Source organism: Talpa occidentalis, unplaced genomic scaffold, assembly GCF_014898055.3.
Source record: "Talpa occidentalis isolate TD23 unplaced genomic scaffold, MPIMG_talOcc4v2.1 talOcc4.17, whole genome shotgun sequence".
Lineage (NCBI taxonomy): Eukaryota > Metazoa > Chordata > Mammalia > Eulipotyphla > Talpidae > Talpa > Talpa occidentalis.
In genome coordinates this window covers 23836948-23909036 of record NW_023601754.1, presented here as the reverse complement: position 1 = coordinate 23909036, position 72089 = coordinate 23836948, and the positions used below count along the sequence as shown (strand labels likewise).

General features: G+C 41.0%; 1 protein-coding gene across 1 annotated transcript; it reads right to left on the bottom strand.

Annotated features, from left to right (window-relative positions):
- Positions 1-34318: 34318 nt before the first annotated feature.
- On the bottom strand, positions 34319-70847 carry SHCBP1 (SHC binding and spindle associated 1). The gene is made up of 13 exons (XM_037516337.1): positions 70736-70847; positions 67540-67704; positions 67244-67359; positions 65649-65857; positions 60723-60815; positions 57627-57860; positions 57372-57540; positions 56653-56773; positions 52773-52904; positions 52139-52257; positions 38136-38222; positions 37622-37763; positions 34319-35467 (listed from the first exon to the last, which is right to left on the bottom strand). The coding sequence occupies exons 1-13, from the start codon at positions 70842-70844 to the stop codon at positions 35142-35144; spliced, it is 2022 nt and encodes a 673-aa protein (XP_037372234.1). The 5' UTR covers positions 70845-70847; the 3' UTR covers positions 34319-35141.
- Between the last annotated feature and the right edge of the window lie 1242 nt (positions 70848-72089).

Below are 72089 nucleotides of genomic sequence, written 5' to 3'. Positions count from 1 at the left end.
TTTATTGCTGTGGGTGTGTTTTGTTTGTTTCTCTTGTGCCAGAAAAAGGAGAGGAAGGCTGCAACCTCTTGAAGAATGAACACACAATCATTTCCTGGAAGACAAGCTCCCAGGCACTTGCTGAGAGCCTCAGCCACACTGACTCACACACCTGCTGGGCAGGGGTGGGCAGTGTGCAGGTCGTCTGCAAATCTGTAGCCCAAGCCTCAAAAACACACCTTTTTGGGCCTTCCCAGTGGCACAGTGGGTTGAGTGCAGCGCTGTGAAGCTGTCTGCCGCCTCTGCAGCGCGGGTTCGATTCCCGGCTGGCCAGGGAGATTCCCACATGGCATGACAGACCTCGCCTGCCTTGCTCACTGCTCCCCTCAGCAGTGTATCTCTGTCAGTCTGCGTGTTCTGTTCCCCCCTTTGTCTCTGGTGAATCCTCTCACCCTCCCGCACCTCTGGCCTGTACCCCAGCTCTTGTATAAAAATAAATAAATCTTTAAAACACACACACACACCCCTTTTCATTGTATATATTCTTAATTAGGAAAATTAATTCCTAAAAAAAGAAAGATCCCAGCTGCAAAAGTGGAAGGTCAGCAACGAGGTAACTGCCCAGCAACAGAGGCCCCGACACCCCCATCTGAGGCACACAGCCCACCAGGATATGGCTGTGCCACGTGACCGACACCTGCTGCCCCCCAAAGCCGCTGGGCCAGGATGCCCACTGTGACAGGTGTGAGGCTGTTTCTATAGCCACAAAGATGTCCAGACAGTTGAATCCAAAGCTGTCTAGAGCAATTATCTCTGGAGGAATGAGACTGAGAGATTTTTATTTTCTCAGCAGTATTTTCTTTTTTTTTCTTTTAAAGATTTATTTATTTATTTATACAAGCACTGGGTGCGGGGGGGTGAGAGAATTGACCAGAATTCAAGTCAGAAGCGCGGGAGGGTGAGAGAATTGACCAGAGCCGGAGCAGGGAGCAGAACAGGCAGACTGACGAAGTACACTGCTGAGGGGAGCAGCGGGTGGCAGAAGCGGTCTGCGCGCCATGTGGGACCCTCGCCTGGCAGCCGGGGATCGAACCGGCACTGCAGAGGCTGCGGGCAGTTTCACAATCCTGCGCTCAACTGCTGTGCCACCGGGGAGGCCCCTCAGCAGTATTTTCTTATTTTTTAAACATAACATATTATTTACGTGTTTTTAAAAGACAACAAAAGAGTTGTCCAGAATAATCCCTCTCTTCAAAGGACAACTCCCACTCCGCAGAGAGGCAGTTGGCAGCCTGGCACTCAGGCAGTAGTGCCACACTTGTCTGGTCCTGCTACTGCCCTTTATTCAAAGGTCAGCAGCCACCTGGGGGTTATCTGGGTCCTCCTTGGGCAGCAGTGAGGTTCTCAGGAAAGAGCGGGGCTCCTCTTAGTGCAGCAAGTATGACCTCCCTGGGCCCACCGCTGGCTGGACTCACAGGGAACCAGCCATTCTGTTCTGTTCCCCTGGGACAGGGCTCATCCCATGCTAAGAATTCAAGGTCCCACCTGGCTTCATTCATGGGTTGTGGGGAGCCTTGTGACCCATCAGATAGTCCAAGAGAGGCCATGAGTGCTGGTGGAGGGGGGGCGGCCATGGAGGTGGCCTGCTGGGCCTGCCCGCATCCACACCCTGTCCTTCCCCAGCTAGCCCCACCCCCACCCCCCCAGGAGGATACCCTGACTCCTTCTGGCTTCCTCTGTGAGTGTAACTCCCCTCCCTCCCTTCCTGAGACTTGGCCTGGGGGAGAAGGATAAACCTGTTTCTGTTCAAGACCAGCCTTGTCCACTCTGCTGGTGGTGTGCTTCGGATCTGAACAGAAACAGCTTTACAGCATTGTGCCTGTCTGCGTATTTCCTGTGTGTCTCCCGCCTCCCTGCCTCGCTTCACTGCCCCCCACCCTAACCACATTTGCTCCATAGCTCCCCTCAGAGGCTGTTTCCCCCTCAAAAGTGCACAGAGATGTACAATTTTGGGGATCAGATAAACTCTTAAAAGGGCCCAGCAACAGGACCCTTAAAGTCTGGGAACCACTAGCTTAGGACATGCCTGTAAGGGTGGACAAGAAGACTTGAATTGTTTAGCTTTAAAAAAAAATCCTGAAAGTAAAAAAACTCATTCAGTTGAACTTCTGGTCCATCTTTGGAATCAAGTGCAAGCACGATTCAGTTCCAAATGACAAGGTCACCCAACGGAAGTTGTGGGTGGGCGCTCCTTAGCTTTGTGAGACTGGGACCAGGACAGACACCCACACTGAACTCGCTGATGGGGGTTTGCCCTGTCCCTGCGGGTTAAATCTCAGATCTCAGTGGAGACTGTCAGAGTCAGTGAAGATTTCTTTATGTACGGTCTGATCTCATATTATGTTGTTATACAAGCTACACCGTGTGTTCCCTCTTCCCTGACTCTGGGCTTCTTGAGAGCAAGGTCTGTGGTTTTTCCATTTCTGTCTCCAAGGACTCTCCAAAAATGGACACTCCACTGTCTATATTGGGCATCTTGGCCCCAAGCACCCCTGACACCCCACCTTGCACCATCAGCTGCAGACCAGCTCCCCCAACACCTCTGCCATGGCATCGAGGGGTCCTGGGGCCCTGCACCCAGCTGGCCAGCTTGCATTGCCCCATCACCTCCCACTGTGCAGATGGCTTTGAAGCCACACTAGCCCACCTGCCCAGCCAGGGGTTGGGGGAAACAGCTGGCCATTTCTACCCTGGCACCCAGATGCTGTCCATCCTGCCCAGGAGCTGTTTGCTCACTTTTTCTTTTTATGAGGAAACATTGGTTTACAATGTTGCTTGTGTTTTAGAATTATAGCTCCCCCTTCCAGTGTTATCACACCACAGCCTCCACCAAAATACCTTTAGTCCTGCACCCTCAGCCTCTGTGCTCCCTACCCTGATCCCTCTGGTAAGCTCAGTTCTACAGTCAGATTTCTAGGATTTGTTATTGGTTTGGCTTATCTGACCCTTTGTTTTGTTTCTTTATATTCCACAGATAAGTGACACCATCTGGTATTTGTCTTTCTCCTTCAGACTTTTTTCTGCACAATCCCCTCCAGTCCCATCCGTGTTATGACAAATGGCCAGAGTTCACCTTTTTTAAATAGCTTAGCATTCCATTGTGCATGTGCCCCATCTTCCTGATCCACTCATCTGTGTGGGCGCACTTAGGATGTCTCCACAGCTTGGCTACTGCAAAGTTGCTGCCGTGGACTTAGGAGTGCATGGATCCCTTCCAATTCGTGATTTAGCATTCTTTGAGTAGATACCTGGGTGTAGAGCTAAATAGGCACTTCTCCAAGGAAGACAAACAGATGGCCAACAGCCACATTAAAAAACTACTCATGATCTCTTATCTCAGGAAATGCAAATGAGAGCTGCAAGGAGACACCGCCTCACACCTGTGAGAATAGCCCGCATCTAAAAGACCAGGAACCACAGTGTTGGGTGTGGAGAAAAAGGACCTCTGTGCACTGTGGGTGGTAATGGAGACTGGTCCAGACCCTGTGGAAAACAGTATGGCAGTTTCTCAAAAGATTAAAAGTGGACTGTAGGGTAAGTGGTTATCAGGCTTTTCTGCCCTCCAGTCATTAGCGTGGATGATGGATCCCTGCAGTCCTACGTGCATGCCCGATGGGATGGCGGACACCTGGGGTAGGGTGTGGGCCTGCATAGGTAGGTACCCCTGGGCTGAAATTGGCCTTATAAGGGCAGCATCACGGTGATGCCAGCAGAGAAAGAGTAGCAGAAAGAGAGAGCAGAAGGGAGAACCCAGAAAAGAGTGAAGACTCGCTGGGTATTGGCAGGCCTGCCAGCCTCCTGACCCCCGGCACCCCTATCTGCTGTGTGCCTGGTAAAAGCTCAATAAAAGCCTGAAAAAAACAATGAGGGCTCCAGGACTCTACCCGTCTGCTTGGATCATAGAAAACCTGCTCTGTGCCCTTCCTGCTGCTACGTGGACCTACCGTATGACCCTGCTCATTTTTCTTCCTGCCTCTATACCAACTAGGACAACCCTATAAGTCAGTTGGCACTGTGAGCAGGCAGACTGAGGGGCATCCGGGACTCCCTAACTTGCAAGTTCTAAGGGGGTCTGCCATCCAGACTCTTCGTGTGTAAGATATTTCACAGAAGGATTGTGCATGGAGGGAGGAGAGGAAGGATATAATTTCCCAGTGGAATAGCTAAAGTTACCTATCCCCTCATGGGTACATGTCCAGCCAAATAGGGTCAGCCTGAATTGGGGCCTCTAGGCCTGAAAGTCTCATGAGTCTAAGGCACCTTCTGCAGGGAACCCTAGGAGAGGGGTAAAATCAAAGTACACATCATGATAATGACTGCCACAGTCAACCACCCCATGTGTCTCTCACATGTCTCTCCCAAAAGATTCTACATGTTTTGACTCCTGAAACCAGACATGCTCCCCTCGGGGGGCCCGTGCCCAGACCCAGAAACTGCTTGTGGGCAATACAAATGGCAGCAGGTGGCAGGCATTATATTGGCCACCACAAGTGGCCCGGCTGGGGCTCAGGTTGCAGGCACAGCCCAGTAGCAGTGGTGGGCAGCAGGGGTTTCCCTTTCATGCCACCCCAGGGCACGCAGCCCCTAGGTCAGGGCTCCAGGGAGGAGCACAGGCACCACTGGGCCAGCTGCAGCGCTGTGGCTCCTCTAGCCATGGGCAATAGAGAAGCCGTGGATTCGGTGCCTGGATCATAGACTGGACTATCCGGTGCAAGCTATGAGGTTGTTGCTGTGGTCCAATCAGACTTGTAGGTGGGGGATCCTGAAAGAGGGTATAAGGCAGAGCAGGCGCCAGCTTGGAACTCTGGCTCTCACACTGTTTTGACAAGTCCTCACTCTAGGGTGCTGTTCCTAGACTCTGCTTGAGAAGGACTCGCTCTGCTCCTGACCTCCGAAAAAAAAAAGCAGCATTCAGCAGCCGACCTCCAAAGAAAGAGAAGAAGCCAAAAGCTTTACAGAGAGGCCAAAGAGCATCACAGAGGTGGGGGGAGCTGTACCTGCCTCCAGCTTGCCTGACACCTCCGGAAAGTAGCACCAGTCCTCAGGCCTGGTGTCTCAAAGAGCTGTCTGTTGTTGGCATGCACCAACAGCTCACAAAGAGTTGTTAATATGGTGTTTCAGTGCTGTCCAGTACTACAGCCCAGTGCTGCCCAGCACTAATGATGGGTGACCAGCACTCCATGTCCAGCTCACCTCCAAGAGCTATCAGCCAATCCTGATCATCTGGCACTGCCTCCCAGTGCCAATGCCTCCATTGCTTTCTGGCCCGACCCTCGGACTGTTGCCATGGCTGCTCTGGTGTCATCTCAGGGGCCCGACCTGTGAGCACCTCCAGCTGCGGTGAGTGGGCCCCTGGCCCGCTGTTTGCCAGAGGCCACACGCTCCAGGCCCTCGTTGATGTGGATGGCGCCATTTTGGATGGTTGGCCATTTGATTCGGACTTCTGGACACTGTGGACACTTGGGTGAGCTAGCCGGTCACTTGTGGTCTTAGAAACACTTTGTTTTCCCTGTTTGTTAAATAAACCCCATTGTCGTTGCTCCCTGAACCTGAGTGGTCTTGCAATTGTGCACGCAGTTGACCTCTACCTAGGCACTGTCCTTGGACACTATAGCCACCCAGATAACTCTGTTTCACTCCAAGGCCTCAGTTCAAGTCCAAAGCTGAGAAGCAAACAAGCCCTTCTCCATATGTCTCTCTCTGTCTCTCTGCAATTGTCTCCCCTTCCAGTATTATTGTATCTCCAGCTTCCCCTGGCCACTCAGCTCCACCCCTCATTAGGTGGGGCAGGGAACAGGGAACCTCCCTTTTCTATGGATTTCATGGTTACACTACTCCCTCGCACTGCCCGTGTGGGCACCAGAGCCACCGCGCCCATGGCTTTCAACATTCCACCCACTAATGGCGCTGCCGTGCGCAGCTGCATCTTGTAAAACAAGAGTTTCCCTGCCCAAAGTAGGTGGGGGGCCGCTTTCTGTAATTCTCTTTCATCTCCAATTCTTTCAGAAGTTTCTTTCTTGCCCATGAGGACTTTCCTCTCATCCATGGACATCAAAGCCTGGTTAGAAATTTCGCTTAGTGCTGCCTGCATGTTAATGTGTCTAAATGGTCTCATTCTTATTCCTGGTGTTGTAAACAAACGCCCAGGTGTCTGTCCCCCCCAGCCCACATTAACTGTTGCAATCTGCCTGGCCCTCCCTGGACACCAAGCGCCTGTCCCACACCATAATTAAAATTTACTACATCCCCAGCTTTGTCATCCCGACCGCTCCATACAATGAGGAGCATACAACTTGGAATTGTTTTCCTTTTAAATTGCTGTGAAACTGTGAATTACAGCAATTACAGCCAAACTTCAATTATTCAGATGTACGAAAGGAACATGACAGTTTTGAGTAAGTGAATGAAGACTTTACCACAAAGCAGGTTATACAGAGGCAAGTAGCTAGATCTCAGAGCATCCCGCTCCTGCCAACCATGCTGCAGCGGAGAACGTGAGCAACCTGTCTTGCACATCAGAAAGCAGCCTTCTATGGACAAGGGGACAGGCTTCAGGGGGCTAAGCAAGCCTGGAGTGACACCCATGTGAGTTCTGAATGGAAACACCATCCAACTGAGCAGGGACTTTCCAGTAAGCAAATCTAAAAGCATGCTATTATCTCTCATGTGAGGTGACCACACTCAAGGTTAACTCACCATGTCCAGCCAAATCAGCCACCTCTGTGTTGCCTGACTCTTGCCTTCATTCTAGTCATGGGTGCTTTTTTTTTTTTTTAAAGATTTATTTATTTATGCATACAAGAACTGAGGTAAAGGCCAGAGGCACATGGGGTGAGAGGATTCACCAGAGACAGAGTGGGACACAGAACAGGCAGATTGACTGAAATACACTGCTGAGGGGAGCAGCGGGCAAGACAGGAGAGGTCTGCTGTCCCATGTATGTAGCTCCCTGACAAGGGATCAAATTCGTGCTGCTGTGGCTGCAGACAGCTTCATAGGTTGCACCACCAGGGAGGCCCAGTCATGGGTGCTTTTAAAAGTTTCTGCATTGGGGACAAGAAGTGTTAACATGTACCACGAGTCAACACAAACCCAAGAAATTGCAGACTTTCAAATGTCTGTTTTCAAAATGTTTACACTGAGGGAAATGTTAAGCCAGGTTCTCTAATTAGAACAAGTGTTTATGTGATGCAAGGAAGATGGATTGTGGCTGCCAGGAGCTCCAGAGCAGAGGAGGCCAAGGCAAAATGGTGGCAGCGGGTTACAGGAAGCTGGGGGCAGGCCAGCCCACATCTCTTTTAGTTCTTTGGGTATTTAATCAACTAGAAAACCTGCTGCCTGCTGCCTTCACTCCCAGTGGTCTCTCTATTATCACTAAAATAATAATGACAAATTGGGAGAGGCACAGAGGACAGCCCAATGTGAAACCAAGTGTTGCAGATGGCAACAGGAAGTGACAGCCAGCAGTCTTCAGACGCCAAGGGGAGCCCGTCCATCCTGGGGGCCTCCTCCCCTGGGAAGTAAAGTCAGCTACCTGCATTCATAGCCCACCAGGAAGAGGGGATGAGGCAGGAGGGCTGCAGGACAGGGACAAAAACCCCAGACCCAAGCTAAATCAGTCATAGGATCAGTCTTGTCTTGTTTCTATTGCAAAAGAGGAAAGGAAAAATCCTGGAGTTCCTGGGAAGAGGTTTGAGGTTGAACAAAGAGACCACTCCTGTTGCAGTCCGGCTCATCTGTAAAGATGGCCACGAGGACAGGCAGCCATGTCCCAACCTTCTGGTGCTGTCCACAGTCTGGTTTGCAGGTTCTTTCTAGACCCAAACTTCAGAATCCTCTGTCTCATGAACCCATAAGTTAAAGCAGAAATTGGTTTATTATCCTGCACAAAATGATCTTCCAAAGTAAAAATGCAGGCCCACCAAGTACCTGGAACTCCCTTGTGTTCCAGCCTCTTAGGTCCTGATTATTTCCCACATGCTCTTGTGATTTCATTCATTTCTCTGTGTTTCCATTACTCCAAGACTTCCTCTTCCCATAGCTCATCAGGCAGATAACTTCTGCTCACATACCATCTCTTCAGAGACACCAGCCTGCACCAGCCTTCCTCCCCATCACGTTAGATGCCCCATGTGCACTCTTTACCTTCATGACATCTATTCCTTCTTTCCTTCATCCAGAAAATGAAGGAAATTCAGCACAGAGGTAGGCCTTGGGGATTCAGCTACACTTAAGAAAGGAATAGTTCATGCCTTCTTGGAGATTTCCATCTAGAAGAGGCGATGTCATTAGCATTATATAACTGACATTTTATTATGGTATTTGATATTTAAATGCTATGAAGGAAAAATGTATTGAGCTATGAGGAAGCAATAATATATAAAGAAGTTGAGGAATTAATTAGAATTAAAGCACTACCCAAAAAAATGCACAAATGTTTTCTCCCCAGGCCCACTTCCTCCTGGCTGCAAACTCTCAAGAGTGGGGGGGCCTGGACATGCAGCACAGGCAGCACTGGGGGGAAGGGGTGGGCATGAGTTCCCAGCAGGGGCTGGCAGGGGCTGGTGAGAGGAGGGATGCTGAGCTGCTTGGCCATCTTTAAAGGAGGAGGGAAGCTGAACCCTGGCTTTCTCTTCCCTTCCTCCTACTCAGCCCCACAATTCTTTTCTCATAATTAATCCATTTGACAAGTGAGAAAACTATTTTCAAAGTAAACAAAATAAATCAAAATGGTGCTAACTTCTCTCACTAATGTCCTCCATCAATCACGGATGACTCAAGTTTTTAAATGGAAAGATTGGGGGAGCAGACAGAATGAAAGCTTTAAACTCAACTGCTCTCCCCAGTCTGTAACATTAAGGTGCTGGAATTGATTTGTCATTAAAAAGAGAGCTACAAGTATTTTATATGCCCAGAAGGAGGGGAAAAAAATCAATGTTAAACTACATAATTGGGAGAGGGGTTAGATAGAAGAAGGGGGTAAATTCCTTATTGATCCAGAAAAAAATGCAATAAAAAAGAGTCAAACACCTTCATTTAATGCTTCATTTAATGTTGTACAGGGCAGGGTGATGACACAGGAAAATGTGTGTGGTGGAGGCATTAATTCATCAGATCCCGACATGTGTGGATGGGGGTGTGGAAATGACTTCTCAGAGTCTCTAAGGACGGGAGTTAATGCTGTAAATCCAAAACCACAAAGGTAAAGTGGGACACAGAGGAGTAGACAATAGCAAGTGAAGTCTCCCAAGAAAACAAAACAGTGAGAATCTTCCAAATCAGAAGTCAAGTGCTTGCCTCCATGTTACCGATGAATAAAATTTTGCTAGGCAAATTAAAAAGTAAGGGTGGACTCATGAGATTAGTTATAATTTCAAAAGATGAACAATATCAGGTGTTAAGAAGGATGTGAAGAAACTGCAGTCCTCATACATTATTGGTAGACATGTAAAATGGTACAGTTGCTATGGAAAACAAGTTAGCTTTTCATTAAAAAGCTAAATATACAGTTAAATATATGACCCAGTATTTTCACTCCTAGGTATAAACCCAAGAAAATTGAAACTAAAAGTTTATACAAAAACTTGTACATGAATGTTTGTGGCTGCATTATTCATAATATTTTAAAGAATGGAAACAGCTCAAATATCCATCCAATGATGAATTGATAAGTAAAATGTGGTATAAATGTGGTATATCCATACACTGGAATATTATTCAGCCATAAAAAGCACTGAAGTACTGATGCACTAAAACATGGATGACCCTTGGAAGCCTTGTGCTAGGTAAAAGAAAGCAGATGCTAAGGACTTGCATATTGCTTTTCTACTTCTAGGAAATGTCTAGAAGAGGAAAACCTATACACCCATATTAGTCATTACCAATACTCAGAATGTGGTGGTATTTGGAGACCATCTTTAATGAAGAGACAGTAAGGTCAAATGAGTGGACTCTAATGCAATAGACTGGTGTCCTTCAAGGAAGACACACAACAAGGAAAGACCATGTGAAGACAGAGAGGACAGGCATCTGCAGGTCTAGGAGAGAGGCCTCAGAAGACATCACCCTGCTAACACTTTCACCTTGGACTTCAAGCCTTCAGCGATGTGAGAAAATAAATGTGTAGTTTAACTCACCCATTCTGTGCTACTTTGTTATGGCAGCCCTAGCAAAGCACTACAGGAGGTGTGAATGTAACTATTATAATAATATAATAAATTCAGTATCTGACTCTATAAATTATTATTATCATAAGCTGAAGCATATGATAGTGAACTAGCAAAGAGAGAACTAACTACTCCAGGGGTTTTCATCCTATTTCCTTAAGTCTGTAACATAATACTTTAAGGGATTTTTCCCCTATAAAGGTAATAAACAAGTTCCTCTCATGCATGGAGAGCGAACACTGGAAAGATGGTTACTCCCAAATGGGTGGCCCCAGGCTACTCTGCATGGCAACATGGAGGAAATGAATTTTGTGTTATTTCAATCACTGTGATAATCCCTGGGAGGATCATCTGGCTCATGAGAAATGTTTAAAATCAAGAGATACATAATCAATATCCAAATAACAAATTGAACTCAGAATTCGTGGCCCCGATACATTCCTAGAGAATAAACTCTTTGAGTGGATGGGGAAAGCAGTAAAAAATTCTTTTTTTTAAAGATTTATTTATACAAGAACCGGGGTACAGGCCAGAGGTGGGGGTGTGTGTGAGAGGATTCACCAAAGACAGAGGGGAACAGAAAGGCAGACTGACTGAAATACACTGCTGAGGGGAGCAGCAGGCAAGTCAGGAGAGGTCTGCTGCGCCATGTGGGTTGCTCCCTGGCCGGCCGGGAATCCAACAGGCGCTGCAGAGGTTGCAGACAGCTTCACAGAGTGGCGCTCAACCCGCTGTGCCACCGGGGAGACCAGTGAAAATTCTATTTTAAGCTTCTTTGGAAAGTCCCACCACAGTACTTAACACAGGACCAGACAAAAAATTACCCAGATCGTATTCCAGATTCACTAACTGGTGACTTAACATCAAAGTAGCGGCTATTGTCCATATGGAAGAAACTGAGTTTCACGGAACATATTGGACATTACTACAAATAATCTTCTAATAATAAAAGCAATTTAAAATACTCCAATGTTGGAGCTAGAAGGGATCATGCTCAGCGAAATAAGCCAGAAACAAAAAGAAAAATACCGGATGGTCTCGCTCATAGCAGGAATTTAGAAAACCTAAATAAGGGACCAGGAAAAAGGCTAATTAATACAAAGTAAAAAATCAAAATTAACAAGCAACTAGAAACTAGAAACACACTACGGGGGGGGGGTGCAATTGTTTGGGGAATATAACCAAAATGAAAATGCATACATTACGCAAAAATGAAAAATGGTGTAAGAATTATATAAAATAAAATATTAAATAAATAAATAAATAAAAATACTCCAATGTTGATTTTATTCTTCGTCAGTCTGATAGAAAATTTTAAGACGTATACTTCCTATAGCAGGATGATTCATAACAGCCAAAAGATAGAAATATCCATCAGTGGATGGATAAGCAAATTGTCTATCTATTATATATGTGTGTGTAGTAATATATATAATATTATGGTATATACAATATATATACACAATGGACTATTATTCAGTCATAAAAAGAAATGAAGTACTAAAGAATGCAACAACTTGTAAGAACTTCAAAAACATTATGCTCAGGGAAAGAAACCAGACAGAAGCAGTCACGTGTTCCACGATTCGTCTTGTGCTCTATTCCTATATTCAGAATAGGCAAATCCACAGAGACAGAAAGCAGATGGGGAAGCAAGAAATAGGAAGTGATTACTTAATGACGACAATGAAAAAATCTGAAACAAAAGAGAAGCGGTGTTTGCACGGCGTCGTGAATACCCTCGATGTCACGGAATTGCGTGCTTTAAAATGGTAATTGTATGTTATATGAATTTCATCTCAACTTAGAAGAAATTATACTCCTGCGAATGAAGGCGGCTGAGTGTGTCCCCCCCACACACCCTCACCAACACTGAAGGTGGAATCTCCCACAGCCTTTAACTGGGACACGTAAGCACAATCTTACAGCTGCACATTCCCTTTGATCCGAAATTTCTAATTATTGGAATTTATTCTAAGGCAGTGTTTCTCATCTGAAGGCAATTCTCCCTCTGAGGAAACATTTGGCAATATCTGAAGACATTTTTGGCTGGTGCAACTGTGGTGATGGTCTGGCATCTAGTGGGAAGAGGCCAGGAGTGCTGCTAAACACCCAGAGTTCCCCTGGCAGCCCCACTAGGAACTGCCCCAGATAGGGTGGCCAGAGGGCCAAGGTCAGGAAACCCCATTGCAAGGAAATAAGCAGACAAGTGAGCAGTGATGCTCCTTTTAACATGTTAACTATTATGCTATCATTTTATTATGTGATAGTGAAAATTTGTGTATAGTTAAATGTCCACCAAGGAGAAACTAAAGTCCAAATCCATATATTAGAATACTGAGCAACCAATAAAAACAATAATGCAGATTCACATAGAAAGTACTTTAGGGGCCTCCCTGGTGGCACAGGGGTTAAAGTCTCAGCGCTATCAAGCTGTCAGCAACCAATGCAGCATGGGTTCCATCCCCAGCCAGGGAGCTACCCACATGGCGCAGCAGACCTCTCCTGTCTCGCCCACTGCTCCCCTCAGCAGTGTATTTCAGTCAGTCTGCCTGTTCTGCTCGCCACTCTGTCTCTGGTGAATCCGCTCACTCCCTGCCCCTCTGGACTACACCCAGTTCTTGTATGCATAAATAAATAAAAATGAATCAAAAAAGAAAATACTTTAATTTAGGAATGCAATAGGTTCCTGAGTGTTATTTAGCAAACATAATTGTTGCCCAGTCCAAATGATGCGACACCCCTGAGCACTCACATCATCTGTCAGTAATGCGTGGAGTGGACCTGCTCTTGGTGGCAGCTTTGCTCACACTTGCAGCTCCCAGAGCAGTGCCTGGCACACAGTAGGTGCTCAGTAAGCCTTGGAGGAATACCTATATAAACATCCACTAGATTTCAAGTTTTTAAGAGGAAGTTCTGTACAACAAAACAACTTCCATTTTGAAAAACTTTCCATTATGCTGCACATAATTCAATTCTGAAGACTGCTAATTGGACGTGTTAGGTGCTTTCATTGAACCACATTAGTTGTTCCAAAGTCTAAATCCACTTAGCTCTTTGACATAATAGACTTCTCCAAAGATATCCAAGCCTACTTAGGAAACAGAAACAGGAGCATTTAGCCACAACCACAGCTGTCAGCGGGCACCACTAACCCAGCTACCCAGGATTTGACTGTTCGGGGCTACGAGAAACAAGAGGCTACTCAGGATCTATCCAGTGATTCTCCTGACATTGACATTAACGGGTTAAAGCCTCTGAATGTGAGTCACTAGGGGCAAGAAACAACCCAGTCTGTCAATGATCCAACAGTTGACAGAAGAACAATCCACTAGCTTGCTATTCCCAAACTACTTAAAGACTGCTGTTCTCTTAAAAGACTCTTAAAAACAATAGCAACAACAAAAATCATTTTCTTCGACAATCACCTTGGGAACAAAAGAATAAGCCTGAGAACAATTTTTCATTTGACATACCAGAGTTTCTCATAGATTGTTTTTGTTTTCCTCTGTCACTTCCCCCATGCCTCCCACTTTGGGAATAAACAAGGAATTTCCACCAATGTTTCATCCTGACAGACCAGATGTAAATCAGCCTGGCAGGACCAGGTGGGCAGGGAGCTGTGAGGTTCATAGTTCCAGCTCCCACAGGGCCTTTCGACCCACATGGCCCCTCACTCATCCAAGAGCCCATGGCGTGGAGAAGCCTGGGCCAGACAGGATCCAGCTGCACATCCTCCAGGTTTTAAGAAGACGATGCAGGTCAAACAACACATCATGGGCCCATCTTTGGTTGTTTTATCTTGATTTTGATGCTGACCTCAATTCTTTCTACTCTTGGATCTTCTCTGAACAGGGGGACACATGGCTACCCCAGGACCCAAAAATTTAATTTTTCTCTTTACCACATGAATTTCTTAACACAACTCTGGGGAGAGAACTAACTCGTTGTCTTCTCCAGAACACTCCCGTTTTTGGAAGTCACATTAATTACACCCCCAAAATCAATTTTCCCCTCTAGTCAACTGGATAATAGAATTACAGGCCCTATTCCTAGAAAGGGCGCTTAGATAAACATTAGCAGATAATCATATCTGGATTGCCTTCTCCCAGATCCAACCCCCAATTTCCAACAAAGGCTGGGTGGCCAGTACAGATCGGAAATCAGGCCAGCCAGAGCGGGAAGTGAATGACTGTCCCTCAGCCACCAGTGCCTGGCACAGGGGAAGGATGCACAGATTACAGCCACTGCAGATGCTGGCTGTGACCCCACAGAAACTCTAGGGTCCCACCCCTAAGTGCCTCCCCCTTGGCCTTCTCTCCCCTGCACCTTTCGCTACTCCAAAGCTTCCTGTGTCAAGCACATGAAGAACATCTCCAGCCTCCCTCCCCATCCAGAAGCTTCCAGGGCACTAAGAGCAAGTACAATCCTCCCTTTAAGCTGGAGGTGTGGACGTGATGGTTACATGCAGCACACCAAAGACGGGGCCAATTCCCAGAATGGAACATTCATTCCACCTTGAATGAAGACCTGTGACACCTGTCACAAGATCAATTCCACTTTCTCACTTGAAGCAGCATGTTGCAAGGAGATGAGCCCCCCACTGGCAGAGGCCTTCAGGTATCGCCTGAGTGCAGAAGTCTCTATGAGCAGCTCTGCACCTGAGTGGGAGCCTGGACTTTGGGGCCACCCAGCTATCACTTTCAACAACAAAGCCTTACACTTGCACAGGGTTTGGGAAAATGGAAGTCCTTGTGCACATACCATCTTTCTATTCCTCCTCACAGAAACTCTGAAAGAGACATTTTATGCCCTTTTTACAAAGGAAGAAGTGGAAGCTTAGAGAGGTTAACTTAATAGGGAAGAGAGAGGCCTTTGTGTGGCTCTCTGCTCCAGGGCATCTCCATAAATAGTGGGCACTTGGAGCCAGGAGAGAGGGCAGAGGTGGAGACATGGCTCAGACTTCTTCGATAAAGGTTATATTTGAAGTTGTATTTACATATGGAGCCAGCAAGGTAGAGGAAGAGAGTAAATCACTGCAAGCAGCAGAAACCAATTTTGAGTTTTTGATCCTCCTATAATTCCCTAAAACTCCTGTTGTTGACTAAGACAAAGCTGTACAAAAAGAACCAGCACAGCCTCGAAGATCTAGGGGCAGAAATCTGGATGAAGCACTGCCCGTGGAAGTGTTACAGGGCAGGGAGAGGGGCAGCCCAGGCCCTGCAAACCTGCCTACTCTAAATGGGTTCTGCCATCCGCCGCATCAACACAAAACATATGAGACTTTAATGGGAAGGAACTTTGATACAACTAGGAAACAATACAGGAAAGGCAAAGAATCTAGTTTCTAAATCAAGCACCCAAAGTTACCCGTCCCCTCAGGGGTAAGACTCCATCCAAATGGGATTGGCCCAGAGCAAGGCCCCAAAGCCTGCCACAAGTCTAAAGCATCTTCCAATGGGGACCCACAGAAAAGCGTCAGAAACAACCAGACAAGCCTGGAAGGAAAAGAGCAAAATCAAAATCAAAATAAAAGCTGCCATGGTCACCTCCCCACGGGTCTCACCCACATCTGTGTCACCCAGTCCACGACCAAAAGGCAAGCGCAGTTTCTTCACATGTCTCTCCATTCCATGTGCCTCCTCCAGGTCTCCTCTTGGCTCCCCATCCTGTTTCCTTCCTTCTCAGTCTCCTCTGCAGCTTCTTTTCTCCCTGCTCAGCTCCACCCTCCTTTTGTGTGGAGCAGGGAACCTGGAACCTCCCCCTTTCCTGGGGACCCCCCTGTTACAGAAGGAGCAAACGCTGTCATTTGCACTCTTTAGTCACTCTATGCAGACCCCAAGTTCTTGGTTGCCTGGCGGGTGTCTGTAGCAATGCACAGATAGAGCTCTGGGAAGTCCTCTAGGTCTCGGGGAAGGGGCCAAAGCGATTCCAATTTTACTGGAGAAAAAGTAAGTGGTTGGGCCCAGACAACTTGGCAATCCCAGAAAAAAGTATGATCCTTAAGCAACCTTACCTCAGACGTAGGAAGAGTCCCGCGGACTTCAGGCATGGACACCCCATGCTGACCCTTCACAGTGGAAGGTCAATGAAGACTCTTTAAAAATTTTTTACATCATTGTTCATTTTTAATCTATGAAGATTTTTCTTCATGAAACACCACATGCCTTGGTATAGAGCAAAAGCCCTCATTTATTCTGCATCTTCATTTTACCTTGTTGCAATTGAATTTTGTTGTTTCCAATGTCCTATCAATCTGGGGCCATGATTGGTCTTAGAAGTCAGATACTTTGAATTATGCCCACCACCCACAATTTTATCCAAATTAATAAACATCCTTGAAATGATCTGGAATGGAGGTTTGTTTTTAAAAGAATAATGATGCAATAATGAAAAAAAAAAAAGAATCCAGTTGTATTTGATAAACTAAGCTCATGTCAGCAGTCCACATATTGGCCAGAAGAGAACAAGCTCTTCAATGAAGACTCTCCCCCAAGTCTGCATCCAATGAGAGAAGAGGAATAGTTCCTCTTGGCAAAATCAGGGTGCTTTATCAGGTGATGTCTCCACCCTGATTCTGGGGAGGGGACTGCATGACAGCTCACAGGAATTGCTCATTCAAGAAAGCAGCCTCAGCAGAGGACACAGAGCCCAGGCTGTCTCCCCCTTCCTGTCTTCTTCTCAATCCATGCAGAGACAACAGGAGATCAAATGTAGTGCCAACACTTGTGGACGAAGTTGGGGCCATGCTCAAAGTTCATTGCTATGTTCAAGCAACTCATTAGTGATCGCCAAGTAAACAACCAGCCTCCAACTTAAAAACACTCTTAGAGAATTTAAAAATACACCCCTTTGGAAATGAGAGATTTCAAAATATCTTTGGAGTCGAGAACCCTGCTGGCACCCCCCACACACCACAGCCACAGAGATAAAGGACAATCACACCGCCTTGCATCGGGTGCCTGATGGGACCGAGGAGAGTGGCTTCCCAGTCGACAAGACCAGGGAGGCTTAATGAGTTAATGTTTTCAAAAGCTTTCTGAGTGCTTTGATGGGAGCAGCTGCAGCACTACAAATCAGCCTTTCATCTCCCAAAATAGTCTCTTCCTGCCCCTCCAAATAACTGATCCTAACCAGCTCCACCAAGACTACCGCCTCCAAAAAGAGAGGAAAGGAGCTCACAGAACATGACCTCTGAGCAGCCCAAGGTCTCTGATCCTCTCTTCCCTTACCTAATGCACCTTGGCTAATTTTGCCCAAACAGTATCATCAGTGACACATGCAGCTCTGCTTCGATGCTCTGTGCCATCTGAGGAAGCGGAGAAACCCTTCTGCTGGAAAATGAATGCAAATAGATTCTAATCAACAGGAAGAGCTCAATTAGAGCCAAGTTCAGCATGCTTCAGAGGTGTTGCTATTTTCTCTCTGGCTTACCCCCACACAGTTCATTTGAAGGGATCTCTGACCTTGGGAGGGGGTTGGCAACCAGAACTTCTTCACACAACTGCATACCCAGACCAGCAAACTACCCAACCATCTTGGATATCTTCCACAAACCGGAAAAGTTGGAAAGCTGCTATTTACCTACTACAGTTGAGTTTAGAGCTACGGTTCTCCCAGTCTGAAGGTCACTGGGCCTTAACAGCCCCCAGGGAATGCAAAAAACAGACCTCTGTCCCAGTTACTTCAAGTAGTGAGGGGTTAGTGTCTGAGGATTGGGAGGTGAGGCAGTGCAGGAAACAGGGCCCAAATGACAGGCACTGATTTTGGGGTTGTGAACTCAGCACCCACTACTCATCAGCTGTGCAATCTTAGTGAAATTTCTTAACAATCCTGCATGCAGTTACTATTATTTACTCCAGTTTGTAAAGGAAATAATCCTCACATTATCACAAGAAAAAAGAGGAAAATGCTAGGTACCTAGTAATTTCTCAATAAATGTTTGCATCTACTGAAACAGTTCTATAGCAGTGCTATAGAGGTCAAAGGACAGTGTGAAGGTAGAGACCAGGTCACTGTCTGTGGTGCTTGGTTGCAAGATCACTCAGGCTCAGGGAACAATGGGGTTTATTTAACAAATAGGGGGAACAAAGAGTTTCTAAGACCACAAATGCCCAGCTATCTCACAGTATCCAGAAGTCCCAAACAAAAGGCCACTCATGCAAGATGGCGCTGGCCCATCAATGAGGGCCTGGAGCTCATAATGCACTGACAAGCGGCGATCCAGGATCCAACTCACAGCGGCAGCTGGAGGTGCTCACAGATGGGACTGCTGAGATGACACTACAGCAGCCCACAGCAACAGTCTGAAGGCCAGGCTGGACAGCACTGGATGTTGGACCAAACAGCAACAGAAGTAATAATACCAGGAGGCAGTACCCAATGATCCAAAGCAGTGAACAGCTGTCAGTGTTGACCCAGACACGGGTTCTGGTCACCTGTCAACCGTGCTGGACAGCACTGACCAGTAGTGCAGGTCACCATCATCCACCAGGAAGCAGAGTCACACACAATAGTGTTAACAGCTTTTTATGCGCTATTGGAGTGAACAACTAGCACAATGGCTCTTTGAGACACCAGATCAAGGTGTATGGTGCTCCTTTCAGGGTAGGTGACAGGCATCGTGGCCAGGTCTTTGTAAAAGTCTTTGCATCTCTTCTTTCTTGAGAGGCTGGCTGCTGATCCTTCTTATTTCTTTGGAGGCCAGGAACAGAACTTTTAACTGACTCCTGCTCTGCCTTATATCCTCTTTCAGAGTCCCCCCACCTAGAAGCCTGATTGGACCATTTTCGATTCTAGGGGACTAAATGGACCAATCAGCTCATTCTTATTTATCTGAATAAATAATGAGCTGGGCTTGAACCTGATTGGTTCATTTACCTCACACCTGATTGGTCCATTCTATGATCCAGTCACCAAATATTAAAGGAAAATTTGGTGCCTGCATAAACCTGAACTGCCCTGACCTCAGGACAGGCTCATGGGCTGGTGGGCTCCAAGGAGCCACAACCAGAGCTGGCCTCATTAGAGCTAGAGGAACACTGCACCCAGTACTCATTCAGCAGAGCCAGGTGTAGCAATGTAAAAGGTATTGGGGGGTGGGGGGGCGTTGTTTGGCAGTAGCTGCGCTGGCACAGAGGTCCTAACTGGGGCCACATGCTCCTTCCTGCATCCCTGGAGCTTGCTTTTACCTCCTCTGCCAGACCCTGGGGCACTTGGCCAGAGGAACCACTGCTACCTGCAGTCACTGCTGGTGCCTCTGCCTGCAGCCTGAGCCCCAGTGGGGCCACCTGGGGAGGGCCATTAAAGGCCTGCCATCCATGGCCGCCTGCTGTGGATTGTGCTGCCCACAAGCAGCACACTCTTGGGCCCCTGTGCAGAAGGCATGAGGGAGGAGAGCTCTCACGTTCAAACCCAGCTAGCACCAGGGCCAGCCATCTGAGGCCTCCGTGTAGCCTTCCCACAGCCTCCCACTGCAGGACAGCTGGGTGCTAGCCAGAGCCAGTACTTCCAGGAGGCCAGGAAACTCTAGTTGCTGCTGCCTGCCACTTAGGGGCTATGGCTTTCCAACCCGGTTTGCCCCAGGGGCGGGGCTGCCCACAGGCACGAGTGCACCAGCCTAGCTGCCACTTGTAGAGCAGGGGGTGCTGGCTGATGGAGCAGCGGGAGGAAAATCGCCACTGCTGCTGCCAGCCACCTGCAGGCAGCTGCACCAGCCAGCCCTCCAGCTGGACATGTAGGGGAGGCCAACAAAGCCAACATAGGCTGGAAAGAGCTGGTTTTTGCCCTGGGGCTTGTGCCCAGGGATCCAATTTCACCAATACTATGCTTTCTGTTGCATCTAAAGACACTGATGCCAGGGCCTCCCTGGTGGCACAGGGGCTGGGGACACAGCGCTATCAAGCTATACCAGCCACTGCAAAATGAGTTCAACCCCAGGCCAGGAAGCTAACCCACATGGTGCAGCAGACCTCGCCTGTCTCCCCCGCTGCTCCCCTCAGCAGTGCATTTCAGTGGATCCGCCTGTTCTGCTCTCCATTCTGGGGTGAATCCTCTCATGCCCCAAACCTCTGGCCAGTACCCCAGTTCTTGTATGCATAAATAAATAAATCTTTAAAAAAATTAAGACACTGATGCGAAAAAAAATGTTGACAGGAACTCTGAAAAGGAGCTAGTGACCAAGAAATTTTAGGAAAAGCCACATTCATCCTCTGGGAGTTTGACAAGGCACTTTTCTCCACATCTTGAATATATTAAAGGAATGTTTAAGAAACATTTGTTAAAAACCCTTACTTATAAGCTTTTTGGTACAAAAAAAAAAATACCTGTGAACAGCAAGCTAGAGAAATGTTAGGAAGACGAAATTAAGAAATGCTGAAGCAGCACTTTCTCTGCGCGTTCTCTTCTCCCCACAAATAAGGCTCCACGCAGTCTCCCCATATATCTCATGCAGGGGTGAGGCAGGCACTGGGAGGGGAGAGGGGCCTGCCCCATTCAGGGTGTCACTATTGACTTCCTCTGTTTTACTTCTCCCCCCAGAGGGGCTCTTTCTAGGCTGGAGGCCATTGTTCATCCCTCTTCGAGTTTGCTCTTGGATTTAGTAAAGTTCAGGGTGTGGTTTTGCTTTTTAATATCTAACCACATCTCTGGTGTTTTTTTAATAAAAGACCAAAATCTTGGAATCAGACTTAGGCAATTGAATTGTTCATTCATCAATTTCATCTTTGCAACCTTTTAAAAAAAAATAATTGGGTCAATCCATTCACTATCCTAATATCTGCAGCCCCAACTGAGAGCCTTTTGTTTTATTACAAAATCTAAATTAGGAAAGTGCTTCTCCCCAGGAAGGAATTTTTAATATAGAGGAGCAGGAGTCACCCCAATGCAAAGTCTTTGCCAGCAGAGATGAGCCTCAGGCCCCCTTTGCACTGTTTCTTGTGCAAAAAGAACCTTTGGAGCCTACTCTCCAGGCTCTGCAACTCTAGATTCTTTGTTCCCTTCCTGCCCTCTTAAACCTTTATCCTCAGTGAAAGCCCCACTCCACCTCACCAGGGATTGTGGGGTTTTCTCTTGGTTTCAAAAAGGATCCTTAGAAACATGGCTCCATGCCCTGAAGATGAACAGTAGCAAAGCAGCCTTTCAACCCCCAGGCCCTGGTCTTCTGAGCCTCCTTCTGACCTTCCTCAGGATTAGGAGGTGACATGACTTGGTGAGTCCTAGGGCAAGTCAGGGCTAATTAGGCAGCCTCAGGGACAGTGCAGGCAGGGACTTCAGGAAAGTTAAGGAAGTCTCCAGAGATAAGGGCAACAAATTCCTAAGGGGACTAATCAAATACCACAGGACTAGGGGAAACAGGACATTCTGGAACTAGGATGATAAAGAAAAGTATGCTAAGGGCTGGGACACAGAGACTTAGTTCTGGGCACAGAGACAGTTAGGCAGTGAGTGAGACCACCGAGAACTAACCAATCACAAGGAGACTGGTGGGGCTTTAGAATAATCAGGGGAAGAAGGTCTACATTCCCTGAGGCACGACTCCACTTTGGTTTCCTTGCCCCTCCCTCGTCTGGTTCCACCGGCCTGGGAGTCCCCCTTTATTTCTGTTACTTTTCTCTCAATAAACTTTTTCTTTTCTCTAAACAAATCTGCGTCCTCTCTCTTGCTTGTCTGAGTGTAAGCGAAGTTCCTGCTGCAGCTTCATGAGACACCAGCCCATGGTGGTCTAGTGAGGCTGAGCCTGCACCAGGGATTGCTCCTGGTTGGGAGACTAGGCATGAAGACCTGCAATTTCGGTATCACCTGGTCAGAGGGTGAGTAAGGGGAGTCAGTTGTTTGTCCACTTGGTCCCCAGGTGGGGGCAGAGGGTCACTGCTCTACATCCTCCCCAGAGGCCAGGCTACCTTCTTGCAGTCAGTTCTGCCTCAAGGACAAGGCAACCAAGGGTCTGGCAGCTGCGTGCCACACAGTTGTGTGACCCACAGCGGGTGGCCACACAGCCACTGGCCCAGTCTCCAAGATGAAGAAGCTAATAGTTGTCCCTTAAGCCACAGGGTGGTTCTGAGATAAGCTAAACAAAGCTCTCAGCTCAGCTCCTGAAACATGATTAACAATCAATATTTACTGAGGACAGAATAGCCTATCACTGTAACGCACAAATGAGCATTTCACTGCCCAAAAGAAAAAGGTAAGAAGGAATGGCTTCCAATCAATCAAGAGGGAAACTAACACAAAATTGCCTGGTGTTCTCAGGTTTGGAGAGAGCATGCTGGCACAGATGTTACCTCACTTCCTTCCGGTGAATGTGTGAGTGGCAGGACAGGTGCCACCACGCCATTCCACACAGGAGAAACAGTCCAGGGACTGTGCAGGGACTTGCTTGAGGCCACAAGGCCTAGCACAGATCCAGAGCTGAGGTCCAGGTCTTCTGCCCCCAAGTACCACATTGCTCCCACTGGATTAAGTTGTTTCCCACTTTAAACCATGAGCAATGGGCAGAAGAGCTAAAAAGAAACTTCTCCAAAGAGGAAATGAAATGGCCAACAGGCATATGAAAAAATGTTCAACATCCCTTGTAATCAGAGAAATGCAAATCAAAACTACAATGAGATACCATCTTACACCAGTGAGAATGGCACATACTAAAAAAACTAGCAACAACAAATGTTGGCGAGGTTGTGGAGAAAAAAGAACTCTCCTGCACTGCTGGTGGGAGTGCAAACTGGTCCAACCACTATGGAAAGCTGTGTGGAGATTCCTCAACCTACTAAAGATAGAGCTTCCATATGATCCAGCAATTCCACTCCTAGGTATTTACCCAAAGGACACAGAAACATCAATTCCAAAGAGCACCTGCACCCCTATGTTTATAGCAGCACTATTTACAATAGCTAAGCTTTGGAAACAACCCAAATGCCCAAAAATAGATGACTGGATCAAGAAGATGTGGTCCATATACACCATGGAATATTACTCAGCATTCAAAAAAGATAAACACAAGCAATTTGCAGCAACATGGATGGAGCTGGAAGGGATCATGCTCAGCGAAATAAGCCAGAAAGAAAAAGAAAAATACCAGATGGCCTCACTCATAGCAGGAATTTAGAAAACTGAAATAAGGGACCAAGAAAAAGACTAATTATAATAAAGTAAAAATCAAAATGAACCAGCAACTATAAAACAGAGACACAATACAGGGGGGGAGGAGGGAGTAGGATCAAAACAAGGGGGGGTGGGAATTGTGTGGAGACTATAACCAAGATGAAAATGCATACATTGTGCAAAAACGAAAAATGATGTAAAAAATATATCAAATCAAATCAAAAAAATCAAAATCAAAAAAATAAAATGAAATAAGCCATAAGTTCCCTTCTTCATGCCTACCCAGTGCCAGGAGACCCGTGGGGACGTTAACAATGGCAGCCTTTCTCTTGATTTTGATTTTGTTCTTTTCCTTCTAGACTTGCCTGGCTATTTCTGAACCTCTCCTATGGGTCTTCACCAGCAGGTGCCTTAGACTTGTGGCAGGCTTTCAAGCCTCAGTGGCCCTGCTTTGGGCCAACACTGTTTGGCCAGACATTTACCCACCAGGGGATTGGTACCTTCAGGAGCTTGATTTGGAAATCATATTCTTTGTCTTCTTGTTGCACACTAATTTAATAGTGTTGCACATTATTAAAGTTTCTTTTCATTAAAAGTCTTACATGTGGCAGATGGCAGAACCTATTTGGAGCAGGCAAGTTTGGGGTACCCTCACCATGTCCTTTAACAATTGAACTCTTTTAAAACTAGTGTCCTTCCAAACTTGTTTCACCATAAGCCCTTTGTGCAGATGACACCAGAACTGCTTGAAACAATCTTTAAGAGAGTTTTCCACCATGGAAAAAGAACTCCCCTTACTTTTTTTTCTGGGCCTAATTCATAAAGTGGCCAGTACCTACAATGGCAGGATGGGGATGAGGATAAAACATCTAACCCAGTGCACTTAGGCAGTGATCAATAATGGCAGCCTTAGAAACCTTTTTTTAAAAGAAATAATGCATTCGATAAGGGCACAAATCTTAAGTGAATTGTTCAGTGTACACACCCATGTAGCCACTATCCAGATCAAGAGGTAAAACTCTCCAGCACACCAAGGTCTCCCTCAAGCCCAATTCTAATCAAAAACTTCCCCACACACCACCCCCAAAGGTCACCAGTTCCTTCCTTCTCTCAAATAGATCAAGTTTGCTTGTTGGTTTTTTTTTTTTTTTAACTACTTATAAATGGAATCACACAGATTCTGATATTTTTTATGCTTGATTTCTTTTACCAATTATATCTTAGAAATTCACACATGTTGTATGTAATAGATTAGTCTATGAATGTGCTACAATTATATATACACTCTCCTTTTGTTAGCAGACAGGGGCACCCCAAGAACCCCAAACTTATATGATCTAAAGGGATCCTGCCATTTGCCACATAAACACAAAGCAGACTCTTAGTGTGTAAAATCTTTAACAGAATGATTGTGCATGGAGAGGGAAGGTGTGGAAGGATATAATTTCCCAATAAAATACCCAGTTACCCATTCCCTCTTGAGTAAATGTCCGGCCAAACAGGGTCAGTCTGAAGGGAGACAAAAAGCTTGCCATAAGTCTAAGGCACCTTTCAGTGGGGAAGGGGGGAAGGGGTCAAGCAAGTTTGGGATGAAAGGGACAAAATCAAAGTATACATCAAGATAAAGGCTGCCATTGTCAACTTCCCATGTCTCTCTCACCCACGTGTCTCTTCTAAGTGTGTCTGCTTGTCTCTCTTGCACGTGTCTCCTCCAAGTCCCCAAGTCCTTGGTGCAAGTCCAAAGCAAGTCCAGAAGCAAGCAAACAAGTCCTTCTTTTTCATCCTCTCCTGTGTCTCCCCTTCCAGTCTCTTCTGTTTCTCCCGCATCTCCTGGCCACTCAACTTCACCCCTCATTAGGTGGGGCAGGGAACATGGAAACTCCCTTTTTTATGGCCATGGCTCTGTTACATTAACTGTAGACATTTGGTTGTCTGCAGTTTGGAGCAAGCAGGAGCAATGCTACTATGAACTGATTTCTTGTGGGTCTATAGAGTAAAATGGGATATTGAGACTTAGCAATTATTTTTATCCACCACCTGAAATGCCCCTCCAAAACACACTCAAATTACTGCCAGATCTGGAGCCAGATCTTACACATCCTTCACAGTCCCACAAGATATGTCCTATAAGGTGCCCAGCAGGTATCTCCAGATATGGCACTGGATGAAGATTTAGACATTATCATGGAAACACTTAGCTTAGAGATTTGGATATTAAGGAACCCTTCTGAAATTAACTCAAAGCATGCCAGTAATGCTCTATTATTCCTATTTCTCAAACAGAAAACCTTCAGATGGGTTACATAGGTGTCTGGTAGCAGAAGTGAAGAAAAAAGATATTTTCACACAACTGTAGGTATTTGGAGTTCTGGGCTTTCTACAATCACAGCTACCAGGCGATAATGTACCAGCTTGGGAGAGTTTGCAGATCTGTTTCTAGACTTGAATATTAATTAGATTCTATCATTTCTTGCAGAGCACAAAATACAGTAAAGAAATCAGGCAAACACATCCCAGCACCCTTACTCTCTGAACAGTATTACGGTACTATTTTTACTGTACACCTTCTACCAGTGCTTAGTCCTAGCAGCACATCAGAATCTCCCGTGGTGGTTTAAAAAATTATCTATGCCTGAACTGACTCTAATCTGTTAATTAGAATCTTGGGAGAGATGGGAGGCCTAGAGTAGGTCTGCGTGTGTGTGTGTGTTTTTTTTAAAATGCCCCTAGTGATTCTAATGTGCAGCCAAGTGCTGAGAAACATCATCTAATACCCCAGCTTTGTGTCTTTTATAAAAGTGGCACAGATGAGGAACACAGAGGAGCTGAAATAATGTCCCCAAAAGCTTGGTCTCTAGAAATGGCATTCACTACCAAACCCTTGAGTGACAAACCTGAAATAATTCCGCCTTCACATTCCTTTGGATCCTGAGAAGCAAAAGTGCTGTATAAACATCAGATATTCATACATTTCCATTCATGAGCTCTAAAGTGATATCTTCAGCCATTTTCCACCTTTAATATTTTTGAAAATGAATGTGAAAAAAGACCCAATCTCTTTTCTCTAGGTGCTCTAACACATGCCTCAGAAAAATACCAACATTTCCACTTTGGGGAAAACAATTTAGCTTTACTATTGTCAATATTTACTTTGATATTCTCAGATCTTTCCATACGACATTATGCAATTAATTTCACAGTGTAAGCCCTGTCTAACATTACCAGCTCATATCAGCCTCCCATCCAGAAAAGCTTTTAGGTGATAGTCTTCTACAGAGCAGATTTCCTCCCTCTCCCTTATCACAGCACAGAGCCATCAGCAAATTAGTCATTACATTCCACAGAGCCAGCCGATACCTCCCCTGTCAATTGCTGAATAGTCGATTACAGTCTGGACATACACATTTTACACTGATTAAAAAAAGAATTACAGCCATTGATTCTGCTTTTTAAATTAAGGGACAACATCTCTGTAATATGGAATTACAGAGACTTGGCTTAACAAAATGGTTATTTAAAAGAACGAAAATTGAATTTAGAGGAAAACTCTGTGACCAAGACAATGTGACTTTCCAAAAACAAGGAGTATGAAATCGGCTAGCCTCTCTAAGCCCAAAGATTAAAAGACCCCAAGGAACGTAAACTCTAAACTAATATCGATACTGTGTTGAAAAGCCAAAATGTTAATTTCCTCCAGCATTGGCATGGATTTGCCTCACTAGCAAATTTTAGATATGAACACCAAGTCAAAAATAATTCTCCAATGACTCTGAGCATTTTACCAATGACAACAGATTTGAAATGCATTTTCAGAGCAATGACAGGGAATTAAATAGATTTCTAGTGCTATAAAGCTTAATATTACCTTAGAAAGTGTTAAACTGTCTGCTCATCTTCCTTGCGGCTCATTTGGTACCTTGTAAGCACTGAAGAAAAGCTAAGTGCAGGAGCACTTTATTAATGTACCAGAAGCCGCATCAACGCTAGCATGCTTAACACCTTTAGAAAGTTTTTGAGAAATGTAAAACAGTAGGTGAGCGCCTAAGAGGCTTAAAGAAAAATATCACCAACCCTCACCTAAAAAGTTGTCTCTTGTTTAAGGGCCAATTATAAATTAGGGATACTTGATTCTTGCAAAAAACAGTCACAAGTAACTGCAATCTATTATGCTTCCTATGAAAATAATGCAGATTCTAATTAGTTTTTAATTGCTTGCTAAATTGGTCTGATTTTGTACAAAATAGACTTTTAAAGAGCTATGCATGAGATTATTTCCAATATTTTCCTGAGAAAGCTCTCAGTCCACCCAACTTGAAAGCAGTAAAAGCTAAGCCTCAGAGGTAGATCTGCAGAGTGAGACTTGCCTTCACCCCCATGAGTAGGCCTGAATGCAGAAAACTTAATTTTGGATGTAAGCAAACCTAATCAGAGTTGACTGAGATTCTAGAAATGTGAATGTGTTCATCTGTGATGCTACTCCTCCCACACTCCCCTTTTGATGTTCTAAAAATGTTTTTATGGTCAAATACCAACTATTCTTATAAATATCAACAGAAATGAGAAACTTAGAAACTTGACCTGCTTATCATTGACTACTAATATAGTATCTCCCACTTCCTATGAAAGTGGTTCTAATTTGAAGCATTCAAGAAAATATCCACTTTTAGTCAAAACTGAAAAGCAAGTAAGCAAGTATCAGATTTCTCTCCTGCCTTAAATAACTAGAAAACTATACAAAATATATCAGACAGTGATCTTCCAGACATTAGATGCTAGGCAAGACAGGATTGTGATACCTGAGAAGAGAAAAAAAAGAAGAGAAAAAAAGAAGAAAAAGAACCACAATTATACCAGCTTACCATTGGAGGTAGTTTCTAGGTCTCAGTACAGGCAGGGAAGAGTCCAGTTGATTCACTAAGATAAGGAGACAGAAACCAAAGCTTGTGGCCAAAGCAACCAGAATTTGCAAAGCAAAGTACTGGAGGAGATACACAGGGAGCTCCAGAAAATGCAAAGTGTTCCCTTGCATACTGGTTGAGTTACCAGCCTATGTAAGTGTGAGAACAAACTACCTAAGACTGGAAAAGGGGTCACTAGAAAAGAGTAAGCAGAAAAAATGTCACTCTTACAGCCAAAGTGAAAAAAAAAATCTCCTAACACCTGGGCACCAGATCCAAACAAAGGCAAAGGCTAATGAAACTGCTAACCATCAGTAATAAATCTTTTTTTTTTTTTTTTTAATACAAGCGCTGGGGTACAGGCCAGAGTGCGGGAGGCTGACAGGATTCAACAGAGATTGAGCAGGGAGCAGAACAGGCAGACGACAGAAATACACTGCTGAGGGGAGCAGTGGGAGCAACAGGAGAGGTCTGCAGCACCATGTGGGATTCTTGCTGGCTGGCCAGGACCGAACCCACACTGCCCAGGCTGCAGACAGCTTCACAGCATGGTGCTCAACCCACTGCACCACCGGGGAGGCCCCAGTAATAAATGTTAAAACAGTCAGGAGAAAAAGATTTGTGACAGCAGTCTACTGCTTAGAAACTATGTAAGCCAAACAACAATGGAGCAACATGTTTAAATACTGAAACTATCAATTTAGAATTCTCTAGGCAGCAAAAGTCAAATTTCAAAATTGAAGACAAATTAAAGGCATTTTCAGATAAACAAAAACTGGAAGAATTCATTGTTAACAGACCTGTATCAAAAAGAATGATAAAGGCAGAATATAATGCCAAATAGAAATTCAGACGTACCCCTATGGCAAGGGAATTAGATATAAAAATAAACAACTGGAATTGACTCAAGTTAAAAAACTTCTAGACAGCAAAGAAAATACTAGATGTTTAAATAGACACCCTACTGAAAGGGGAAAAAAATTATACAATATATAACTGACGAGGGATCAATAACAAGATAAAATACATACAGTTCAACAGCAGAAAAACAAATAACCCTATTAACACATGGGCAGCAGATGTGAACAAACAATTCACTAAAGAGGATATCCAGGAGGGGCCTCCCCAGTGGCGCAGCGGTTGAACGCTGGGTTGCGAAGCTGCCCGCAGCCTCTGCAGCACTGGTTCGATCCCCGGCCACCGGGCGAGGGTCCCACATGGTGCGCAGACCTCTCCTGCTGCCCACTGCTCCCCTCAGCACTGTACTCCGTCCTTCGTCACTCTGCCTGTTCTACTCTCCTCTCTGGCTCTGGTGAATTCTCTCACCCTCCCATGCCTCTGACTGTACCCAGTGCTTGTATAAATAAATAAATCTTTAAAAAAAAAAAGAGGATATCCAGGAGGCCAAAAGACATATGAAAAAAATGTTCATCATTCCTAATAAGCGAGAAGCAGATTAAAACTGCAAGGAGATACCACTTCAGACTGGTAAGATGGGCACATATGAAAAAGACCCCCAACAACAAGTGCTGGAGAAGATGCAGAGAACCAGGAACCTTGGTATATTCATGTGTACTGGTAAGTACGGAATATGAACTGGTGAAATCATTATGGAAAACAATCGGAATTTACCTTAAACAAGGACGACTAGAAATATCATACAACTGGCAATCCCACTCTTAGGCATATAGCCACAGAACATGAACTCAATAACAATGCATCTATGTTCTGCAATAGTCACAGCAATGTTATTTATATCGCTAGGACATGGACACAGCCTAGATCTCCTTCAATGGGAAAATGGATCAAGTTGTAGTACTATGGAATATTATATAGCCACAAGAAAGGATGAAATGCATTCATTTTCAACAAAATGGAGGGAATTTGAAAAAAAAGACTGTAACAATAATTTTCTTTATATGTAATTCTAGAAAATGCGAAAGTATGGTGACACAAAGCACATCAGCGGTAGCCAGGGTCCAAGGGTGAGGGAAGAGGATTGATTGCACAGAAAAATGAGGAAACTTGTATAGTTGATAGAAACATTCGATACTGTGACTGAAATGAGGGAACTTGTATAGGTGATAGAAACCTTTGATACTGTGATTGTGGTAGTGGTTATACAACAGATATATTTGTCAAGACTCAGAACTGTATACTTAAAACTGATGATCTTTTATTGTAATAAAGAGAAGCTGATAAAAGCTGTTTAATAAAAACTTCAATAGCCAAGAAAGTTCTGAAAAATAAGAAGAGAGTGGGAGTGACTTCCCCAAGTCATAACTAAAAAAAAAATCTTGATTCATGATTGGAAAACAGTCCTTCTGATCAAATTTAATTGAGTGCTAGTGGATCTTATAAGAAAATATACACATTCACCTGGAGATCAGCCAGGAGTATTTAAGCACAAGGGTGAACAATAGACAAACATGGGAATTTAGTATGGTTCCAAATAGGTGGGGAAAGAATGGGCTATTCAATAAACTATATCGAGAACTTGCTTAACTCTAAATAAGTTCCATGTCATACCATATACAAACCCAATTACAATGGATTAAGAATGTAAATGTAAACAAGATTATAAAAGTGCTAGAAGTTAATATAACATATTTTTATAATCTTGTAATAGGCAAGTCCTATGTAAACAAGCCACATGACCCAGATAAGCAGATTTGACAACTGAAGTAAAATAGCATAAACAAAGCTCAGACAGATCAGCAGGAGAAAACTTCATATGTATATATGTATATACACATACACACACATACATTTACACATACACCTATATATTTAATATTGCAGGGTTTGGTGCCAGCCTAAATAAAACTCCTGTAAATCTTAATGAGAGCAATAGACAATGTGAACAGGCAACTTTCAGAGAAGTAGATATAAGAAAATATAGTTTAAAAATATCAAATCAAATAATAGTAATCAAATAAACACAAAAAATAACAACTTTTTTTTCATTCAACGGATATTTTCTTAAATTTGATATTTGGTGTTATCAGACTCTTGGGAGGATGGTAAACCAATGCTCCTCTTTTAGAAAACAATCTGACAACAGTAATCAAAATTTAAATTCATAACTCTCAACCCAAAAAGTTTTCATCTAATAATCTAGTCACAGAAAACCCTAGAAAAGTCACTAAGTATTACATTCTTTTGTTTATCTCTTTGCTATAATCAAACACTAGCAACCTAAATAGGGGAACTGGTTCTGATTCACCCATCTTTGACAGATCACTGCTTTTGCCTACAAAGCAACCCTTCCATTTCTAAGAACAGAGTTCCCCTTTTCCACTGCAAACTGCTCTTCTAATCACCAGGCCCAACCTGTTGCCCATGAGAGCAAAAATGCTACTCAAAAATGCTCCTCAGGCTTACCAGTGCCTGGTCAAAGGGAAAACACAAAATCAATCAGATTTTAGAGCCAATCAGATGCTAGGTCTCTCCCTCCTTGCGGGACCATAAAGACTGGAGGTACTAAGGCTATATTCTACACCACGTGGATAAAGCCAAAACACCAGGGAAGGCACAGCTGAAAAGATGGGGCCACACAACCAAGCCAAAAATCAACTCTCATCTTCAGTCCTCCCAGTTGGGGAATAACCCTCACAAGCCTGAGTTGGGTTTTTCCACTTACAAATGAAAGGATTCTGACAAATGTATTATCCAGACATCAAAATTAATGAGGTAGATCTGTGCAGAGATTTCTACAATGTAAGGAAAAATACCAAAAGCAATTTTCGGAATAATGCAATCCTATACTCATAAAGGAGTTTTTCCTATTAACTGTGAGAACTGGGAAAAGAATGTTCACTTTAACACATAACTTTAACACGCATCGTGTGTGTTCACTTTAACATATTTTTAAAATGTGTGTATATGTGTGTATGTATATATATAATTTTTAACAGAATAAAATGTTCTACAACTAGTGCCATGATAAAATTTGCATCATCTAATCATCTACTTTAGTCCGTTTTAATTTCCATAGAAGCCTGTGGAATTTTCTCCCTAGAAAGGAATAGAACAGCAAAATGAATTCTAGAAGAAATGTAAGTGAATTACACCTACGTGCTCATCAGTGTTTTATATAGTTTCTTCCTCCATCTACTTCTGAATAGCCAAATCTAGAAAGACATTTTGTCATCCTCTATAATAAGTAAATTCTAGAAAAGTGGAATATATACATTTGAGATCAAACAACCTCTGGCTGAATGAATGAAACCATACTCATATATGATGCAATAAGAAGAAACTGAGGAAGACACTTTTAGAGATCTCAAATAAAGAAAATATAAAAATCAAGGTATAGAACTTTGCTACCTGCCACAAATTCAAAGTGACATGAAGGGTATACCATAAAGACAAGACATATAGTAATTCAATCAACCGAGTAGACAGCCCTTTATCTATGACAGTGTTTGTTGTGAGGTGTGTGTGTGTGTATTTATTTATTTCATGCACAGAAGAACTGGGGTATAGGCCAGAGGTGCTGGGATGAGAGGATTTACCAGAGACAGAGTGGGGAGCAGAACAAGCAGACTGACTGAAATACACTCCTGAGGGGAGCAGTGGACGAGACAGGAGAGGTCTGCTGTGCTATATGGGGGGTAGCTCCCTGGCTGGGATCAAACTCAGGCAGTAGCAATGATAGTGCTGAGATTTAACCCAGAGGCCACTAGGGAGTCCCCACTTCGACATTTTTGATGATGAAGGGCCATTTATTTATCATGACTGAAGTGTCATTGTTTGACATTCTCACTAGCGTTTTGACAGTACAGGATTTCCCCCCTCAGGTGTGGTCACTGTAGTCCTCCCACCACTGAGGTACCCATGGTCTTCCACCATAGTCCATTGTGCTCTCCCGTCTCCCCTCAATTCTCACCCTTCCCCCTCTGAAAGCCACAAGTCTTTGGTCAGCTTTCAAGGGTTGGTTTTAACGAGTTCGATCCCCCGGGGGCCAGGGCGCAGCAGACATCTCCTGACTCACCCGCTTCTCCCCTCAGCAGTGTACTTGGGTCAATCTTCCTGTTCTGTTCTCTACTGTCTCCGGTGAATCCTCTCACCCCCCACACCTCTGGCCTGTGCCCCAGCTCTTGTATGCATAAAATAAAATAAATCTTTTAAAAAAATTTTAAAAAATAAAGTTTATATGACTGTTTTTTTATCTCAAATGTCAAATCCACATCCATCCAGGACTCTCTACCCCCTTTACTGACAGAGGATGTTAAACTCTTTATGACTGAGGCAAAATGTATTCTATACAACTTAAATAACACTACAAGTCTATCCCCTAATAACTAATCAAAGGAATAAAAATTAATGTTTATATTTAAATTAAGAAATGAAATTTGGGGCCTCCCAAATTTGCGAAGCTGCCCGCAGCCTCTGCAGTGCCGGTTCATCCCCGGCCACTGGCGAGGGTCCACATGGCGCGCAGACCTCTCCTGCTGCCCACTGCTCCCCTCAGCAGTGTATTTCGTTGGTCTGCCTGTTCTGCTCTCCGCTCTGGCTCTGGTGAATTCTTTCACCCTCCCACGCTTCTGACTGTACCCAGTGCTTGTATAAATAAATAAATAAATCTTTAAAAAAAGAAATGAAATTTGAAAAACTATCACAATAGTTACAAAAATGACAAAAGTATTACCTCTACCTAGCTACTTATTATGCTCTTGACACTCTTAACTAGTTACAAGAAAATATATAAAATCTAAACTCCAAAATAAAGTAGAAATTCAACTGAAAAACCAATTTGATTTTTTAAGTTGAAAAAATGACTTTCAAATCAATATTTGGCTCAAGATGATGCAAAATTAACTAGCATAACTTTTGCAACAGGATTTAAAGAGTAAAATTGCTTTTTCAATGGTCAAACAAAAAAATCTAACAAATCCTTCCACATTCAGTAGCATCTGAAAAGTAAGAATTTTAAGTTATTCAAATTTAAAAAACAAACATAATTATACTTAGGAAGAAACTGAATACTCTTTCTGAAACACTAAAATGACATCAAAATACAGTGTGTACCTCCAAGGGTCACATATGCTGCACTGGCATTACGGCCCATAATGCATTAGCAAAAATATAACAAGATTCAATTTTATTATTTCATCAGTATTACTTTAATCAGTAAGCATATTAATATCACAAATACTTTTTTTATAAATATCTTTAAAAGATGTGTTCTACAATATGATATCAAAACCAGAGTTGGTGTAGGTTGTTTAGGTAATCATTTTGACTGTAACACATTTGATCAGAATACTGTTATGGTGAAAGTTAAGCGCCTTCTTTTTTAATCATTCAGCAACAGTGAAAATGCTCTACATATGCATAGCTCTGAACAACACTTTTCTGTTTCAAACCTGCAATGGTATCTATTACTGTTTTGAAGATTACATAGTTCAACATAAAAATGCATCCCACTCAGACTCTCAATAATAAGTCTGATTAGACAGATAACCTCCCAATCATAAAAGCTTTTATTTTAAGACAGTATTATGCAAATGCAGCATGGAAATCAGACTCACTATAATTGGGATAAAAAGACAACTGGAAAAAGAATACCACACATTTGACACTTACTGCATTTTTTGTGCACTCATTTTTTCTTCCTCTTCTCAAGTGCTAGATGAAAGTGTATTTACACTAGAAAGTTCCTAATAGGCATATCGAGAGAACCATTTACTTAAGAAAGTCACTTCTAAACAGAAGTCCCCAAATAGTTTCTATTGCATGTTTCTATGACCTTTCTTATAAAGAGTATTTTATGTGCAACACCTGCAGATAAAAATAAACCTATATATCACTCAAACCCAATCATATATCAAATATAAAATGGAGACAGACATGAAGCAAACTACAATAGCAGCAGTGATTCTTGGGGTAGCATGTGCAAAATACAGTATGTTGCTATTTATTTACATCATTGTGGTCAGAAAAGAAATGTGCCAAAACTTCCTTTTCCATTCCACTTGAACTGGTTCCCCACAATTGAAACAAACATCTCCTGCGACATTAAGTTGTCATCAGCTTGTGTGATCCCCAGTTCACTCAACCTTTTCTTCTTCAACTGGCCTTTTTGTGTGGAGGCTGCAAGTAGTTCACTGAGAATTTCACAATTGCCTTCGACCTGTTCGGCAAGGTCCGATCTTGCATAGAACTCCATTTTACCAGTTGCACACTGGATGAGCTCTTCCAGATCCACTCTTTCAGCTGCATCTCCCTCTTCATTTGTCTGAATTTTAAGTGCTTTATTTTCTAGAGAAACAAATTATAGAAATTAAAGTTAAGTACACAAACTAGCCCAAATAAAACATATATTCCTACCATATATTAGAGCTTTGGAGTTTTCCTGCCAGGGATTCCTGCTACATGTGATTGGATTTTACAAATTCTTGGACCAAGGATCCAAATGAACAGTTGTCTTCACATCAAGATTTCCTTACCTTCACATATTACCTTTGAATTATTTTTTCTTTTCATTCTAGAATCTCATTATTCCCACGCACTTCCTGGTATTTACTTATATACTAAACTCTGTGTTAGGAGTTGGAGTCAAAGACAAAACAGTATCACTTTTCCTAAAGGACTTTCCACTTTAGCAGCTAAGGAAGTGCTAATGCTGGTCAGTTTTTGTTTTTGTTTTTTTTTTTTAAAGATTTATTTATTTGTTTGTTTGTTTGTTTGTTTGTTTGTTTGTTTATATAAGCACTGGGTACAGTCAGAAGCACAAGAGAGTGAGAGAATTCACCAGAGCCAGAGCAGGGAGCAGAGCAGGCAGAAGGACCAAAGTACACTGCTGAGGGGAGCAGTGGGCGGCAGGAGAGGTCTGCGCGCCACGTGGGACCCTTGCCAGCGGCCGGGGATCGAACCGGCGCTGCAGAGGCTGTGGGCAGCTCCGCAACCCAGCGCTCAACCGCTGCGCCACCAGGGAGGCCCTGGACAGAATTCTTGATGTCCAGGATAATGCCTACCCCTGGTGTTCCTTTCATTGCTGTTAAAAAGCAAGAGAATTTTGCAGCTGTATTAAGATCACTAATCTGGGCCTCCCTGGTGGCACAGGCGGTTGAGCGCTGGGCTGTGAAGCTGCCCGCAGCCTCTGCAGCATAGGTTCAATCCTGGCCACCGGCAAGGGTCCCACATGACACGCAGACCTCTCCTGCTGTCCTGCTGCTCCCCTCAGCAGTGTATTTCGTCAGTCTGCCTGTTCTGCTCCCCGCTCTGGCTCTGGTGAATTCTCTCATCCTCCCGTGCTTCTGACTGTACCCATTGCGTATATAAATAAATAAATAAAAATAAATAAATAAATAAATAAATAAATAAATAAATAAATCTTTAAAAAAAAAATCACCAATCAGTTGACCTTAAGGAAAGGAGATAATTTAGGTGTGCTCTTCCTAACCAGATGAGCCTTTTAAAGCACAGTGTTTTCTGGCTGAAGTAAAGAAAAGCGCAAGAGAGTCTCAAAACTTGGGATTTGCCTTGAAAGGGGCTCTCTGTTGGTGAGATGGAGGGGATCTTGGGACAAGGACCCGAGTGTGGCTTCTAGTTGTAGACATTATTGTCCAGCCAACAGTCAGCAAGAAAATGAAAACTTCAGTCCTACAACCTCAAGGAACTGGATTTCACCAACATAAATGAGCTGGGAAGTAGACTCTTCCCCTACAGCTTTCAAGTAAGAGCCCTTCAGAGCTGACACTTCAAATTTGCCCTTTGAGCACAAAACCCAGCCACACCCAGCTGGACTTCTGACCCACAAATCTTTGAGGAGAAAAAGAACCCCCAGAGATATAACTAGAGCAGACCCTGAAGGAAAATGAGAGCTACTCATGCTGATCCTTTAAACTTTCCTCGTCCATGTCAATTTTTAATCCTTCTCTAACACTGAGATTTCACAGTAATCTGGGACATGGTTTAAAATTCATGAATTTCCCACTGAGTTAGCTCAACTTTGCTGCCAAGAAAGGCAGGTGACAGGAAGGCTTTTACTTCTACCAATAAAAAATAGAGGAAAATTCCACGAACCACTGCAGTAAATGCAGCCTGGCACATTCATTTCTCCGCTTCCATCCTTGAAAAATGACAGCACTGCCACCACTGCTATCATTGGCCTGTTCTTAAGCCTATAAACTTAGAAAGTCAAACATGATAAGAAGGGAACTGTAGCACCACAAAAACCATAGTTCCCGGTCTTGAATGAACAGCCAAACTAACTGACCTTGAAAGTTTCTTTCACCTTGAGAGTATGTTACAGCCTTTCTAAGCTTCTCTACCTCCATGCCCAAACATATGTCAGTTAGTTATCTTTTGTAAAGAGGGGAGGAAGACTCAGAAGCTTAATCAGTTTAATGCTGAAATAAAGTAAATTAGATCTGGCTTTTACAATAAAAAAATTACTAAATATAATCTTACCTTCAGTTTCATCTTGGGCATTTTCTTGCAGGTCAGAGAAAATGGTAGGTTTCACCAAGACAACACCATAACCTTCATTATTATGTATGACATTATTCACCATAGATATTTTGGGAATGTCATAATGTTCATCTAAGAAGTCCTGTGACATTGAAAACAAATGTTTTAAGGAACTGTCACATTCAACACTGCCTGCTTTAAAAATCTTCTCACTTTTTTTTAGGCTCATCTAAAAATAAAGTAGAAAAGCTATGCTTATTAATATGTGGTAACACAGTCTGAGCTCTGAGTGACACAGCATTCTTCTGTGATTTCTGCAGATCCACAGACAGGCAAAACATTCTCACACGAGACTTCAATCACCAACTATAAATTTTATTAAAATTTATATACTATTTATACATTTCAAAAACAGAAAACAATAGAACCCAACATGGGAATTTAATAAAAAATAATTATTTCTTAGGTAAAAGAACTCTAACCTTTAGAAAAGGGTATTTCAGCAGGTGCTCACCTTAATGAGTATTCCTTCCTTGCAGTGATGGATTCCATTGTCACTCAGGGTGCACTTACTCCCAGGGTATATTTCTATACCAGCACCCTACAGGTTATAATTTAGGGTAAATACAATCAGTTTTTTAAAGGAAGGAATATAAGAGGTTTATTACAATCACTTCTTAGACTTTAACACAGCACTAATGTAAAGTGCAAATGTAAAGTGTTTTATGGAAAGTTCTAGTAGGTGTTTCTAATCAACATTTCCATTTGCTCCATTTCCAGCAAGATGACTATCATTTATCACTTTCAAAAAACCACACACACACAAACACTGGCTACAAGTACCAACACTTAATTACTGACCCACTCTCTTTCATTCTGGACAAATCAGTTTCCTGATTCTGCCAAAAAAAAAAAAAAGTTAAGAGATACACTTATTCTAAATGACCATCCTCTCAGATACTCAATTAGTTGGAGTACAGTATTTGAGTCTGGTAAAATATTTTAATTTGAGGATAGAAAAAGACTCCATTTTTTAAAAAAAAAACACCAGTTTTAAAACATATCAACCTGACTTAGAAATCACTTCTATGAAAGGAAATAAAGGCAAAACACTACATGACATGCACCTCAAAAACATCTTTACAGATACATCACCCAAAGCAATGACAGTGAAGGCAAAGATAAACAGCTGGGATTACATCAAATTAAAAAGCTTCTATACAGCAAAAGAGACAATAACCAAAACAAAGAGAAACCCCACTGACTGGGAGAAAATTTTTGCACACAACACTAGTGATAAAGGACTGATCACAAAAATCTACAAAGAGCTGATGAGACTCAACAAAAACAAAGTAAATAATCCAGTCAAATAATGGACAGAAGAGCTAAAAAGGAACTTCTCCAAAGAGGAAATGCAAATGGCCAACAGGCATATGAAAAAATGTTCAACATCACCTGTAATCAGGGAAATGTAAATCAAAACTACCATGAAATACCATCTCACACCAGTGAGAATGGCACATATTAAAAAAACTAGCAACAACAAATGTTGGCGAGGATATGGAGAAAAAGGAACAATGGAATATTACTCAGCAATCAGATAAACTCATGCAATTTGTAGCAACATGGATGGAGCTGGAAGGGATCATGCTGAGCGAAGTAAGCCAGAAAGAAAAAGAAAAATACCAGATGGTCTCACTCATAGCAGGAATCTAGAAAACCTAAATAAGGGACCAAGAAAAAGACTAATTATAATATAGTAAAAATCAAAATCAATAAGCAACCATAAACCAGAGACACACTAACATGAGATAAACAATTAATGGCCTCCACTACTATAGATATAAAATCAGCAGCCATTCCAAGTACCTTGTTTATATAATGTAATCAGAAAGATCATGCGCAATTTAATTCTAGCTCGCTGTATCTCAGCACTACATGATAACAATAAAAAAATAACAGGAATAATATATTTCCTGATACTATGCTAGGCACTTTTAGGAAGCAAAAATGATTCAAATCTCTATATTTTTTTAAGAAATCATTCATGGAGTAACAAATGAAAAAGTTGCTATTAACCATTTAAGACACATTTACCACATGTATGCTAACATTTTTCTAGGCTTAGTAGTATACCATGAGAAAACATTTATTATTACTTGCCACTTTGGTATTTTCTAGAACATCTATGGCTAGATATCCCATCACATACCAACCTAAGTCTTCTGAAGAAAGGTCAAAAAAAAAATGCCAATTGGGCCTACAGCTTGGGATTATGTACAAAAAAAAAAAAAAAAAAAAAAAAGATTTAGGGGGTGATTATATGAGATTATATGAAATGTAGCTAAACAACAAATAGTTAAAATTAAATTTCAAATTATCAGGAATCATGTAAAACTTGAAAAAGAGAACAATTTTAGCCAGCAGCCACCTAGCAAATGAGATAATCACTTTTAAAATACACTGAAATTGAACAGATATTTGGTAACTAAAAACTTATTGAGAAGACTGCCACTTCTGAAATGTTGAAGCTGATGCCACTATACCTCCTGCTGGGCAAAAGTAAAAACCACAGACACTATATATATACAAAACAAACATAAGAAGACCGAAAAGCAGAGAGATGACAGGTCAGCTAGAGAGACCTCATGGCCTGATGAGACGACACAATGCTGCATTCCTCAGACTTGGAGGTGAAGAAGCTGGCAACCCACAAACACCAGACACAGGCCAGAAAAGCCTCCCCAAAAGCCTACTCTCTAACCAAAGGAAAAGTTAGCCTAAGAAAACAGAAACCTTTCAAACAAAAACAACTCTAGTTTAGCCAATCCCCAAAGGAAAAAAAAAAGTGATCTACCCCAATCTATGCTGGCAAATACCAAGAAGGGAGCCTAGACTTCTGGCCTGTAGCAGCTATAATCAGGCACCCCAACATCCCCACTGAGGTAGTGTCAGAGAATAAGCAGGGAACCAAGATTTCCATACCCACCAGTCAAACAAGGTCCTTCCCCTGGCAGGATCAGTTCTGGACTTGTATCTATAGCCACAGTCACAAGGCACTGCACCAACTCCTGACTGGAGTGGTATCAAAACAGGTCCAGTAGAGTCTAGACTTAATCCACTGGCCAGTGCCACAGGGCAATATGAAGCTGGAATCCCCAGCACACAAAACATTAACAAGGGTCCCTGCACAGCAGTAACAGGAGTACCCTGCAAAACTGGGCTGTTGCTGGAAATCAAACTTGGAGCTTATACTTCTATTGCCACCTGGCAGTAATAAGATAGCCTCTATTCCATCATCCTCTCCTGGGGCGGTATCAGAGAACCTTAGTTGAAAGAGAACAACCAGACTCTCATAATATAAAAGTGTCCAGGTTCTAGCTGAAAGTAACGTGTCACATCCAAAACCAGGAAGATGTCAAACTGAGTAACACAATCAACAGATGCCAAAACCAAGATGTCAGAGATGTTAGAATTAGCTGACAATTATCTTAATGCAGTCATGATAAAATGCTTTAATGAGCAGTTATGAACATACTTAAATGAAAAATGAATGGCTCAACAAAGAAAAAAGCTCAGCAAAGAAACAGCAGACATAAAGAAACAAGCAGAAATTTTAGAACTGAAAAACATAGTAACTGAAATAAAAAGCTCAGTGAATGGGCTCAACCGCTAACAGGGCAGAGTAAGTAATTAATTAATTTGAAGACAGAACAATAGAAATTACCCAATCTGAACAAAAGAGAGAAAATACACACTCAAAAAGAGCAAGTAAACAGAGCCTCAAGAACTATGGGACTAAAACAAAAGACCCGAAATTCTTGTTATTATGAGTCCTGGAAGGAGAGGAAAGAGTTTGAGGCTAATTTGTGGCAATATGGATGGAGCTGGAAGGTATTATGCTAAGCGAAATAAATCAGAAGGAAATATAAAAATATAGAATGGTCTCACTTAGAGGGGGAATATAAGGAAACAGAACAAATAAGGGGTCAGGGAAAAGACAAAACTAGCACACAAACCATAATTCTGAGTCACACAGCACAAGAAGGCTGAGGAAAGGGGTCAAAACAGAGGAGGGAAGAGCACGAGGGACTGTGGTGATGGTCATGGATGCCATGGTGGTGGAAGTATTATGGGGACACACATAAGGGGCAAAATCAAATACTGTACAAAAATGTACAATGATGTAAAAAAATTTTAAAAATAATTTAAAAAAAAGAGTTTGAGGCTTAAAAAACTCAAAGAAATAAGAACTCCAAAATCTGGGAAGAGACACACACCTACAAATTCAAGAAGATGAGCAAACCTCCAACAGGATCAAATTAAAGAAATCCAAGCCAAGATTACTTACAACTAAACTTCTAGAAGGTCAAGACATCCCTCCCTCCACCACTCCCCGAAAATCTTGAAGGTAGTCAGAGAAAACCACCACCACACACAGTCACACATAAATGACATGACAAAGGATTTCTCATCAGAAATGGAGGCCAGAAAAAAAGTGGCACAGTATTGTTCAAGGGCTAAAAGAAAAAAGTTAATCCAGTGAAAATACCCTTTAGGAATGAACAGGAAAGCAAGACAGTCTAAGATGAAGACAAACTAGAAGAATTTGTCACCAGCAGACCTACCTAACTGAATTGCCAAAGGAAGTTCTCTGGACAAAAAATAATAAATAATAAAAGGAGAAATCTTGGGTCCCAGAAAGGGTTAAAGAAGACAATTAGCAAAATTTGTAAATATAACAGGGCTTCCTTCTCTGGAGTTTTCTAAATTATGTTTGATATTTGAAACACAAATCACATCATTTTGCTGATATATCAATTGAGGAGGGCATCTTGGAAGACGAGCTGAGTTCACCAAGACGTCTTATCAGTCCTGTGGAACACTGGCAGTGTGTGCTTATTAATATGCTTGAAACCTTGCCTTCTAGGTGGCCTGCACAATGCCCCCAAGTAAGACTGTTATCCTGTCCTTAAAAACCTTGAGATCTGGCACTGAGTTGGCCTTCTTATGAATGAATGAAAGTCTTTGCAGGCATCTATTTCCAGAAAGGGGAGACTTTATCCACACTGAATATTTGCATTAGAAAGTGACTTTCTCTTCCAAAAAAATTTCAGCTGCCTTTACTTCAGCACTCACAGGTTCGCCGCTCACTTGCAGTGAATAATGATTCTTGAATCATTTCAGCCACCCAGAGCTAGCAGACTACATCATATGTAGCTGGGTCCAGCCTTTTCTTTTAATATCACAGACATTTTGCTCTCATCGTGATCATCACACGGTGAGAGAAGAATATTCTCTGTGTCTGGTTTCCTATCCAGGTCATTACAAGTTTCTCTGTATCTGATTAAGGCCCTCCTCGAATTTTTGTTAATCTCATTGTTTTCAATGAAGCAGATCTTTTAACAGCTTCCGTTACTTTGTTCTTGTTCTTCAAGATTGTAGCTTTGGTAGAATGGGACATGCCTGACTGGCGAGCAATAACCATCACTGATTTTCTACTTCTGTAATCATTAATCACTTTTAACTTCATTTCCAGGTCAATCTCTGGACGTGGACTCTTACTGGCAACATTTAGCAGTGGATTTTATAGGCGCAGGGGCCATAATGACAAAATAACTCAAGATTAAATGAAGTACAGGGGAAAGTAATTCTATGAAGAGACACAGTAAACATGCATGTGTGAGTAAACAGTATGAGAGGCTGCTTCCAGGATAAAAAAACACTATCACAATGTGGTGGCTACACTGCCATTAGACAACAGGAATTTTGGGACCACCATCACATATGCAGTCCTCTGTTAACTAAAATATTGTTATGGGGCACATGATATACTTCGCTCTAATTGGTGAAATGACATCATCAGTAAACTGTGATAAGTTACGCATATATAATGTAATACCTAGCATAACCACTAAAAACTTTTGTATTAAAACGAACATTCAAAGAGATGTTCAGGTAACCCACAGGATATCAGAAAAAAGAGAAAAGTGAAAACTAGAGAACAGAAAAAGAAACAGAATTATAGACTAAAAACACCAATAATTATATAAAATGCAAATGATCTAACTACACCAATTAAAAAAAATGGCATGTGATTATTCAAGATACTTTCACTTGAGAAAGAAACCCAGATTAGGCAAAGGGAATGAAATAGAAGATTTTAAGGAACTGTTGGGATGTGGCCATGGAATTCTCTTAGGAGGAATAGGAATGCCTGGACCAGAGGATTTGTAAAGGGATATGAAATTAAAGAACTACAAAAATATGGTCTCATTGGGTCTCACTCTATCTGAGTCAGACCTGGTCATCTTTCTGGAGCAGAATATACAGATATCTCTTTGCATGACATGCAGGTCTTATTGCCAAAGCCAGATATAGAACATTCATTCCCAAAAGTACTACTGGGAAGACATCGAAGCTGTGGCCTTAAGAATTTACATGTGATGAAAAACTGGAAAAGTGTGTTGGGAATAGGGGGTTGTGAATGGCCAAACAGTTGTTATGATGGACCTAACCAAACTAAGACAATTATCCACAATAAAATCTGCACTACCAAGAGATCAAGTATATAACACCTCTTGAAAAAAGTCTGTGAATTTTGTAGAACAATGTAATTCTCTAAGGAAAGATGCACATAAACTTTATACACATTCTCTGAAAGGAAACCTGTAACATCTGGAAAATACTGAAAAAATGCACTGAAAAAATCTAGTGCATCCTACACATAAATCATTCCAATCATTTCAAATATCCCAACAGATTAAGCTTCAATTCTAATAAACTAAGTTTTAAAATGAAACATCTATAAATGATCAAATTGATAAGTTTTCAAAAAACATTTTCAACATCAAGGTTCATATTGTAGAAAAACCATACAAATTTAAAGAATGTGGCAAAGCTTTTAATCAGTGTTCATATCTCACTCAATATCTGAGAATACATAAAGGAGAGAAGTCTTTCAAATGTAAAGAATATGGCAAAGCCTTAATCATTCCTCAAGGTTGTCTCAGAAAGTCTTCTTTGAAAGAAGACTTACAAATGTGAAAATGTGGCAAAGCCACATATTACTATTTTAATATCAGAGAACTCATTCTGAAGAGAAATCTTAAAAAAGTAAAGTATGTGATCAAGTCTTCAGCAAAAGGTACAGCCTTACTCAACATCAGATAATGTATACTGGAGAGAAACCCTACAAATGTAATAAATGATGACTGAATTTTGTACACAACATATACTGTAGAAAACACCAGAAAAGACACTTTAAAGATGTAAGAATTGTAGGAAAGTATTTGAGAATCAAATATAAATATATGCCAGAGAACTTTAGTAGGGCAGTAAGTCAGTAATACTTTTTATATTTTATTCTAAATCAGAATATTTATTACAGAAAACATAACCCAAAATTAAAACACTTAGATAACTTATTAGCATGCTTCAAATTATCAATGAAATGGGTATTTAGGCAGGTATAATTATTTGATGTATCTTTTGTATATCAACCCTATTTGAATTTTTAAAGGAATTATTAGCATAATTCAACTCTCAAATCGCTTCATTCTATGTCTTTATTCTTTGTTTGTATGTGAAATCATGTAGCCGATTATTGCTGCCTCAAAGATACTTTCTGTATTAGGTGAGATTTATTCATATCTACCTGACCATGGAAGATTAATGGCACTGTAACAGATGATGTATGAAGAAAATAAATAGAGATACTGTTTGTAATAGAATTATAATAGTGATGTTAGTCACCAAGAAGTATTCAGGCATCATTGTTTGCATTAAAGACAGGAACATTCTGGATTTTAAATAGTTTTGCCAATTGCTCTTAAAGGAAATAATGCAAGTACATATTTGAAATCTTGATGCCTCTTCATAATAGCAATAAGTAGAAATCATAGATTTTAAGTGATATGATTGAAACAAAGAAATCTTCAGAGATAAAACTATAGCTAACTTTGCCCTTACAGGGCATGAAATTTTTGTACATCCACATTTACTAATTAGTCTCACTCTAAAAAAAACCACAGAAAGTACACCACTTAGACCATTCTATCAGATGAATGGGGATGTTTCTCTAATGCATATTTGAACAGATTCATGTGGTGATATTTTCAATGCTTTAGACAGTGGGTGAACATAATACTTTTAATTAATAAATCTGAATTTGTTTCAAGAGAAAAAGAAACTGGAAAAGTGGATTAAAAAACAAGGCCAAACTATATGCTGTTTATAACTCACTTTAAACAGAATAGTATAGGCAAGTTGAAAGCAAAAGGATGAAAAAGCATATATTATGAAAACATTAATCAAAGAAAGCAGATTTGACTATACTATTATCAGATAAAGTAGACTCCGAAGCAAAGAAAATAAACAGAGAAAGATAGTAACATTAATGATAAACTCATAAAACTAAATGGAAAAACAGAAGAATCCACAATTGCAGTTGCAGACTTCAACATTCCTGTCTCAATGACTGATAGAATTAGAATTAGACAGAGACAAAGAAAGAATATAGAAGAATGAGCTGACATTTATAGATGCTTTCATCCAACAATAGTAGAAAACACATTATTTTCAAGTGTTTGTAGAATGTATATCAAGATAGACCATATCCTGGACCATTAAAAACAAATCTCAACAAATTAAAAAAAAAATTGAAATCATATGGTGTCTTCTAACCACAATAGAATCAAACAAGAAATTAACAGAGAGAAAGGTAACAGTAAAACTCCAAACACTTGGAAACAAAATAACATACTTCTAAACATAGCATTAGTTAAAGAAAGAAAATACAACATACCAAAATTTGTGGAACACAAACAAAGCAGAACTGGAAGGAAATTAAAGGCCTAAAAAGCATATATAGGAAAGTCTCAAATCAACAATGTAAGCTCTAACCTAGAGAATCAGGGGAGGGGTGGCGGTTGGGGGGAGGGGACAAGCAAAGGAAGGAAATCTTAAGCACAAGAGCAAGAAAACAAAATTAAGAAAATCAATGAATGGATTAGGAAGATGTCATACATACCACACATACCATGGAATACCATTCAGCAATAAAAAAAGATAAACTCTTCCCAATTGTGACAATTTGGATGGAACTGAAGGGGATTATGCAAAGTGAAATAAGTCAGACAGAGAAAGACAATTACTTGATGGTTTAAGTTATATGTGGAATGTAGAGAAACAAAACAAAGGGTCAGATAAAACCAAAGTAGTAACAAACCCTAGAAATGTGATGATAGAATTGAGGCTATCAGAGTGGGAGATGGAAGGTGGAGAGCAAAGTGGGAAGAGGCACAATGGACTATGATAATAGAGGATTATGGGTTCCTTGGTAGTGGGTGTGATATAGTAACATACACCTGAAGGGTGTGATCCTTTAACTCCTAATTACATTCAATGTTGTAAATCAATGTTAAGACAATAAAAATTTTTTTTTAATTTAAAAAAAAAACCAGCAGTAACCCTCCCACCCCTGCTGAAAAAAAAAAAAACTAATGAAGCAAAGAGTCGGAACTTTGCATAGACCAACAAAATTAAAAAACCTCTGGCAAGATTAACATGAAAATCCTTCACCGCTAGCCTAGTGCTCTGTAACTTATAAGCACATCCGTTAACTCACACAATATGAAATAGGTAATTTAAACAGCGCTCTATTAAGGAAATTGAATACATAATTTAAAAGCTCCCAAAGAAAAAAATCTTCAAGCCAGATGATTTCATTGGCATATCTACTAAATATTTAAAGAACTATCATCAATTCTATACATATCAGAAGAGGAAAACTTACAAATTTATTTTATAAAACTAGTGTTACCCTGATACCAAAGCCAGACAAAGACAGTAAAAAAATTTCGGAGCGAGGGTACTTCAGAGCAATATCCTTTATGACCTTAGAAGCAAAAGTTCCTAATAAAATATTAGCAAATATAATATATAAATATATTTAAAAATTTATATACTGTGACTAAGTAGGATTTATTCCAGAAATGAAAGATTGTTTGAAAATTTGAAGATCAATCAATATAATCTACCATTTTCTTTCTTCCAAAAAGAAAAATCATGTGAAAATATCAATTTGATAAAAACTGATAAAAATCAAAAAGCATTCATTATAAAAATTCTTAGAAAACTGAAGTAGAGAATTTCCTCAACTCAATAAAGAATATCCACAAAAACCTATAGTTAATCTTATACTTAATGGTACAATACTGAATGCATCCTTCCTAACATGAAGAAGAAAGTAAGAATATCCGCTATCACAACTTTTTATTCAAGAGGGTGGGAAGTGCCAGTCATTGCCATAAAGCAAGAAGAGAAAACAAAAGACAGATAGCTAGGGAAGAAAGAAAGAAATTGTCTCTATGTGCAGATGACAATATTGTCTATATAGAAAATCCCTATTTGCATATGATGCTATTGTGTATATAGAATACATAAAAACACTCCTACAACTAATAAGTTCAGCAAAGTCACAGGATACAAAACATACATACAAATATAAATTACATTTATACTAGCAATGAGCACATGAAAATTAAAATTGAAAATACATTATCGGGCCTCCCTGGTGGCGTTAAGATGCAGCACTGTGAAGCTAACCGCAGCCACTGCAGCACGAGTTCGATCCCTGGCCAGATAGGTGACCCACATGGCACGGCAGATCTCTCCTGTCTTGCCCGATGCTCCCCTCAGCAGTGTGTTTCAGTCAGTCTGCCTGTTCTATTCTCTACTCTGTCTCTGGTGAATCTGCTCACTCCCCATACCTCTGACCTATACCCCAGTTCTTGTATGCATAAATAAATAATTTTTTTAAATTAAAAAAAAGAAAATACATTATCAATTATAATGATTCCAAAAAATTAGCTAGGTACAAATCTAAACAAAACACATATAAGACATGCATGCTGAAAACTACACTATGTTTTGTTTTTTATTTTATATATATTTTACATCATTCTTTATTTTTGTACTATATATGCTTTCTTCTCTCAGGTGTAGTCCCCATACAGTTCCCATCATCAATTCACCCCCACACCATCACCATAGTCCCTTGTGCTCTTCCCTCCTGTTTGGATCCTTCTCTCTCCTCCTCCCCTGCAGAATGTCTCTGATTTATAGTTGCTTGTTATAATTTTTTTTCTTGATCACTTATTTGGCTCCTCCATATTCCTCCTATAAGTGAAACCATCCAATATTTTTCTTTTTCTGGTTTATTTCACTGAGCATAAGCTCTTCCAGCTCCAACTATGTTGCTGCAAATCACATGAGTTTATCTTTTCTGATTGCTGAGTAATATCCTGCTGTGTATATGTACCACATCTTGATCCAGCCCTCTGTTTTTGGGCATTTGGGTTGTTTCCAGAGCTTACCTATCGTAAACAGTGCTGCAATAAACATTGGGGGGCAGGGCCTCCCCGGTGGCGCAGCGGTTGAGCGCTGGGCTGAGAAGCTGCCCACAGACTGCAGCGCCGGTTCAATCCCCGACCACTGGCGAGGGTTCCACATGTAATGGCAGACCTCTCCTGCCGCACCCGCTGCCCCCCTCTCAGCAGTGTATTTCGTCAGTCTGTCTGTTCTGCTCCCCGCTCTAGCTCTGGTGAATTCTCTCACCCTCCCGCACTTCTGACTGTACCCAGTGCTTGTATAAATAAATAAATAAATCTTAAAAAAATAAAATAAAGGGCCTCCCCGGTGGCACAGCGGTTGAGCGCTGGGTTGCGAAGCTGCCCGCAGCCTCTGCGACGCCGGTTCGATCCCCAGCTGCCCCCTGGCCACCGGAGGAGGGTCCCACATGGCGCGCAGACCTCTCCTGCCGCCCGCTGCTCCCCTCAGCAGTGTACTTCGGTCCTTCTGCCTGCTCTGCTCCCCGCTCTGGCTCTGGTGAATTCTCTCACCCTCCCGCACTTCTGACTGTCCAGTGCTTGTATAAATAAATAAAATAAAAATAAATCTAAAAAAAATAAAAAAATAAAATAAAATAAACATTGGGGTGCAGGCATCCTTTTGAAGTAATGTTTTTGTGTCCTTTGGGTAGATTCCTAGGAGTGGAATTGCTAAATCATATGGAAGCTCCATTTTTTTTTTAAAGATTTTTATTTATTTATTTATACAAGCACTGGGTACGTCAGAAGCGTGGGAGGGTGAGAGAATTCACCAGAGCCAGAGCAGGGAGCAGAGCAGGCAGAAGGACCGAGGTACACTGCTGAGGGGAGCAGAGGGCAGTAGGAGAGGTCTGCGCGCCATGTGGGATCCTCCACAGGTGGCTGGGGAGCAGCCAGGGATCGAACCGGCGCTTTAGGGGCTGCGGGCAGTTTCATAAGCCAGCGCTCAACCGCTGCGCCACTGGGGAGGCCCTGGAAGCTCCATTTTTAGTAGTTTGAGGAACCTCTATACAGCTTTCCATAATGGTCAGACCAGTCTGCACTCCCACCAGCAGTGTAGGAAAGTCCCTTTTTCTCCACATCCTCGCCAGCATTTGTTGTTGCTAGGTTTTTTTTAATATATGCCATTTTTTACTGGTGTAAGATGATATCTCATTGTGGTTTTGATTTTCATTTCCCTGATTACAAGTGATGTTGAACATTTGAAAACTACACTATGTTGATGAAAGAAACCAAAGATCTAATAAATGGAGAGCCCTATCATGCTCACAGGTTAAAAGACTCAACTTAAAAAATCCTCCCCAACTTGACAGATATGTTTACTAGGAATTCCTATCAAAATCACAAGAGAAAAAAATCACAACAGGATATATATATACACACACGTACATACATATATACATATATATGTAGATATATACATATATCTGTAGATATATATGAGAGTTTTCTAAAAATATATTATAAGGCAGAGGGACCAAACAGCTAAAACAATTTTGGGAAAAGATTAATAAAGTAAGAGGAATCACTCTACCTAATTTCAAGATTTAATATATAGCTTAGACATATTGGTTGATGGATAAGTACAGCTCAGTAGAACAGAATAGAGAATCCAGCAATAGGCCCACACAAATACACCCAAATGACTTTTTAACAAAAGTGTAAAAATCAATTTACTGGAGGAAACATAGCCTTTCTAAGAAATGGTGCAGTTACAATTGGACATCCAAAAGCAAATAAATGAACCTTGACCTCACATCTTATACCAAAAGTAACTCAAAAGTGAATCATAACCTTAAGTACAAAGGTAAACAATGAATTTTTAGGGAAAAAAATAGAAAATCTTTAAGATCTAGTGTTAAGTAATGAGTTTTTAAACCAAAAGCACAACCCTCAAAGGAAGAGTTGACACACTGAATGTCACCAAAATTTAATATTTTGTTCTGTGAAAGTTCATGTGAAGATAAAAACACATGCTATAGGCTAGCATAAAAATATCTGTAAATCTCATGTCCAACAAAGGACCAGTGTCTAGTACATAAAAGACTTTCAAATCTCTACGGTTAAAAAGAGCAAACAATCCAACTAGAAAATGGACAAAGTCATTAATAGACATATCACTGAAGAGATAGGGATGACAAATAAGCATTTTAAAGTGTTCAGCATCATTAACCACTAGGAAAATGCAATGAAAACCACGTACATATCACAATAATGGCAAAAAAAAAAAAAAAAAAAGTGAAAACACCAAAAGATAGTGAGCATACAGAAACTGGATTACTCAATGCTGGTGAGAAAGTAAAGTGATATGACTGCTCTAGAAAACAGCTTGGCAGTTTCCTAAAAACTGAACATCCAACTACCACATGACCCACAACTACAGTCCTGATAATTTATCCCAGAGAAATAAAAACAATATTCACACAAATACCTGCTGGGGTCATACTATGGAATATTACTCAGCAGTAAAAAAAGATCAAACTATTGGTACATGCAACCACCAATCTGTGGATGAAGTTCCAGAGTGAAATAGTATATACTGTATGATTACATATATATATAAAAAATTCTTGAAATGATGAAATAATAGAAATGGGAGGTAGATTAGGGTTTGCCCGCATCTTAGGAAGAGGTCAGAAGAAGCAAGTGGATACAACTGCAAAGGATGGAAATATTCAACTTGATGGAATCCGTGTTATCCTAGTTGTGATACTATATGAGTTTCAAAGATGTTACCATTAGGGAAATCTGGTAAAGAGTATACATTCAGGATATCCCTATTATTTCTTACAATAGCATATGAATCAACAATTATCTCAAAACAAAAAATCTAATTTTTAAAAAAGCACTAAACTACACTTGCTACAAAATTATTTACAAAATTAATGAAGGACCTTCATCTTTCAAAGTTACCATAGAGAAACTGTGAAATTTATTATTATTTTCCTTCCTAACCTATTTGAAATTCTAAAGAATATTACACAATTGAGTCTGGCTTACTTACCATATGTATCTGAACTTCTTTGAGGAATGAGAATAGCAGTAAGCATTTACATGTTGGTCCCACACTTTATTTTCTCATTTAGAACTTTAAACTATTTGCCAAAAGGACAAGAGATTACCATACCTTGGCACCATATAAATCTGAGTTCTTCATTAAAAATTCTGCTGATGTTCGTACTGTGACTCCTGTTGTTTCACATTGCAGTACACAGTTTTCCAGTGTAGTCTTGCCACGGTGAATGACTATGATGAAAACATGCAATCAACTGCCTTAAGAAGTAATGTGTCTTTTCAACATTAAAAATGACCTAAAGCTGTCATTAGATATAGTCTGAGTATGTCTCAATAACTACCATTTAAACTTTGTTACTAGAATTACAAATTCATAATGCATGAAAACAATTGTTTCAATTATTGTCTAAAATCTAAAAGTAGCATTATTTAAAATGACTTCAGAAATGCAAAATCAAGTTAAAAAGCATTACAAACAAAAGCATCAAAAAGTAACTTTCTTATAGAACACAAGACCACAATATTGGATATTTAGAAGAAAAAAAAAACTGATCACACAGAAACAAATATTAAACTAACAAATTTTATAGAAGGACTGAACTACTTTGACTTTGGGGTAAGTTTCCCAGTCACTATGCTATGTAAATAAATAATTTTTATTTAATAAATAATCAGTCATCCATATACTCAAGTGGTAGTTTATTGTATCTTCCAGGGAAAGGTAAAAACACAAAATATTCACTTACTTAAGATTCCTTCTACGGCATCATGCTGAACAAATTTTATGCTTGAGATTTTAATATCTGCACCAGTACAATCCACAAAAGTATCACCTTTGCCCCTCTTTTCTATTACAATATCATCTGGTAGACCATATCCTAATGAAGAAAGCAAGATTGGAAAACATCTAAACAAAATCACTATGACAGATTTCTCCATTTCAAACAACTCCAAAGGATATTTGAACCCAGTCAATCCAGTTGCATTTAAATAGTAAATTATTTCCCCACATAAATTGTTTAAAGCAGGTGCGATTTTTAAGAAACATATATTTGCTCATTGAGATGAGCAAAATAGATTTCTCAAATATATTTGGTCTTTATTCATAGTACTCACAGCTCCCATAACCTTTCAAACTTCCCAGGAGGGAAAATTTCCCAGAGTTTTATATTAATGAAGTGGCTTTTGGATTGGACTAGAGGATAAGTGGTTACTTTCCACGGGACTCAACCATGTGAGTAGAAGGATAGAGGGTTGGATTCTTCAGTCCAACTCCCTGATTTTTCCACGGAGGGAAGAAGGGCTGGAGATTGAGTTCAACTGCCAATGAGTTAATCAAACATGCCTGTGTAATGAAGCCTCCATAAAAACCCAAAAGGACAAGGTTTAGAGTTCACCATTTGGTAAGCAGGTGAAAAGTTTCATGGGCCTCCCTGGTGGCTCAAGGGGTTAAGCACCACACTGTGAAGCAATCCATAGTCTCTGCAGCACGAGTTCGCTCCCTGGCTGGCCAGGGAGAAACCCACATGGCGAGGCAGACCTCTCCTGTCTCACCCACTGCTCCCCTCACCAGTGTATTTAAGTCAGTCTGCTTGTTCTGCTCCCCACTCTGCCTCTGGTGAATCCTCTCATCCCCTGCATCTCTGGCCTGTACCCCAGCTCTTGTATGCATAAATATATCTTTAAAAAAAAAAAAAAACACACATGAAAGTTTCAGGAAACTGCATTCTTTCATCTGGTAGCTCCTGAGTTATAACCAACTCATAAACTGGTGACCTAGTGAGTAAAGGGACTGCAAAAGTTCTTGGAAGTACGGGGCCTCCCTGGTGGTACAGGGGTTAAAGTCTCAGTGCTATTGCCAGTCACTGCAGCATGAGTTCGATCCTGGCCAGGGAGCAGACCTCTCCTGTCTCACCCGCCGCTCCCTCAGCAGTGTATTTCAGTAGATTTGGCCATTCCACTCCCCACTCTCTCTCTGGCGAATCCTCTCACCCCCTACAAGTGCACCTCTGGCCTACACCCCAGTTCTTGTATGCATAAACACATAAATCTTTAAAAAAAAAAAAAGTTCTGTGAAGTTCTTACAAATTAAGAGAGCCCAAGGAGGGGGTCATGGAACTTTTGATTAAAGCCTGTCAGAAGCACTAGCCTTGCAACTGGTAGCTGAAGTGAAGGACAGTCTTGGGATACTGAGTCCACTGCCTGTGGAATGCAATGCTATCTCTGAGAGATTACATCAGAATTGAGTAAAATTCTTGGACACAATATTGGCTTCTGGGAATTGTTTGTTTGTGTAAGGAGGCCTCCATACACACTCATGCTGAAACTGGGTCCAAGAAGCTATTCACAGGATACATAATTTTTAACAATAACAATTCCTCAGTCTGCTCCCATTTATCAGGAAGACTACGCTATCAACCGTCTTAAACCAGCTGAGCAGTAAATTCACTTGCCAAATTATTATAAAAAAAATAATAACAAACCTAAGTACTCACAATCGGGTCTGAGGCTTTAAAGGATTCAGTCCTTAAGTTTGTTTCTCCTAATTTAAGATTCCTTTATTCAATTATAAATTAAGTTTGAAATGTCTAAGCATTTCTCAAGATAGATAATTAAACATGTCTCTTCAACATTTAAAATCTGACAAAGTAACTTAAAACTGTTTTAGCTATTAGGAAAGAGGTCTATCTTGTTAAAAAAAAAAAAAAAAAAACCATTGGATTTCTACAAACCTTAATCAAACTGATAATGTATACCAGACATCTGAATGGGTTTACAAAAGTATGGAGTACCAGAAAACTAGAGCTCTAACCTGTTTCCACCAAAAACCAAAACCATATAGACAAAGCTATAAGAAATAACTAATTGTCTAAAAATGAATAAAAGAAAGCAGTAACTGCATAAAATAGGCAGTCACTGAAGTTAGCTACACTTGAAGAGTACAGACAAGCCTTCAAGGGCACTAGAGAATGCAAGAAGACTCTGTCCCATGGGCTCACTAACAGCAGCGGAATCTGAATGACTGGATTGTGAATTATTGTCTGATTTTACGCATCTGCTTATGCTTTGCACACTTTCTACAATAACCAGTTTTGTGCCATCAGAAAAATTAAAAATATAAAAAAATTACCATAGTAAAAGAAGAAATAAGATTATTACATTAAACATGTTATGTGTTCTCAATAGTTTAAAACATAAAATCATCACCTAAGTGAATGGATGTCCTACACAAGAAGGAAAAACCCTACTATATATAAGTAATAGTAACATCCTGTATATAGTAGGTACTTAATATATATCTTGTATTATAAGTGTTAGATATAGATCACTATCAAATAAACTGTAATCTTACTCATGAAAAAGTACTCCATATATTCATATTAGAGAAACCATGTGATTTCCCAAATTTTCAGAAATTCAATGTTAGTAAATTTACAGTCATTTATATACTTAAGTATCAGAATTTTAGATGGTTATTTATGATACTCTAGCAACTACATTGTAATTTCCACACCAATCTAGAACTTTTAACTATAACACAATCTAAAATATCACTGCTATTTTCACTATGCCAAGAAATAAGTGTTGTTATTGAAGTGATTTATTCTGCAAATGTGTTATATATTTATACACACATCTATTATATTCAAATATTGGAGAGGAAAAACAAAAATTACACACATAAAACAAAAAAGGGGGTGAGGTGATGTGCCAGTGAACAGCAGGGCATTAAACTCCCAGGCTTGCTTCCATTAAGAAGTTTTGACAAGATAAAGATAAAGAACATAGCTTAAGCAGTTTGTGAACAGCTGCATAAGTCCCAAAATGATATATGATTTTTTGCATTACAAGCTTTATTGCTAACTTGAAGCTCTTTTGGTAAATAGTTGAACAGGTGCATCTAAATTTGACACGTTATGAAAATATACAGGACCAGGATGAATGACTAAAGTACCTAAATCTAGGAATCACTCTAGATGTACAATAAGGTTATAATGGTTAAAAAGTTATTTCAACATTAATATTCTCAAAAGCACACCTTGGTCAAGGGGAAAAAAAAGTAGAGAATCTGTGACATTCAGCAAGCTTCTAAAGAATTAAGATAAAGTCTTTTTGGCCCAACATCAAGTTAAATGTGCTTTATTTACTATACCGCTTAAAAAATTAAGCTAAATTTATAACAAAAAAAACATGCACTAATATATCCATCACATACACAAGACTAATAAGAGTAAGCAACGAATATACATCAAAAACAAGAGTACACAGCAAATAAAAAAATACTACATTTAAAAAATTGCTGAGAATTTTTTTTTTTAATGCTAGATGTGAAATTTCCTTTCCATAAACCACCTACAATCTGGAAAGTATGCTTCTTCCTAATGGACCCTTTATAGATACATGTACTTGTCTTCCCAACAAGCACAATGCCACAAAGAAACACCCCAAGTTACTCAAGCACTGATCCATCTCCTATAAGCTTTAACTACCCTTAATGCCTCAAGGCTACTCATTTGAAATCAAATGGGTTGAAATCATCCTCAAAGCTTCAACAAGGTCAGTGATTTTATGTTTTCTTAAGTGGATCATGCACGAGAGTTTGGTTGTGTGATTGTCTATACTCACCTTCCAACTCAATGGAGTCAGCAATGGAGAATGTGCCAGGTACCATGTAATGACCAGGACAAATAATAACAGTGTCACCTTCATAGCAGGCATTTATAGCGGACAATGGATCACTATGGAACTAGAAAACAACATTATTGCAAATATATACCCCCCAAACCTAAGTATTACTTCAATTACCTTCATGTACTTTTTGAAAAGGAAGTGATATAGCCTCCCTCTTCCCTTTTTATTGAGTTTCACTTTATGGCACTTCAGATATTACATTTTTTACAAGATGCTCTACCAGTAAAAAAGATTATGACTTGAAGAAGACTTGATGGTTAACATCTTTCAGCAATGAAGTATTTTTTAATTAAGGTATGTACATTGTTTTTTAGACGTAATACACACTTAATAGACTGCAATATGGTGTAAACATAACTTTTATATGCACTGGGAAGCCAAAAATAATGTGACTCACTTTATGGTGATATTGGTCTTATGAAAGTGGTCAGGACCTGAGCCTGCAACCTCGCAGAGGTGAGTCTATCCTTAAACATCTCCTTAAACTGCACTGAGCCCAAAGCAGACTTGCTAAGTGCTGATGAAAGACAGTTCTCACGCTACTTTCTATTTCACAGACAAACAGCTGTAGCAAGCTTCTGTAAACACTTTGTAGAATTCATGAAAACTTGGAGTGACTCAGAAGAAAGCAACCTGAAGCAAGAAACTCTTACCCGAATTTCTATTTCTTCCTTGCAAGGCTCCTGACAAAGCCTATCCCTAAGCAGGGACTGCAGCAGACCAGTCATCATGATGGAAGAGACCACGTGGGTGACCTTCTGACCACTTGGACGGACGCCCTTTGCTTGCATATTAGAATTCTTCTGATAACCAAACACGTACCTTAAAGAAGTGAAACAGACCTATCAGTTCTCAGTAAGGCAGCTGATAAGATGTCAGTTAGCTAAGAATAACAAAGACATACATACCTCAACAAAGGATTCTCAATGAGTTTTAGCTTTTGTTTTAACTGTTCAATCTCTGAATACAGTTTTAACCCTTCCACCATGGAGATGTTCTCTTGCTCGGAATCAGAGTTACAATTCGACAAACTGCTTCTCAGATTTAGAAATTTCCTGTAACTCTCCTCACATTGAGACAAAAGATTACGGTAGTCAACAATAAGTCCTGAAGGAACTCGGTCTTCAAGAATGTCATAATGCCTAAAAGTTTAAAAGCATGTTGAAATCCATTGCTTTTCAGACACATTTTCCTGTAAGTAAGACAGCCCATTTAGTCCTCAAAGACCCAGTAAGAAAAGCGTTTTACATTATCTAGCTCAGGTACATGTTCAGTCTTTCTTAATAGCACTCTATTATAAGTAGAAGCTATTGAAAGTTTTAAGCACCACTTCATTAGGATCACTACTTTTTCTTCTTTTGAGGAGTGCTATTTTTTCCCCTTAGATCCAAGCATTTATGCTCTAGAAACAATGAACATTCGTGTTGCACCATTTGCACTCATTATTTAAAAAGAAATTATTTTCTCATATGTTAGATTCAAAATCTTAATAGGTGGCAGAGAGCAATCTGGGGGTAGGGGTGGGGAAGGAAATGTCCCAAATAGTTTTACAACAGGGTTTAATATTATCAAATTTAAAGGATTAAATTTAGAAATGATTCAAATCATCTGGTCCTTCCCCAAATTTAAAGTACTCTGGCACAAAATCATGCTGACAATTTTAGAAACTCAGATTTCTGAGAAAAAAAGTTGTCACAAATAAACTAGAAATTAAAACAAAATAACTTTGTATTGAACAACATTACTGGTATTTAAAATTTATTTACATATGTTCTCAAAAATATAAACAGAACAAAAAATATTTCTAGATTCAATAAGCTAATGAATAAATGTACAATCAAGTTAATGGATAAGAAATTAATGGATTTGAAAATAAAGTCCAATATTGTCATTACCTATAGTTTTAAAATAATTGCCTTATTTCTCAGTTAAAAGTATATTGACAATCTATATCTTAGGCTTGGGTTTCTCAACCTTGATTACATATTAGAATCACTAGAGAGCATTTAAAAATAGAGATGCTCAGGTCCTGATCCAGATGAATTAAATTGGTCCCTAGAAGCAGAGGTATTTTTTTTATAAAGTTCCCCGGGGATTCAAATGTACAAGCCAAGGTTGATCACTATTGCCTTAGATGATGTTGTTTTGTTTTGTTTTTTTTTAACTCTGTCATGCTCTAAATAAGAAAGGGGATAGGACATCCTAAACAAATATACATCTTATTATGGCTAACATTCAAGAAGTACTTAAAACAAATATTTCCACATTTCAAGTAAATGAATTAAGTAAAGCTTGAAAAGCAAGGATTTTGTCTGCTTTGGTTAATCCATACTCATTTAAAGACATTCTGGAAATCCACTTTGCAAACAAGAAACTGGGGACCAAACCAATTGCTTGATCAAGTGTATTACGTTATTAAAATTAAGACTCAAATTTTAAAATAAGTTTCTTAACATTTCCAATATCCATGCCAATCAGCTTATTTCTTCTCATTATAGTGATACTTCTAGTCTGGAAGCAATGAACCAGTATCTGTGTCTCAAACCCATAAGCTTTGAAGCAGAGTATTTTGAATTAGAAAGGAAAAATATTTACCACACAATGCAAAATCAAGACAATATGGTTTGATTCCATTTAAATCTTGCCTCTTGATAGTTCTACTCCTATCTTAGCCCAGAGATCTTTTTAAAGCATCTGCCCACATTTGATAATATTCCAGTTTCCCCAACAAGTACCAGAATTTCTTCTCCATAACTGAAAACAATTCCTCCCTTATGCTACCCTGTCTGCCAATAATGTACAAGGTATGTATGTTTCTTGTTGTTCACACATAGGGCTATGAAATCAGAATGCAGTTTTTTCCACGAACAAGCTTGCCAGATACTGGATATTTACCTACTATATTTCACTTCAGTTGGAATCAACCATCACTCTTTAGGAGCAAGTATGTCAAAATTAGAAAATACACAAACTTATTAAAATGCTGGTATTTTATTGCCTACATTGGGAAAACAGGAAATGAACAATGAAAAAATTGGAAAGAAAGCACAGCCAACTTAGGAAGTGCTAAAATCATATAATGCTAAACCAGGCTGAACTATAACCAGACCTTTTACAAATTTTTTACTAATTATTTAAACCAAGAGAAACTTACTAAATCAAATTGGATTCTAAAAAAATTAAAGAGTTACTGCCTTATCTTATATAACCACATCATCTAATGCAGGGAAAAAAATAACATCTATAGCTTTTTTTTGGGGAGTTTAACGTCTAATTTTATCCTTATTGCAGGACTGTCCACTAAATAACCAATGATGACTATAAGGAAAAATTACCTGGTCTTAGGGCACCATCTAGTGGAAGGCTAAATGCCACATTTCAGTTACTTGGTTTATTTGGTGGGGTTTTTTTGTATGAAAATAGTTTTTCCCTACCAGAATTTGATAAATTAGAAGATGAATGTGTCCCAGTATTTTAGAAATTTGTATTCACCAATATTAACTACTTGGTATTTTCATCTATTGTCAAATAATCTAAGGAAAAGAGATTGCCAAAACATCCTGTCTGACTCAAGTCTACTGGTTTAGCCTACACTGTTTTACTGTAGGAATTTAGAGTAAAGCCTTGTCTTTAAAAGCACACTTTTAAAAATAAGCAGTCTCTATAATTCAATTAAATTCACTGTTTTTCAAACAACTGTCTTTAAATTTAATAGTTTTTATTAACACATTAGCTCAACAGTTTTATTCAGATTTACACAGCACTGAGCTACTGTTCATGAACTGTTTTTAGACTCAGTTTATAAACACTGAAAGGAGAATGTCTGCACTTCTATAGGTTTCTTTTAATAACTTATCAATGAATTATACTATTTCTATATCAATCTGTTTCTGTCTGTGGGCCATATATGTATATGTGCCCATACTGTGGGTGTATATATACCACACAGGTAAAATTAAACCATAGATAGCTATTTTTCCAAAAAGGTCACAATAAACACTTACAATCTCAATCGAGGCTCCACACATCTGACAAAATAATCATACTCATCCTCCTCTTCTTCATCCCAACTCCTCCAAATGTTTTGGTAGAAAAACCTGAAAGGAAGTATCATTCAATTCAAGCTCTAGCTCAAAATGTTAGTGGGAGTTAAAGAGTAAATCAAAAGAAGTCCATCAACTATAGCAGAGAATGCTGTACATTGCTACATTCAATAGCCATGAGTCATAAAGACTTTCTTGAATTTGCTAAATAAGTTTTCACATAACACTGGTTCTGTTAGGATTTTCCTTGTATCAGAACTATTTATTGACCATCTCTGACTGGGTGGATGCTTGTGCCATTTGTTAAGATAGAAAAGAAAGAGGGAGAAACAGGTTTGGGTTGAAAACAAAGAGTTGTGTTTTCACCACATTCAGCTGAGATGCCTATTAGACCTGCATGTGGATGGATGATGTCAACTTTGCAGATGAATGTACCCAGAGTTCACGAGAAAGGTCAGAGCTAGAGATATAAATCTAGGAACCATCAGACTATCAATGGTATTAAAACAACAGATGAGATTATCTAGGGACATAATATAAAGTAGTAGTTCTCAATCCTGGCTGCATATTGGAGTCCCTAGGAAGCTTTTAAAATTGACTCCCAACCTTATCCCAGACCAATAAACCAGAACCTCTGCAGGGCTGAAGGCCAAAGGAGGAAGGCATTCACCTTTAAAGCTCCTCAAGTGATTTAACAAATTTTTTATTATGGAAAACTTTAAAAAATACAAGAGCTAATTGTATCATTACTGCCATGTTTCCATTACCCTTTTTCAACAATTATTGATTCATAGGCAATCTGATTTCATCTCTACTCCTATTCACTACTTCTGTTTCCCTCCCCACACCACCTTGACCCTGGATTATTTTGGAGGAAATCCCAGACATGTATCATTCATACCATTCTAGAGCACCTCTCCTGCCTCATTCATAATTTCTTCAGTATGTGTCCCTAAAATAAATCTTTATACCAAAGAAAATTTTAATTCCTTAATATCCAAATATTCCATGTTTTGTTTGCTGCTGCTGTTGTCTTTCAGCTTGTCAGATCAGGGTCCAAACAAGGGTGAGTGATTGAATTTTATTAAATCACTTTTTATTTCCATAGATTATCCATCCTTCTTTTTCCCCTCGCTATTTAATAGTTTTCCTACTTCAAATTCCATTGATTGCATCCCCATGGGGATCGCTTAACATGTTTTTCAGTTTCATTTAGGTGTAGTAAACTGATGGAAAGATCCAGAGTCTTGATCTGGATCAGGATTTTTAAGCAAAAATATTCAAGGGAAGGACAATGTGCTTCCATCAAGAAACACATAATGTTTCATCTCTTTTAATAACACAGTAAAGATTGATCAGTATATAAGGTGCTGTCAGTCTGACCTATCTACAAAGTTTTTCACCCAACGATTATAGCAGCGATTGATGATTACTGCACAACCTTTATTTCATTAGTGGTTGTAAAATATAGATATAATCTAATCCTATCATTCCTCCTTATGTATTAGTTGGACTACTCTTTTTTTTTTTTTTTTTAAGATTTATTTATTTATACAAGTACTGGGTACAATGCGAATCGTGGGAGGGTGAGAGAATTCACCAGAGACAGAGTGGGGAGCAGAACAGGCAGAAGGACCGGAGTACACTGCTGAGGGGAGCAGCGGGGCGGCAGGAGAGGTCTGCGCGCCATGTGGGACCCTCGCCAGTGGCCGGGGATGGAACCGGTGCTACAGAGGTTGCAGGCAGCTTCGCAGCCCAGCGCTCAACCACTGCCCCACCAAGGGAGGCCCTGGACTACTCTTATTAAGAAAATTCCCAGGTTGAGTCTCCCCGGTGGCGCAGCAGGTTGAGCGCAGTGCTGTGAGGCTGTCCGCAGCCTCTGCAGCGCCGGTTGGATTCCCGGCCGGCCAGGGAGAATCCCACATGGCAGGGCAGACCTCTACTGTCTCTCCCGCTGCTCCCCTCCGCAGTGCTTTTGGTCGTCTGCCTGTTCCCAGCTCCCCACTCTGTCTCTGGTGAGTCCTCTCACCTTCCTGCAACTCTGGCCTGTACCCCAGCTCTTACATAAATAAAATAAATCTTAAAAAAAAGAATTTTTTTTTAAAAAAGTTAAAAAAAAAAAAAAGAAAATTCCCCAGTGATTCTAACGTGTTTCCAATGTTGATTAGAGAAGAGTAAATAGGCTAGGACCTATCCCTGTGTAAGTCCAACACCCTGAAGTTCAAGGACAAGAGGAAGAATCAGCCAACACGACTAAGAAAGCTACGCGCCATCAGAAGAGTGGGGTCTCAGAAGCTGGAAGGAAAGAGTGTTGAGAAGATTAGGAAAGACCAAACAACCAGGAGGGCTTTGGTGACCTTAAGCACAATTTCAGTCATGCAGTAGGGGGGTAACAGCAATACTAGAATACCAGGAAGTCCACACTATGACTATATGGAACTGTCAAGAAGTTCTGCTATGAAAAGGGAAAAGCAATGAAAATGAAACCATCTCTTAACTTTCATAGATTGGACTGCCAGTCTCTTTACCGTCTAGAGCCCATCTTTAAAAAAGAGAAGAATGCAAACGTGTCTCCTCAGAGTCCCTGCATGCAAACTCCCATCTTCACCTCCATGTGACATGCTGGTTAGGTTTCCACCTTCTCCACCTGCTAAGCTTACATTTAGGTTTCATGACTCAGCTCAAATATTATCCTTGCCAGTTCCATACTGGGCATTCACCTAGCATTCCCATCTGTACCTCCTCTAGTGTTCATTCTCTCAGGACAGAAATCCCCCTAGCCACTCACATCTCATCCCCCATATATCCATTCCACCACCAAGTCCTAGCCATTCCACTTTCTCAATAAGCTTCAATCTTCCATCTCCATATCTCCACTTTCTTGTTATCTGATCTCCCTAGTCCATCTCCCTCTATTCATTTTTCACATAGCAGCCAAAACGAATCTTTTAAAACAAAAGCAGATCCACTCCTGAATGAAAACCATTTAATGGCTTCCTACTGCTCTTTTTTATTTTAAATATTTATTTATTTATGCATACAAGAACTGGGGTACAGGCCAGAGATGCAGGGGTATGAGGATTCACCAGAGACTGAGGGAAACAGAACAGGCAGATTGACCAAAATACACTGCTGAAGGAGCAGCGGGCAAGACAGGAGAGGTCTGCTAGGCCATGTGGGTTGCTCCCTGGCCAGGGATCTAACTCGTACTGCAGAGGCTGAGGTTAGCTTCACAGGTTGCTTCTTAACCCCTTAAGCCACCAGGGAGGCCCCACTTCCTACTGCTCTTAAAGACAAAAATGATTGACAAAGTTCTGCAACTTCTGACCCCTTACAATCTAAGTTGGTTCCCCAGGTCTCGCCCATGCTAAATGTGCTCCAGCTACACTGGCGTTTCAGCAACGTGAACTCACTGAGATCCTGAACTTTCCCCCCCACCTCCTGCCCCAATCCCTTTCACAGAGATAACCCTTTAGACCCAAGTTCAAATGATTTTTCTGAGGAAAATCATATAACAGCTACCTGCCTAGTCTGAGGATACTCTGTAACTGTTTACTCACTATAGATTCCAGTCATGTATACCTTTGTGTGATTATTTGAGATTTAACTCCTGCCTTTAAACTAACAGTTCCCTGGTGATGGTGATTGTGTGTTTCCTCCAAACTCACCCTTTATTGAGGACATGGCACTCGAGGAAATATGTGAGGTTTGCCTTCAAATAACACCATTACCATTCTAGATACTTGTCTTTCTACCAAATTCTGTACTCATACACAAGATACCCGATTGCTAATTTCCTAAATTCATCAGCTACCCCTTCACCTTCGAAATGATGAATTTTGTAATGAGAGAAACATCAGGTAGTTGTCTAGGTTCTGAGCAGCCGCCAATTCTTTCGATTTCTATTGCTTAGCCTAATATTGAACACCTAGGGTTAAACACTCTTCACACAATTAGAAATCTTCCATGAGAAGTCAGAAGCAGGGCCCTAGACACTTGCTTCCTTGTAGAGTATTCAATGAAACTCAGCAAAACCAGGTTAACTCACTAACAGTATAGACACTAGAAAGTTCTTTTTAAACTACAGAACACCAAGCAACAATATCAAGATGAGCATTATCTTATCCTATCTTCCAGTTTCTCAAGGAATGTAAAAGTCCATTTTTAAGCTGCCATTTTAAAAGATTTAGTGAATATGTTTATATACAGAAGGTCCTAGCTGAAAAGATTCAGGAACTTGCTGAAAAGATTTATCTGAAAGCTAAGAAAGTATAAAGATTAATCCAAATATGGGATTCCTGCTCACTTAAGAGACAAAGGGTGCACTAGTGGAAGTGGAAATTAACTACACCAATAAACGTTGACAGGCATAAACACATCCCTTAAGGATTCAGCAAGAAATCTGAGAAACGCCATCTTGAACCAGACACAACACTGAAAAAAAACGGCTGTTAGTCTTAACAGTGCACAAGTCATGGGAGACCATCTTCTTCACTTTCTTCCTGTCTTCCTTCTCTTTCCTCCTATATTCAAGACCTCAGCTGTAAGGCTGAGCATCCATAACTTTGAATGAAGCTTCTAAATATAAACAAACCAAATTAAAATCCTCTGTCTTTTGTTAACACCTGGGGACACTAAGTAAAGGTTACACAGGAATTCTTTGTACTGTTTTTTTTCAGCTTTTCTACAACGTGAAATTATCTCAAAATGAAAATTTTAAACATTTAAGAAAATGTTTTAATTTAAAGAGTACTTAATCTTTGAATATTTTAAAATATTACAAAGACCAAATTTGAGTTTTACATTTGGTGTAACATCAGACCAGAGTTACTATATTTCATCTAAAGTGTCTGGCCACAGGTTATTTTTATCAACCTCTCTTCCTACCTGACATGCTCCACTGCAAGTGCCGTCTGGTCAAATATTCCAGAATCATCAAACACCACCCACAGTTCCTGCAAGGGCAACTGATGTTCCTTCAGCTCAAGAAGCTCTTTCATACACTCCAAGGTAAAAGTGCTCACTTGAGATTCACAAAGGTATGGGTCAGCCAGTCTCACCACTGCCTTCAAGGCTGCAAAATCCACATCTGTGACCTGAAATTTAAAATAATGGGACATAAATAATGGAAAGTGAAATTAAGACACACATATGAAACACTGCTTACAACCTGATTTTTTAAAACACGAAATGGTACAGAGAGCCTTCTTCCATAAAATGAAGGACAAAGAAGATGCACCTGGCTCTCTTCCACATGGGGTTTACATAGTAGTCAGAGAAACAAGCCACAAGATGGTGACAAGTATGTGAATAACTAGCAGGGGTGGTCTGGTTTTGCTGGGATAGTCAGAAGTCACTTTAGAGCTGCAACGAAAATGTATAAAAAGAAAGCAGTCATTTGAAGAGCAGGAAGATACAAAGGCCCTGTGGTAGAGACAAGCTTGACAGATGGAGGCTCAGAAAGGGGTAACAGCAGGAGATAAAGTGAGAAAGGAGGAGACCAGGTCATGAAGGGTGTTGGAAGAAGCTTGGACTATAAATGTCTCCAGCACAATGAGAAGTCATAAGCCAGCACCAGGCCTTTGATAAATGCTAATGTCTTAGAGGTTCTAAGCAGAGATAAGTGCTAATGTCTTAGAGGTTCTAAGCAGAGCTCTCCTCTAAGACATTAGCACTTTTCTCTTTTTAAACAATGATTTTGACTGCTCTTAGAGAACAGAGGGGGTAAAGGGTTCTCAAAACCAAATTAATTGCTGAACTGCAACCAAAGGTATTAGCATAATCCAAAATTTAAAAATCACTAGGAACAGTTGCAACCTACTGCTTGTGCATAATCACTGCAGTATGTGAAGTCATTTTCTAAAAGAGCTGCAACAACAACTTGTATTTGAACTCTCTGGTTTAACAATTTAGTTTAAGAGAGTTTTCTGTGGTCCAGTTAGCAAACAGGAAAATTCTCAACTGTAATTAGAGCACAAATTTAACGTAAAAGGCCCAGTCAGTTGAAAAATAAGATTGTTTTTACTTTCTGCAATGAGACACATTATCAAGAAATTAACCACATCTCTACAAATTTGTTGGCAAAAATAAGACTAGTTTTAAAATGCCTATTTGGGTTCAGCTACTTAATGGCCTACAACTAAAAGGTAAAAAATTAACTGAAACTCCATATTGAAACTTCATAATTAAGCCTTTTTATTTTTTAAGTGATCTCAAATATCTCCTCCACTTCATAGGTTTACAATCCATTTCCCCTGTCAAAGGACACGGATATTTAAACCACCTTCACTCCCTGGTAGTTCCTCCTCAGTTGCCTTTAAAATTTTCAGAACACTTCATACACCATGGCAATTGAATGTGAAAAACTTGCTATTTTCAATCAGCTCATAAACTTTAATTAAAAATAAGCACTTGGCTATAACACTCTGAAGGAAAGTGCTCTTAGCTAGAGACAAATGTCTTAACAACAGAATTAAATTTACCTCAACCAGTACCTCGAACACATTAGTGTGCCAGACCGCCCGCCATCCAGATGGTTCAAGGACCTTCTCCAAGAACTCAGCTGTGAATTCTCTTACCTCAGAGGCCTTGCAGTCAGCTACAAACAAATTAAACACAGTAAGAATTGAGATTGCATAAAGCAAAGAGAAATTAATAAAGCACTTTCTCAGAACCAACAACTGGCAGTCTGAGGGACTGAGATAGACTTGTACACTAAAAAACAAGAGCAGCAAAAAAAAAAAAAAAAAAGAGAGAGAGACAGAGAGAACATACTCACCTAAAATGTAATCTTGATAGGCTCTGAACCGTTCATAGAACAAAAGATGACTCGTTTGGAACATCTCTGGAAAAAGAGTTTTTCCTTCCAACACAAAACTTTGTAAACTACTCCCTGGCTTATAATTGCTACAATCACTGCATGAATCTTCATCTTGGAACAAGCCTAAAATAACAAAAATAAGCAAGGTCAACAATCCAGACACTTTCAGTGCTTATCAAGTCTTTCTATATCCTTGCTTAAAAAAGCCAAATAAAATACAAACAAGGATTTAGATATGATGCTTTACTTATCTCTATCAGTTTTCCAAACTTACAAATATTTCAAAATCCAAGTTCTACTTCAAAACAAAAAGAACTTAAAATCTTTCATAGGTCCTTGTGGTTGGTTGTCTGTGAGGTGTTTCAGGGAGGCATAAGAAGATTGTTTTTTTAATTCAGTGGCTTTCACCCAAGCTCTCTCTCAAATGACACAACTATGATTTTACAATGGCAAGCAACTTATAATGGTTAAATATCTTCTCTTTTTCTTAACTAAAACAATTCCATAATCTCATTAGAATAAGGAGCTGATTTCCTATACTCCCTCTCCAATGAGTTGAAGGCTCCCTCTATTTCCTACAATATCAGTCTATCAAAGGGTTTCATCCCAACAGGGATGAAAGATTCTTAATAATGCATAAGGTTTACTTCATTAAAGCTACTAGGTTCCCCCTCACTAATTTCAATGACTGTGTCTAAGGAAAAGATTAGAAAATGCTAATCACATTAGGTTTGGGCTGAATGTAATTATGTATCATAAGGCATGATTTGGCCAGTGGCACATCTACTTCTGTGTAATATGATGTTTCTAAGAGATAAAACAACTACTAAATAAACAATGCTACGGGTAACATTAAGATTGGCAAACAAGTTTGCATAGGTGGCTTCCAGGAGGGGATCTGAGACGCAGCAGCAACAGAAGCTGCTGCCGCTGCCTTTCCCCTCTCCCTACTCCCCTACCCCTACTTATTTTCTCCTTCTTTCTACGTCTTTGCCCCTGTTCAGGCCACCAGAATTACTTGGCCCCAGAGACGATCAAAGTGTACTCAAGGGTCCTCTGCTCACATATACCCATGCATACGTGCCTCAGAGGACATCAATATCTTGCCCACTGTGTGACAATCTCTGTGTGTTAGTTTCCTACCTATAAAGGGATGATAAAAATAGTATGCCTATTTCAATTAAGGGAAATAAATGATTTGTTAATCACAACAGTACCCATCACACAGTACAGATAAATGTTAAAGAAATAATACCTCATACCCATTAGGATGGCTACTACCTCCCCCCGCCCCCCCAAAAAAAGGAAAGGAAAAAAGTGTTAGCAAGAATGTGGAGAAATAGGAACCACTGTGCACTGGAAGTGGGCACATAAAATGATACAGCTGCTTTGGAAAACACTATGGAGGGTCCACTGAATATTTTTCAGCCTTAAAAGGGAAGGAAATTCTGCAATATGCTACAACGTGGGTGAACCTTGATGACATGCGGAGTGCAATAAACCAGTCACAGAAAGAGGAGTACCATAGGGTTCCATGGATGTGAGGTGGAATTTCAAATCCATTAAGTCAGAAGCTAGAATGGCAGTTGCCAAGAGGTAGGGGGAGGGCCAACAGGAGTTACTGTTCAATAGGTGCAGTTTCCATTTTACAAGGTGAAAAGAGTTGTGGGGATGGTGACAGCTGCACAAGGAATGTATTTAATACACACAAGTGTATTTGTCACACTTAAAATGGTTAAGATGGTAACTTTTACATTATGTGCATAGTAACAATTTTAAAAGGTTAAGACACCCTCCCTCCAGCACATTTCTTTACAGCCACTTTGTTACGTTTCACACAAATTACACTTTATCTTTACTGGCTGTGTCTCCCCCGGCAACTGTTCTCCACAAGGAAAAACTGAAACTGAAGACATTTTTACAAATTCAGGAGAAGGGTTAGCAATGGAATTAAGTCACACCCATGTTTGCTCACTTGTTCGGCCCTTTCCACTACACAACTGAAAACGTTAAATTAAAAATCTGAACCATCTTAAAATATGGGGGGGGGGGGGGAGGTAATGGGATTTGCACGAAGCGGTAGAAAGGACTGAGAATTAAGCAGGAATTTAGAAAACCTAAATAAGGGACCAGGAAAAAGACTAATTATAATAAAGTCAAAATCAAAATCAACAAGCAGCTATATAAACACATGCAATTTGGGCCTCCCCTGGTGGCAGAGCGGTTGAGCGCTGGGTTGCCAGGCTGCCCACAGCCTCTGCAGCGCCAGTTCGATCCCCAGCCACGGGTGAGGGTCCCACAAAAATATACATATATATGAAAATAAAAATAAAATAAAAAAGTGCAATTTGCAGCAACATGGATGGAGCTGGAAGGGATCATGCTCAGAGAAATAAGCCAGAAAGAAAAAGAAAAATACCAGATGGTCTCATTCATAGCAGGAATCTAGAGAACTTAAATAAGGGACCAGGAAAAAGAATAACTATAAGAAAGAAGAAATCAAAATCATCAAACAACTATGAACCAGAGACACACTTTGGGGGGGGGGCGGGGAAAGGAAGGATTGGGATCAAAATAAGGGGGTTGCAACTGTATGGGGAATATAAAAATAAAATTAAAAAAAAATCAACAAGCATCTATACACCAGAGACACAGTAAGGGGGAGGCGGGGGGGGGTGGGTGGGTGGGTGTAGGATCAAAACAAGGGGGTGGGAATTGTATGGGGACTATAACCAAGATGAAAACGCATCTATTGTGCAAAAATGAAAAATGATGTAAAAAATATATAAAATAAAAATGCTTAAAAAAAAGAAAGAATTAAGGGACTCGGGTTCCAATTTCAGGCTCTGTCCCAAGCGGGCGCCCCTAGCTCCCCGCACGGGCCTCGGGGCACCGCAGCTGCTCCGCACCGTCCCCAAGCCCGGCTCGGGCTCCGTCCCGCAGGCCGAGGCGCGTGGCCCGCGACCCCCTCCGGGACGCGGGTGCAGAGGCCGAGCCGAGCCCCGCCGAGCCCCGGAGCGCGCCCACTTCCGGGTGGGGAGGCCCGGCCCGGCCCGCCCAGCCCTGGGGTCCTCCGGGGGGTCCCGCCGCCGCGGGCCGCCGGATCGGGCCCGCCGCTCGGGGGCGGCGCCACGGCCGGGCGGCGGGGGCTCACCTTGGTCGAGGGGCGCCAGCTCCTCCTCCGCCGGCCAGTCCGGGCGCCCCGGCCCGGGCGCCATCGCCGCCGGCCCCGGCCCGCCACCCGCCAGCCACCCGTCAGCCATTTCAAATTTCCGCGGGCCGCGGCCGGCTCGAGGGCGTGCTGACGGAGGGGCTTCCGATTGGACAGGGGCCGAAGCGCTTGGACCAATGAAAGAAAGGCTTGCGCGCTCGTTTCCGCAGAAGCCCCGCCTCCTCCAGCCTCGGCCCGCGCGGGAGACAGCGCCGCAGCGCCATCTGCTGGCAGGGCCCGTCTCAGCCTCTGTTTCTGCGCCAACTGGGACGCGTTTGAATTGGACCTAATTTGGGATGATTTTCAAGAAGCTAAATGGGATATAGAGGAAAAGGCCCAGGGTGGGGAGTCACAAAACCATAATATTTAGACATGTTTCTACCATAATTGTGGCAGTAGCTCGGGCAAGTCAGTTCACCTCTCAGAACAACTTCAATTGTTGTTAGATTTTGGCCCAGGTGGCACCAAACCTCCTTAGACCACCAAGTCAGCCCCCTTCTCTCTTATTCCTCCCTCTCCTGCCACCTGCCCCTTCCTCCCCTTCACTGCCCTGCTACACACACACACACACACACACACACACACACGATCGTTTCAAAAGTTAAATTAAATTTAGTAAGTGAAAGCATGTTTTACCCATATCAATTAATCAAAGGCAACTATAGCCTCCAACAATAACAGCTAACGTTCATTCAGTACTGTGTACAAGACACCCTCGGCATGCTCTACCTGCTTCATCCCACTCAATGGTCAAAAAAAATCCTATGAGTCAAAAAATGATATGAGTCCCATTTTACAGATGAGGAATTGGAATCATTAAGAAGTTAATTTGAACTCAGCACAGTCCAGAAGCCCACCTTCCTACCTCCACCGAACCATGACCTGTCAGAGTTAGAAGGGCCGCTGATGGCAGAGGTGGGATGAGTCCCACAGAGAGGGGGAGACCCTGGTCCAGTTACCCTACATGGTCTTATTGCAGGGAAAACATTTCCACTTCTGCCTCGAAGGAAAACCTGGTGCTAACGTCTCCCAGATCTCTTTTGAGTGAAACGAAATGGAGCTGACTGTGGAAACCTGCACTTAATTCAGCTAGCTTTTCAGAAAACAAGATTTCTTTGACTCTCGTGTACAGAATCTGACCTTACATTTATTCGTTCACTGAACAAATATTGAGCACCAGGAGGTGAAACACTCAGAACAATAAAATGAAGACTAGAATAGGACCTTGAGAAGTAAGCTAGCTTTCTCACAATTGTCTTCTTTAACCCTCCCACCCACAAGGCCCACAAGTGGCAGG

Excerpts from the sequence above, each read along its gene's own strand:
- SHCBP1 (XM_037516337.1), bottom strand. The coding sequence starts at position 70,844 with ATGGCTGACGGGTGGCTGGCGGGTGGCGGGCCGGGGCCGGCGGCGATG. Across the intron at positions 57,541-57,626 it reads ATTGAGAATCCTTTGTTGAG|GTACGTGTTTGGTTATCAGA; the intron begins GTATGTATGTCT and ends CACTTCTTTAAG. Across the intron at positions 35,468-37,621 it reads TGCCCAAGATGAAACTGAAG|AAAATAAAGCACTTAAAATT; the intron begins GTAAGATTATAT and ends TTGTTTCTCTAG.